At 44.3% G+C, this 71,786-nt stretch overlaps 2 protein-coding genes across 3 annotated transcripts; one reads left to right on the top strand and one right to left on the bottom strand.

Annotated features, from left to right (window-relative positions):
* Positions 1 to 13,034: 13,034 nt before the first annotated feature.
* Positions 13,035 to 58,765, bottom strand: AGO2 (argonaute RISC catalytic component 2). Of its 2 annotated transcripts, none has more exons than XM_048507585.1 (19): positions 58,411 to 58,765; positions 44,927 to 45,122; positions 43,038 to 43,158; positions 41,229 to 41,410; positions 39,217 to 39,353; positions 38,932 to 39,066; positions 37,000 to 37,087; positions 35,549 to 35,696; positions 33,108 to 33,227; positions 32,535 to 32,657; positions 31,172 to 31,305; positions 28,875 to 29,059; positions 25,279 to 25,438; positions 23,478 to 23,568; positions 21,924 to 22,118; positions 17,410 to 17,544; positions 15,492 to 15,593; positions 15,201 to 15,400; positions 13,035 to 13,993 (listed from the first exon to the last, which is right to left on the bottom strand). In XM_048507585.1, exons 1-19 carry the CDS (start codon positions 58,481 to 58,483, stop codon positions 13,885 to 13,887), a joined length of 2,634 nt encoding a protein of 877 aa, XP_048363542.1. In that variant the 5' UTR covers positions 58,484 to 58,765; the 3' UTR covers positions 13,035 to 13,884. The 2 variants fall into 2 exon arrangements, with proteins under 2 accessions (XP_048363542.1, XP_048363541.1); XM_048507584.1 differs by having other exon boundaries at positions 41,229 to 41,413; positions 58,411 to 58,764.
* A 5,469-nt stretch (positions 58,766 to 64,234) lies between these two features.
* RPLP1 (ribosomal protein lateral stalk subunit P1) lies at positions 64,235 to 69,650 on the top strand. Its single transcript, XM_048508449.1, has 4 exons — positions 64,235 to 64,430; positions 67,034 to 67,108; positions 68,509 to 68,623; positions 69,525 to 69,650. Exons 1-4 carry the CDS (start codon positions 64,359 to 64,361, stop codon positions 69,602 to 69,604), a joined length of 342 nt encoding a protein of 113 aa, XP_048364406.1. The 5' UTR covers positions 64,235 to 64,358; the 3' UTR covers positions 69,605 to 69,650.
* Positions 69,651 to 71,786: the final 2,136 nt, after the last annotated feature.

Genomic DNA, 71,786 nt, shown 5'->3' with positions numbered 1-71,786 from the left:
CAAAGTGCAACAATGCTGATCGTTTATATGCAGCATATTAAAGGATGGTTACTCTTTTATAAAATATAGCTTTACTTATAGACCCATCAGGGCAGTTTTGTAAAACACACTGGTTTCATTTTTTTTTTTTGTTTTTCGTTTGTTTTTCCTGTTGACTGAATCTCTCTGCAGCAAAACTCCGTTAGGGCATAGCTTAAATCCTGCCATTTAGGAATGTCAGCACTACTCCGCTTTTTTCAATATTAAAACTAAATAATCATTTTTACAGGAAACATTTCCCATGCTGTATTGGTTACAGTTTATAAAGTCTTTTTTTATTTTTATTTTTTAGGCTTCAAAAAACAATAGTATATTACAACTCAGTCTCCAAAAAAAGTAAGTAAAAAAGGTTCTCTTATAGTAAAAAGGGTATTCAAACTGTTATATAAAAGCATGCAGAAAGTTACGCTGACCTTTTAATTCCCTTACCTGACGTATGCACACACCCACTGCCCGTTGAACATGCACATATACGCAGCCACAAATGACTGTGCATTCATAACTGCATATGCACACACGTCCAGCCTGTTCCTTCGACACACACAGCTGCACGCTCACGCCCACTGACTCCCCTTGCCCAAAAAGGACCTTCCTATTTAAATGGTGGGAACAGACCCGTTCGCCTGGATATGTCCCCTTTGTATACACACATGGAGCAGGCCGCCCAAAACGCTCAAGTTGCAGATCGGAGCATACCGAGCCCGGGACTTTTAAGCAATTTGAGAGGCTCCATAGAGAATGGTGCTTGGCCACAGAGATGTATGCATAGAAATAGTTTGGGATTTATTTGAGAAAGTTTCTACATTTAAAAAAATCTGTCCACATTACAAGCATTTGATTATGCTGTATATTTTTAATTAATACACTAAAATACATTTCTTTTAAAAAATAAACTGAACACAGTTTTCAGTTTTGCTGTTAAAAAGGATTTATTTCTACGGTAGGGCAGGATTATCCGATTCTGCTATGCACAGGGACTCAAAACACAAAAAAGGCACAAACTCAAATGCCCCCCAACACAACCCCCTCCAAGTCCTTGTCTTCAGATGACAAGTAATCACATACCATTTGGTCACTTTGGACAATCTCATTGATAATCTGAATAAATTAGCACCCAACTGCTTGGTCTGAGGTAGATCCAAACTGGAAAGAGAGCTGGGTCCCCCAACACTTTGCCTTCCCTGCTAATTAAAAATCTTGGCGATAGAAGGATTCAATGTCAGTCAAAAGATGGCGGGGGAGGGATCACTATTTCAATAAAGTCTTTTTTTCAATGAATGTATAAGCTTAGCAGTAAGATTACTCTTTCATACTACATTATGTTTGGGGAAAATAAATGTAAAGGTAAGGTAATCCCCTAGCCCTTAAAAAAAAACCCCAAAATTAAATCAAATTATACATTAACCCCCCCCCCCCCAACATACTGCAACACGACATCTGGATCAATTGTGTGGCTGTATCCTGGAGCTAATTTCCACGGGTGGGATCCAGCAAGCTTTCTGCGCAATCTCATCCAATCTCCCTCCTTCTTACAGCCCGCCCCCCCCCCCCCTTCCTTCATGCAGGTCTCATAATCCCTGGGGACTCCTTTTCCCTTTGGTAGCTGCAGAAAAGTTGCTTGGATCCAACAACACAATACACAAGTTGAAAAAACTGGGTAGGATGAACAGACTACTGGCAGATGCCCAAGTAGTCTCAAAAACCTATGTGTCTTTTAAGGATAGAGCCATTGAATTAAAAAATCTGCCCTCATGGGAAAAGAGTTAATTGTACTATATCTTTTGCATATTTTGCTCGTGGAGAAATTCAATAGATTTTTTAAGGCTTAAGTTAAAAGTAGTATTACCATGTAGCATTAAGCAAGCATATAACTAAATTCTCTAGATACACATACTGCATCAGTGCTGTCTTTTGTACAGTGAAATATGAAATCTATATAACGAAACAGCAGACTACAGTTTTCCTATTGGGTGAGAGTAAAAATTGCATTTCCCCCCCACTAGCGTGAATTTTATAAGGAGGAGGGTGGAGCTCGCAGGTCTGTTCCATGAATGCCTCTTTGTGCCAGAGGAAAGCATGGACTTCTCCTTACACAGGAGACTCCTTCTGCCCGTAGCAGACGCATGAGGCTCTTTCTGCCAGTAGTAGATCTCTCTTGTGTAAGGGGAGGACTCCTAGTGCCACAGGAAAGAACAATCATCAATGGAACACATTTGCAGGTTGCGGCCCATTGTTCTGGGGGGGGGGGGGGGGACAGATGTCCTGCAAGCCTTGAACCTTATAATACAGAAGATGCAAACGGGTATAAACCAGTTAAATGCATTCTACACATAGTACCACTGGATATAAGGCCATTTGCTCCTCTCCTCTGTTTCATTATACAAGCATTTTTCCCCCTTCCCCTCAATGACCAAAACATTGTTAAGAAAAATGAGATCTGTAAACAAAGGGAAAAGTATGTACAAAACTGGAATTCCCAGGGAACAGTCTTTTTAGTTGAAAAGCTCTCAGAAATTGTCAGATCAAAGTGTTCCCACCTGTAAGTTCTGATTCTATAGAACAACGTTCGGGTCCTTTCTGTTCCGTTTTATTATACAATGCTTACACCCCTGGCTAGAACTATTATGGACTGATCAGCTTCATGCACAAGCGCTGGGGTCTCGGAACAGGAAGCACATGAAAATTTCAAAGCCATTTCACTTGATACAATGGCAAAGCCAGATTTGTCGCCCATGTACATCAGCAAGGGGCAGAGACAATCCCAGCTCCAGCATGTGCTACATTTGACTGTGTGCAGATAAACTTACTAGGTATACCCCTTTAATTTAAAAAAAAAGGTATGAAGAAGCCCGTCACAATGAACAAGAGGACTCCAAGGTTAACTTTGTGGCTTCTACATTATACAGAAAGAAAAAGGACTCAGGAATCACTCCTGAAGGAAGAAGAGTTTGGAATTATACCGCCTTTCTCTTCTGCAAGGAGTCTCAAAGAGGCCTACAAACACCTTCCCTTCCTCTCCCCACAACACACACCTTGTGAGGTAGGTGGGGCTGAGAGAGTTCTGACAGAACTGTTATTAGCCCAAGGTCACACAGTGGGCTTCATGCATAGGAGTGGGGAAACAAATCCAGTTCAGCAGATAAGAGTCTGCTGCTTAGGTGGTGGAGTGGGGAATCAAACCCAGTTTTCCAGATTGAAGTCCACTGCTCTTAACCACCATGCCATGCTGGTAACATCAGATTCAGTAAGAAACAGCACAGTGTATTAAGTCTCCACAACACAAATCCTGGAATCTGATTTACAAAAATTGTTTAAAGGGGGGGGGGGGCTCTAGTTAAAAGGTGTCCACAATCTTGCCAACTTGACATAGACAGAGGTAGTCTTTGTTTTAAAAGCAGAGCACAAGGCCCAAATTATTTCCCCAAGGTGTGTATTTCTTCCTATGGGTATGATCGTAAGAAAAAAGTTCTACAAGGTGGGGAAAGGGAACACAGATCCTTGCATGAATTGCTCTTGTTTGGCTCCACTAGTACTTTTGGACGTACAAAAGTCTTTTGAACAAGCTGCCTGAACCCGGAGATCCCTCAAGAGACGAAGAGGGCGTCAGCTTCAGCACTGTTCTCCGCCTCTGAGGGTAGAATCACAATGTGTGACGTTCCATACCTGCAGTCACTCAGCAACCACCTGGCTCCACTGAGGGGATACATGATTTAAGGATCAAAAACTCTTCTAATTAGACTCTAGTGAACTACATTCTTATGCCCTTGATGAAGTTTTGACACAGTAAAAAAAAAAATAGACAGAGGCAGCCTGTTGTGTATTACCTCATGTGGTATTCACTGTCACACAAATGTCAGAATATTTTCTGTAAGTCTCACAATACACTTTTAAGGGGCCCTTCTTGTGAACAAAGTCCTGGGAAGCCTTCCTGTCTCAGCCTTTAGGAAATAGAAAGAAGGTACAATTTAAACAGTCCTGACACTCAGAGCAGCAAAACCTTACTTCCGCACTTTAAAAAAGAAAAACACACCGAACACTGGTTGTTGTGGGTTTTACAGGCTGTGTGGCCATGGTCTGGTAGATCTTGCTCCTAATGTTTTGCCTGCATCTGTGACCACAGATGCAGGCAAAACGTTAGGAACAAGATCTACCAGACCATATCCACACAGCCCATAAAACCCACAACAACCAGTTGAATCTGGCCGTGAAAGCCTTCGACAATATACATAACACTGTTTCTGAGCCAGTGCAGGCACAAATACTGGTTCCTTAACACCATGACTTGCACAATCAGGAGGACTTTTGGGGACAAACTTACACTACATCATGATGATGAAAGCAAGGCCAGATAATAAGGGGGCAGATTCCACTGCAAACACAAAGCATGAAAAATTGAGCACTCAATTCTCAACGGGAACCTATTTTAATGTACCTGGCAGGCAACCTGCTACTAGCCTTCACGCCTATTTCTCTGAGGCCCCTTCCGCACACGCAAAATAATGCATTTTCAAACCACTTTCACAACTGTTTGCAAGTGGATTTTGCCATTCCGCACAGCTTCAAAGAGCACTGGAAGAAGTTTGAAAGTGCATTATTCTGCATGTGCGGAATGAGCCTTATAGAAATAGCTGGTTTCCAGAAGAATGGGTGCCATACATCCAAGAGGGCTTCAAGGGCCATGTTTCCACACACAATCCCCATCATGCCTGCTTCTGAAACTCAAGGCAATCTGAGAAGGGTAGGACAATGTGTCACTGTGGAGCCTGCTGTTCCCAAATCAAAAATCCTAATGGTCATGGCCGGTGCTCCAGGATGAACCTGAAAGTAGCTCTCTAGATCTTGTTAACAGAACAAACTGTACGCCCCACTAGTGTTCATTGACACCACTGCCCCCTTCACACTCAGCAATTATCAAGGAACGGTGGAAATTAGGAACAGACTGATTTACAAACTGCCATGAACAACTCTGGCCTAGAACAGTGAGCCCCAAGTGGACTCGATGAACGATGGTATGCCACAGTAATAGATTTGTGGACAACAGCCCCATGGATATACAAAAGCAGTGACCTTGACAGTAATGTGGTTAAGAATGAATATGGAAGTACGATGCATCCAGCCATCAAAAGAAAGTGGTGATTTGAAGACACTTTCTACAGCTCAGTTTGAGATTTTAAAAAGCACCCTTATGTCATACTTCTGCTCATTTCAAGATCCAGGATGTAACTGAACCCTCATACAATGGCATAAAAACACTCACAATATAAAAAATGTAATTCAACTGGGGGTTTGTTTCATTTTTTTTGCACCTTTACATAAGTTATTGAAGGGAAAAGGAGGGAAATAGCATCTTCAAGGTTAAAGTCTCAAGAAAAATTACCTAAATAGCATGTTAAATACATAATTTTTATCTTAGATTCAAAGAAACTTAAAGCACCTTCCGTTCAAAAAGATTATAGGTTTTATATGTTATAAAACATATTAAAATAACATATATGTGTCTTGCCTGGATCCAAAAGAGCCACCCCCATCCCCCAAAAAACCCAACCCTGGAGTGTTCCCCATCCCACTCCACCTATCTCTTTCACATGACAACCCTCTTTTAAAACCAAGGAGAAAATCCAAATCAGTTTGAGGATCTACTATTCAACAGAGTGGAAGTCTTGCTTATTTGTTTAAATAGCCTGGGCACTCCCACTTCTTGGGTACGTCTAAAGTAGCTTTCTGGATCCTGGCCAAAGCACCTGCTCCCCAGTCAAGCACATTACTAATTCATCTTATTTGGAAACACCAATATGAAAAAAGTAAACCAGATTATATCACAGTGAAAACTGTGCATACAAATATGTGAACACGCCAAGCCTGTCAAAGTAACTCGCCTCAATTTTCATTTAAAAATGCAAGAGAGCTACTTGGGAGTCCATCCAGATCTGTTTCTTCTAGACAAGGGCATGTTAAAGAGAATGTGTATGGCCCTTGACCTCTCAACCTAGAAGCCAAAAGATCTTAGAAATTCAGGTCCTTTGGGTGAAATCTGGCTACATGGAGAAATGCTGATAGCATCGTAGAATTAAAACGGAAAAAAAATACTCCAATGTCTTTCAAAGAATGTAGGAGGTAGTCTTTTAACACTATCTGCTTGCCAACTGAATAGTGCATTGCCTCAGTCTGGCCAAGGCATTACATTCACTTTTAATACTTCGGGCAAAAATATGAACAAAAAAAGCAGAAATTTGATTGGGCTGTCGCAGGATACAAACTGCACCGCATGATAAAATCGTTGACGTTGATAAAGGGATGAAAGAACAGCATCTAGCAGGACAGAAATGCTGGCTTCTCAGCCCAAAAAGAGAAATTATACCCTTTTCCACAAAAAAAAAGGAAGTGTGGCTGCGGCAAATGTTGCAACAGTGCATTTCCACAATTTAAAGTAGTGCAGATTCTCCAATAGCGTTTATAGTGTAATTTAAGTGCCACTTTCAGCTAAATCATTATTTCCTGCACTAGTACACATAGAATTTTGAAAAAATAGCATTTATATTGCCGCAGACAGCTAGTGGCAAGCGCTACTTTTAACTATAATTGTGCCTGCCATTTTGCTTCCTGCAGCAGCACAGAGCCTACTGAATGGGGAGGAAAATGGTGGGTGCAACTATAGAGAAAAATAAGTCTTGCTACTGGCCGGCCGGGGAAATCCAAATGCTATTTTTTCCAAAGTTCTAAGTTTGGAGAATCAGAAGTGGGGGGAGAATGGCGAGCACTAGGACACCGAGGGAGAATTCCATCACAAAGAAGGTCCAGGAAGATGGAGTGATTTAATCGCACATCTCCTGAGTTCTTTTCGTGGAAAAGGGTATAACAGGCATTATTTATGATGAGAAATAATACAGGAAGACTGTTCTGCAACATAGTTTTTGAAATCACAGCTGTTCACAAGGGATGAGAACTCAGTGAGAATGGAGATGTCAGGGTGCTCAGTAGCGTGGGAACTTGCCAGTTGGATGTATAGCAACATCCAACTGCACCTGCCTCTTGTCAGTGACTGGCAATTTCAAACAGCCCTATCAACAGTCTCTCTGTAACCACAGCAAAAGCCAAATCCAATGCAGAAGTTCTCTGCCCATTCTTTCCCCTTGATACCACCTCAATACCAGACAGTTTGGGCAACGGGTCCAAAAGACAGGCATGAACTGCCTGGCAAAGCCACATTCAACAGATCACACCAGAAATGAAGTGGGACAGGGGAATGTTAACTTGAAAGCAAAGTGCAGTTTCGGGAGGGACAGAGAAGAAACAACATCGAGAAATGTTGTTTTGAAATTTTGAAAAAGCCACAGAAGCCAATTTAGCTCAACTCTTAATACCGTCAAATGGGTCCTTATGTCTACAAATTCATCAGCGAGCAGAGACCAGTTCTCACGTTATTCACAACACTATGTATAGTATTGTTCTAACAACTGCAGCAGATGCTGACAACAGAAAGTCCTTTACAGCAAAAAAACAACAACACAAAACCCTTAATAGAATCAGTGCAGTTAGGTGCCCCCCCCCCCAAAGAAACAATTGCCTGGTTGCCTTCAGAAGCAAGCTGTCAACAAGAAGGGCAAACATTAAGGAATCTCTATTGCTACAGTCAGCCACAAGAGCCAATGTCAAGAGAAATCTGCAAAGCTGTCATTTAAACAAACAAAAACACCTGTTAGAAGGGGAAGAGCAGGGGGAAATGCAAATTTAAACTCTTATTACAGATTAGAGGATGTATTTGTATTATTTGCCGGGTTAATCACAAAGCAAATTTCCACAGCCAAAGGTAGACTCAGTCTTAACCAGTGCCCAGATACCCCCACCCTCAATACAGCTTTTGCCAAAGTACAGATGGAAAGAGTTAATGCTTTGTTCAAATGCACAACTATTTCAGGCGGGGAGTGGGGGGGGGGAACCTATGAAGAGTACATTGCTGAGAACAAATGGCCAATTCAAAATTACAAGTAGTAGGGAGTATATTGATTTCAAGGAGAATGGTTCTGTTGTCCATGGTGTCATAAATCACTAATTTTAGCAGTGCTACTGGAGATGTGAGATGGAACATTTTCTAGTGCTTTTCCATTTTCAAACATTCATTGTTCCATACAAATTAACAAATGGATGGGTGCGGTTGCCTATGTAGTATTAAGCAATGTTGGCAAAAGTTATCACAAACGTTTTGTCGATTATTATCCCCAGGAATTGTGTGAATGCATGTTGTACTCATTTGGAAATCAGGAAAATGGGTGGGAGGGAATAAAACCATAAACACATATAATAATCCAAATGCTTAAAAAGTCAAGTTGCAAATTGGCTGGGCAAGTCAAGAACTCCTCATCCATAACACTTTATGCACAGTTCTTATGCACAAGTGTGCTAAAATTAGTGTTTCAATCGCTTTTAGTACATTTGAGGGTCCCCCCCCCCTTATTTTTCACAAAATAAGTACAAGCTATGTTGTCATTAAATGTTTGCAAGTATGTTTCCAATAAAAACTTTTCTACCTAAAGCTTTTCAGCTGTTCGAATGTAACCTATGAACCACTCCTTGCTTTTCCTGATCAAGTTTTTCAGTTAAGAATTGCTATTAGGACATAAAATGATCATGGAGTACAGTTTACTATATACAAGTTAGAAGAAATACACTAAATCAGATCACGTTCTACTTAGGGCACTGAACATTTTTGATTCATTTTTTTTCTTGGGAAAACGCACATCACTGAAAGCTACTTCCACTCGAATCTTCCCTCCCTTCTATGATTTCCCCCCTATTTTGTTGTTTTCAACATGCTCTGCGGTGAGCAGAGATTGGCTTCTTCCCCGCCTTTCCTTTAGGCAACAAATGTCAACCCCTTGCCTTACATCTAGAGGTAGGAAGAGCCAAGACACACACAAAAAACCACACACACATACCTCCCCGTAAAGGCTTGGCACTAGACAGACACTTCCACAGCCTATGCATAGCTTGGCGCCTTGGACAGCGCTGTATTAACAGAATTTAAGACACAGGCGAAAGCTTGTAGGACCATATCTATAACATGGGAATCCCTCTCCTGCATCATATGGGATGGACACACAAAGACAAACAGGAACAAAGCGTGCTGTCAGCAAGCAGCTGTGTTTCTCCCCGGTCAAACTTACCGCACCCCAATTTGTACAAGACGTCCTTACAAGCTGACCCCAAAAAAATCTATTGGCAAGTTTCCAGAAGTGCCCCCCCGCCCCCGCCCCCAAAGAAACACCCTCCAGTGATCAACGGGTCATTGGGACCACATAACTCCAGTCTTGGACCACCTACACTGGCTCCCGATTCGCTTCTGGGCCGAATTCAAGGTGCTGCTGTTGACCTTTAAAGCACTATGTCATTTGGGACTGACAGACCTGAAGGATCACCTATTCCTTTATGAACCTGCCCTACCACTAAAGTCGTCTCTGAAGGTCTTGCTTTGGTTGCCCCCAATTTCTGAGATTAGGTAGAGGTTACTCAAGGGAAGGCCTGATCAGTAGCAGCGTCCAAAATCTAGAACTGTCTCCCCAGGGAGACTTCTCTGTTCTCGTTGCCATCTACCCCAAATGTATTTCATTTGGGTCCCCACAGTGACCCCCCCCCCTTCCCACCCTGGACTTTACCTGTTTGTATGCTTTTCTACGTCTTTTAGCTCTATTTAACTGTTTTAATGATTTGGGTGGTTTTTAAGATGAAATGTTATTACCTATGTTTTAATTTGCTCTCTGCCTTGGTGGCCCTTGTGAAGGCACAAAGGCAGGGTATAAATTTTGGAAAACCAAAGACAAAACAAATCAAGTTCTAGGCTTTCTGATTGTTCAATAATATTCAGTGGGGAATAAAATGTGTCAGCAAATCCCAAACTGTAGTCAGCTTTGGGAACAGTGATGAAATAAGCTGGCCTGATGTGTCTGGGACCTAACTCGGGACGATGGATGACAGCCAGGGAGCAAATTCAGTCATGGCTGCCTCCCCCCCTCCCCAGTCCTACCATCCCCCCTGGTCAGCAGGGTGCAGGCTCTGAAGAAAGGCCGGCAATTGCCTTCCTATCTGATCCAGAAGGCAACAGTATCATCTGCATCAAGAATGTGTGTTTGAAAGGCACAAGAAACCAATTAATAGTACTTTTTGCTTTAAAAAAATAAATGGCTTCAGTTTATCACTGCTGGTTTATCATCACTCTGCGCTTTGGAACAACAACGCATCTGTTGGCTGTTGCACTCCTCTTACATCTCAATGCTATTAAAAATTTTGGACAAATTAACCAGGAAATTCAAACTTAAGCCTGCCGTGCTCGAACCTTGCGACTAAAGCCAAACTTGCTACATTGTGAGGTTTTCTCACTTGGCAATGGGTAACCAAAGGCAAAGCAATTGGTTTTTTTCTTTTGTTTTCACAGGGGTGGGATGTCAGCCCCTTGGTTCTTTACACGATGAGACAGGACATGGATTGAAGCACCAAGCAAAACTGCCAGAGCAATGGCATTAATAAAGGTCCAGCACAGTTTTACCCTTGAAGTGAAGGATGAGAAAGGAGTGCAGCAATTATGGTTCTTGCAGATCCTGCAACACCTATTTGGCTACAATTGAACGTCGGCGCCCATTTTTCGCCAACTATGGCAAAGAGAAGAAGACCGTGACGGTGAAAAATCTGTGGTGAAAAACTATCAGCTACACAAAAGGATCAGACACAGAGATCTATAAATGACAGGGCGGTTGAAAGGGGGGGGGGGGGCAAATTAGCAACAGAACCAATTTAATCATTTGACTTGACAGATAAAAGGGGCTGGATGCTACCTCAGTTTTGTAAACTATTCCCCATGGTTCTCAAGGAGGGTATGTTGAATATGTGTATGGAATCATTCACCTGAGATATTGCTGTGCTTACAAGAGCCACTGCAGTAAACAGCTATTTAGAAAGGTGTGTTCTCTGTTTCAGTTTGAAGTTTTGGTTTATGCATATGTTTATAAAAAGCAGTTTCTGTGCATATTTAGAGTGCCCTACTTTTTTCAAAGTGCATTGTCAGTTGTTGCAAAAAAAATTACAACCCCCACCCTCCAAAAGATGCTAAAATACGCTAGACCCTAAGTTTGCCATGCTTGTAACAAGGAAAAAAGCAAAAGCCGTTCTAAGAGCACGTGAGAGAGAAAACCATACTCAGTTTTCTTTTTTGCCCCCAATCATCATGGCTAACCTGCAGAAAAAAACCATGACCTTCCTTCCACAGAAAGATATGCAAACAAAATTGCCAGTGACAAGACATAAATTCTTTGGAGAAGGGCCTGACAGGAGTCACAAATACTAGATCTTAATAAAAAGTGAGGGGTACTTGGCTGCATACTGGTTAAGAGGGAGGAAGTGAAGTGGCTAGCAACTGCCAACCAGCACCTAGAGACTGTAGCCGCTACTTTAGCCCATTTAGCTAATTAACAGCAGCCGTGTAACAGGGTCTTGACTATGACCTGACAACCCAGTTCTAAATAGGAAGACAAGGCAGATTTCCCTCCGTCTCCTTCTGCCCGATTCAGGTGCAAGCAGCTACAAAAAAAACAACCCCAAAACAATGTCACCTTAAGTGCCCAACGCAGACAGCAAGCTAATCAGGGCGTAACTTCAAAACTGAACAAGGAGCAGAATTGAACACGACTTTGTATCTCAATGTCTCGCTTTACGCTATCTGGAAAGTGCAACTAATCTGCACAGAAAGAACTACACACACCACACAGGAGACGCCGCCCTCTACTGTCCACAGCATGATGGCAGAGGCCACGGCTGGACTGTTGTTTTCCTAAACCTATGAAACTGTCGGGAGCTGAAAGGTATAGATTTTTTTTTAAAGGACAGACTCCCCCACGCACAAGTCTTGCCTCAAAAGCCACATGTGTTTGGCAACACGGGGCACCGCTTGCAAAAAGAATCACATCAGGATAGACCCCTAAACTTCTATAGGCAACAAACGTTGAGCATTTTCCTCCCCAGACAACATTTGACCTAGCCCAGCCTGAACCCATTTCCCCATTTCTCTGAACAGGAAAATGGGGTGGCAGGAGCTGCAGCGGTCCTGGGGTGCATGCATGATCCTAGTAAACTGGTAAGCTTTTTATAATAAAACAAGATACTTTTAAAAGTCTGATAAGATCAGGATAGCAGGAAAACTCCCCACTTTTTTTTGTCTTCAGTATCTTCATAGAGTTCCTGCTGGCATCATTAGTGCAATGGTGTATCTGAATCATCATTGACATGAACCCTGTGCAAATATACTGAAGTCCATCTTGTTATTTAAAAAAAAAATAGTAGGTCTCAGTTTGAATGAATGGCAGCCCTCCCTTCCCCCCTTCTAGTCACCTGATGCATAAAAACAGACACTGCCTTCCTCAAGTAAACATCAGATCTCTTTCTCCGTCCATTCTTAAGCCCCGGATGATCGAACTGATACATTATTTTGTGCTTGAACAAATCAAGAACGTTGCTTTTGCATCTACATCTAAACCACAGAAAATGTTAGCTCTAACCGAGTTGAAAACACTCTTAAAAGCCCTTCCGGATACAAGCTATATAATATGTGAATCTCTTAGTTCTGGCCACGTCAGTTGCATATTCCTGTTTTTGGGAGGTGCAATGCACCAAGGACCGCCACCGCACATCCTTCGTTCGTTTCAAGAACACACGGGCAAAGCCTCCAGCGCTCCAGCCCTGATGAAACGGACCAAGAACTTGCCGGCTACAGTCGGTGAATTGTGCCCCCCGAATCACTAGTGTCCGCAAGAAAAGCTTCTCATTTCTAAAATCTAAAGCATTCTTGATATGTTAACAGAAATATGTCGAGCACTCCTTAGTAAATAAAAATAAATAGCATCTAATCTATCATGTTAATACTGTGAAACACATATAAATTTTACATTAATTCAAACATAACAGTGAAAAAGATTGTACTGTATCACCACAGACCCGTATTTTTTTTCTCTCTCTCTCTTTTTTTTTTTAAGGAAAACCTTTGGAAAATTAAGTGTCACAGTCCTGCAGGACAAATTTCTGTGATTAATCATCAAATTGATTTTCAAAAAAACCATGATTTTAATGGCACACGTTGCTAATCTTTCAGTGGACCTAAAAGCTCCTCCTTCCTGAAACAATTCCATAATTCAGTCTATGAAAAACAATGAACGCAACAATGAAAGACATTCGAGAACAGACTTCAGAAAATACTTTTTTGCCCTTGTTCATCGAAAGGACCACCAAAAAAACCCCCAGGTTTTTCTCTCATTTTTTTGCATTTTGATACTAAAAAAATATTTGTGAATGCATCTGGAACAATGAAGGTTTTCAATGACATCCGAACTAGTGCTTTGTTCTCTTTTCAGGCATAAAAGTAAACTCATAAAACTTTTGCCAGCCCGTTAATCCTAATCTCAGCTGGGTATTCCCAGATTAGAAACGAACAAGAATGTAGAATGAACAAGAACAGCGTTAACTAAATGAAGTGTTGTCTTTAGCCCTGAGAGGTCATAGCTCTTAATTTAGTTAGAAAATATGGGTTTTGATCTTTTTTCCCCCCCGTTCTCCTGACAAGCAGCTTTCGATTTGGCAAATCCACACTTCTAATAGCTGTGGGATTTCGTACAGGTCTGCAGTTCTCAACTGAGTCTGAAATTTCTGGACGGAAGGCTTTCTCGCAAATGGGGAAAAAAATTAAAACCTAATAAAATAAAAGATGCTTCACTCATTGCTGGCTGTCGCTGTAGCTTGAGAAACTGGTGGTCCAAGTGCGGCTGGTCTCCTGTGAATCCGCCTCCGAGTTGCTTAAATCGCCGCAACATGTCAAGCAAAGTACATGGTGCGTAAAGTATCCTGATGAACCTGAACAGCTTTCGCAAGTGCTTGATGATCTCTCCCGTTGCTCTGGCCAGAAGTGTGGCTCCCCTCGGCACTAGAAGATGAAGAGTTTGGGAAGGAGAGAAATATTGCCCTTATTTAAACTTGGAAACACATTTTGGATACAGGCAATTCAGATGTGCAATTATAGTTCTAATGAGCCCACGCCGCACCTATTCAAAACCACCAGTTGGCTCCCCCACGCCAAAATCTACAGATACACCGGATCTATTCACAGGACAATAAGCAGGGTTCCCCAGCTTTTTTGATCCCACAGGAACCTGCGGAATTCAGGCAGAGTGTGGTGGGTGCGGCCACAAAATGGCTGCTGAAGCTTACTTTCAGTCACCATGAAAATCCTTGTGCAGTGAAAGTCAAAACAGCATTTTTAAAGACCTCCACAGCCAATCAAATTTCCAATGGTCAATAGACCTACCTCGTCATGCTCACTTTCTAAAAATATTAGGTATGCACCAGGAAAGGTGTCAGCAGACATCATACTGGAGACCCCTGCTATAAGGTAGTGATGGCGAACCTATGGCACGGGTGCCAGAGGTGGCACTCAGAGCCCTCTCTATGGGCACTCGCAAACAGAGTCACCACCCCGCCCCCCGCCCCACCCCCCACCCCCCCCGCACACACACACATATCTAGGCTGGCCTGGGCTGCTGGGCTCGATTATTAGCATTAAACCTAAGACCTAGTTTGGGGGAAGAAGTGTAGATAACCCTGTTAAACGCTGTTAAACTGATTTTCATGCGAAGAACCAAAGCGCGATCCTTTACCTGGGAGTAAGCTCAGTTGCTGGCAATGGGGTTTGCTTCTGAGTAAGCCCTCCTAGGGTTGTGATTCACCCGTTGGAAGAGTTCCACCGTTGCTTCAAAGCAAAGCCACTGACTACCACCAAGCTTACTCCTGAGTAACGCACGCCTCGAAAATTTTTCTAAACTAAAACCTCAGTATTCAAATTAAATTGCTGTGTTGGCACTTTGCGATATATAAATGGGTTTTGGGTTGCAATTTGGGCACTCGGTCTCGAAAAGGTTCACCATCACTGCTATAAGGCATGTGTCAACCTTCGGTGAGGGGACAGAGAAGCCCATGCTTTTTGGTTTCCCAACTTGTAGAGCGGGGGTGTCCAACTCCAGCCCTCCAGATGTTCAGGGACTACAATCCCTATCAGCACCTGGCAGCATTACGCTGGCAGGGGCTGATGGGAATCATAGTTCCTAAATACGAACAATTGCAAATATGCTACTCACCTATCGTGTTCTTTATCTACCAGATGATACCTGGCTCTGAAGGCAACCAGGTGCGCATAGTATGCTGGTGCAGGAATTGAAACAGAACGAGTACAGCGAACATACGTATGACACAATTGGTAGGTGAGTATTTGAAGCTCATCTGAAGAGAAACGATTGTCATCCCAGAGAACATGATAATGAGAAGGTCTGCTTGTTCCCTGAAAACAGAGGGTGTTTGTTTAAAATCACACAAAAACACACCCTTATGCCCATGGAAATTCTAGGTGGGATCCAAGTTTAAGTGCTTACCTGAATACCAGCATGACTGCACAGGTAGAAGTCAAATTCGGATGGATGAGTTATTTTTGTGTCCACTGTAGTACCTGCAGGAATGTTCCCACTTTTCCCAACCTGTTGGGAGTAAAATGAGAAGACTTAAGAACATAAGAACAAGCCAGCTGGATCAGACCAGAGTCCATCTAGTCCAGCTCTCTGCTACTCGCAGTGGCCCACCAGGTGCCTTTGGGAGCTCACATGTAGGATGTGAAAGCAATGGCCTTCTGCTGCTGGTGCTCCCGAGCACCTGGTCTGTTAAGGCATTTGCAATCTCAGATCAAAGAGGATCAAGATTGGTAGCCATAGATCGACTTCTCCTCCATAAATCTGTCCAAGCCCCTTTTAAAGCTATCCAGGTTAGTGGCCATCCCCACCTCCTGTGGCAGCATATTCCAAACACCCATCACATGTTGCGTGAAGAAGCGTTTCCTTTTATTAGTCCTAATTCTCCCCCTCAGCATTTTCAGTGAATGCCCCCTGGTTCTAGTATTGTGAGAAAGAGAGAAAAAATTCTCTCTCTCAACATTTTCTACCCCATGCATAATTTTATAGACTTCAATTATATCCCCCCTCAGCCGTCTCCTCTCCAAACTAAAGAGTCCCAAACACTGCAGCCTCTCCTCATAGGGAAGGTGCTCCAGTCCCTCAATCATCCTTGTTGCCCTTCTCTGCACTTTTTCTACCTCCTCAATATCCTTTTTGAGATGCGGCGACCAGAACTGGACACAGTACTCCAAGTTTGGTCGCACGCTTTATATAAGGGCATGACAATCTTTGCAGTTTTATTATCAATTCCTTTCCTAATGATCCCCAGCATAGAGTTTGCCTTTTTCACAGCTGCCATGCATTGAGTTGACTTAATTGTTTACATTACATTCCCCTCCTTTCTTTGCTACGACCATACAGAAGACCATACAAAAGCTAACCGACACATCATTTGTTCAAACATCCATTTCTTGGTAAGGGACCACATCAGGTGGGCAGCAAAGTAGCAGCAGGCATAATATATAGACAACACATGTGCCCTCGATCCATTCTGGTCTGGCCAAATAGCTCTGGTGGCTCTGGTAGACAATCTCCACTTGTAAGCAGATTACAGCAACGTTCCTTTGCTGAGTTTATTAGATCAATCAGTGGCATTTGACACAGGTGATCATGACATTTCGCTGGATGAACAGGAGTTCATGAAGGGTGTGAGAGGGAGGGCCCTGCAACCGATTTATTCTTTCCTAATTGTTAGGATTCAAAGAATTTGCACTGGAGCAAACAGTCAGCAAATTCAGACTCAAAATATGGAGTTCAGTGAGGATCTATTCTAAACCCAGACTTCTGGCTAGAGCAGTGATGGCGAACCTATGGCACGGGTGCCAGAGGTGGCACTCAGAGCCCTCTCTGTGGGCACGCACAGAGTCCCCCCCCCCCCCCCCCACACACACACTGGCCTGGGCTGCTGGGTTCGATTATTAGCATTAAACCTAAGATCTAGTTTTGGGGAAGCAGTGTAGGTAACCCTGTTAAGCGCTGTTAAACCCCACTGATTTTCATGCGAAGAACTAAGCTCTGTTGCTGGCAATGGGGCTTGCTTCTGAGTAAACCCTACTAGGGTCATGATTCACCCATTGAAAGAGTTGCACGGTTGCTTCAAAGCAAAGCCATCAACTACCACCAAGCTTACTCCTGAGTAACGCATGCCTCGGAGTCAACCATTTTTTCTAAACTAAAACCTCAGTATTCAGGTTAAATAGCCGTGTTGGCACTTTGCGATAAGTGGATTTTGGGTTGCAATTTGGGCACTCGGTCTCGAAAAGGTTTGCCATCGCTGGGCTAGAGCATTCATGTTTTCCAGGCCTGTCCTTTTTTGTCAATGCTCCTTCAGAAAATGCCGACATACCCTTTCATTTTTATCTGTACAAAAGAGTCTGGTGTGATGCCTTTTCTGCACGACGATGAATGTAATTCCAGGCTGGTAGTCTTTTTCTAGCTTAATGCATGCTTCTCGGATAGCCAGTAATTCGTGGTGAAGAACCTGGATCGAGAAGAGGAAGAACAACATCCTGAAATGCTTCCAACCCGCACAGCAATCAGAAGGCAGCATTTTGAAACATCAGGTGGCATCCAGAGTCAAGGTTTTCTTTAGGTATTTTCCCTGCAGCAAAACAGGTGATCTCCAATGTACAAGAATGCAAGTCCTGCCCTGCATTCTTTACTTAATGGGATTAAGTCTACTGATTACTTGGAGGAAGATCAGCATTACAAAAAAAAGGGCTCAGGCATGTTGGCTGGGTTTGGGAGACCATATACATCATTCCTGAACTGTTAACTGACCATGCCTAATGCCACTCTAAGGCCAAGTTTAGATTTAATGCTGAGACCGGGATTTAGGAATAAGAAATGGGGGGGGGGGTTATATCATATATCCGTGGTGGCGAACCTTTGGCACTCCAGATGTTATGGACTACAATTCCCATCAGCCCCTGCCAGCATGGCCAATTGGTTCGCCACCACTGTCATATATCGAAAAATATGTAAAAGTAAAAATAAGGATAAGTATAGATCTATTATTTATAGGTATAATGGATTATGGAATAATAGAACAAAGGAAGAAAATTTTATTTAAATTTATGATCAGAGCAGCCCATGCATTAATAGCATTGGGTTGGAAAGACAAAAGTATCTGGACTATACAGAAATGGATGGAATATATAGAAGAAGAAGAAGAGTTTGGATTTATATCCCCCCCTTTCTCTCCTGCAGGAGACTCAAAGGGGCTGACAATCTCCTTGCCCTTCCCCCCTCACAGCAAACACCCTGTGAAGTAGGTGGGGCTGAGAGAGCTCCAAGAAGCTGTGACTAGCCCAAGGTCACCCAGCTGGCATGTGTGGGAGTGTACAGGCTAGTCTGAATTCCCCAGATAAGCCTCCACAGCTCAGGCGGCAGAGCTGGGAATCAAACCCGGTTCCTCCAGATTAGATACGCGAGCTCTTAACCTCCTATGCCACTGCTGCTCCTGGGAACAAATACAATACAAGAACAAATACAAATATATGGGAGCAAATACAATTAGAAATCCTTGAAATAATGACAAGAAATCAAACATGGCAAGAAAAACAAAAGGCAATGCTGTGGATTTGGACTGAATTCATAGACTGGTTAAATGAAGTTGGAATCACAGAAGGAAACTGGAAAATAACAGAAAGAATGAACCTGCTGCTGCACATTTGAAGAATACAAGGAAGAAAATGGGGGGTGGGTGGGTTTGGGGTGGGAAAAAAGGGGGTAAAAGGATATGGAGGATGTTATAAAATGTTGTAAAGCGTAAACAAGACATGATCCAAAATATCAATTTAAAAAAAATTTTTTAAAGAAATGGGAGGGATGTGATTGCGTGTATTTGCCTTACCCCACTTTTCCTCAGCACAAATTCTCACCACTACCAGCTATCCAATCTCAGTACTGCAACCATCCAAAGTTTGGGTTAAAATGAAACTGGATGCAGCCCGCTTTGGGTATCCAGGTTTACATATGTACATAAAATATGTATTGTCGAAGGCTGGAATCACCGGGATGTTGTGTGGTTTTCGGGCCATATGGCCATGTTCTAGAAGCATTCTCTCCTGACGTTTCACCTGATTCTGCAGATTCCAGCCACAGATGCAAGCGAAACGTCAACAGAAAATGCTACTAGAACACGGCCATACAGCCCGGAAACCTCACAACATCCCATACATGAAATATTTATACCCTTATATCCTGTCTTTCCTCTTGACAAACCTCAAAGGCAGGTTACAATTAAAACTTTAAAAGCGAAATGCAACTCCCAGGCAGCTAAAATACTAAAAATGTCCTGAAACGTCTAAATACAGTGACGATCAGAAAGCAAGCACAAAAGAAGATATCCACCCAAAATGTATTTTATATATTTTGTTTACACCCCATCTTTTTCCCCAGTGGGGAAGGATCTTCATTGGGGGCCCCTTCTCCTCAAAACAACCCTGTGAGATATGTTAGCCATAGGTGTCAAACTCACGGCCCTCCAGATGTTATGGACTACAGTTGGGAACTGTACTCCATAACATCTGGAAGGCTGCGAGTTTGACACCTCTGAGTTAGGCTAAGAGACTGACTGGTCTAAGGTTAACTATCCAGCTGGCTTCCATGGCAGAGTGGAGATTCTACACCAGTGGTGGCGAACCTTTGGCACTCCAGATGTTATGGACTACAAGTCCCATCAGCCCCTGAATTGGCCATGCTGGCAGGGGCTAATGGGAACTGTAGTCCATAACATATGGAGTGCCAAAGGTTCGCCACCACGGTTCTACACCATTCCCAATAATTATTTTGATAAGAGGGCATGACATAAATCAGAGTGCCACCCCCAGAAGACTTCATCAATGGTCACCTAATTTCAAAAGGGGGAGATTTATTTTCATACTGCCACTGGGGGGGGGGGGGGGGGATTCACATGATCAGCAATGATAGTTTCAATGCCCTGATCTCAAGACATTCTCGAGTTGGGCAGGTAAGCCTTACAACTTACTCAATAAGATTTAAAAAAAACATTTAAAACACAGAAACCTATACGAATTGTTTGGTTAAGAGTGGATTCTGTCATAATGTGCAGGTTTCAGAGCAAGTGAGAATGCATGCATTTCTCCTTTTCAGAGAGTCTGTCTGAGCTCAGGGCTTCACAAGAATTGTCCAAATTCAGAGAAAATAATTGGCAGGAGTATTAAAATGCAAAATGAGGTTTCCGGGTACCCTTCAGAAGAAAATTCATCCTAGAAGCCAAACATATTGACTTGCTAAAACCATCTCAGATTCCAGTCACAAGCAATGGTCAGTGTTTGTGACAAAGGGAAGATGTTGCTGAAGGCATAAAGGGATTTTCTTAAGCTAAATGGCTACTACATCCAAGAGAGTAACCTAATCTCCTTCCTGAGTTAATTATGAAGACAGAAACTCATCCAGCACATCTGTAAGCAAATATCCAATCATTGTTTCGAGTCAATCAGGAAATCAACATAACCTCAGGTCACAGCTAACTTTGTCCCAAACACACACAGACAAAAGAAACAAGTTTTTTGAATCCCAAAACCACCAGTAAGATTGTGTAATTTGACTCCACTATCACAGGACCCCGCCCAAGATAGTAGATTAAGTGTGAAAGAGCTGGGATTCAACCAGGCCAGGTTTTCCCATCTAACCTACCTCCACCACTAACGAGACATCACTCATTCTTCAAAATTGGTAGCCATTATCTGATCTCTCCCAATCTTTCCCTGTGCTCAGGGCCCCCACAATCTCTGTCGCCATTACTCCAACTCTGCTTTTCTTGGTCCTGCCATGGGATCTCTCTTTGGCTCTTTCAAAGTCCCTCTTTCCAGATCCCCTGCACCTCGGGCTCTTGTCCGCCCTCACTCCATTTGCCCACGTCTCTAGCATCTCGCCCTCTCAGATCCCTGCATCATCTTTCATTCTTTCCCCCTCTTCTTTTTCTTGCGCTCTTCAACATACATTGCTTGTGTTTTTCTCCATACATACATGCAGCTTGCCCACAGCTGAGTCATCAGTTAGACCAGAGGTGTCCAACTCTGGCGCTTCAGATGTTTGTGGACTACAATTCCCATCAGGCTAGCCCAATCTTGTCAGATCTCAGAAGCTAAGCAGCATCAGCCCTGGTCAGTATTTGGATGGGAGACCACCAAGGAATACCAGGGTCATTACACAGAGGTAGACAAAGGCAAACCACCTCTGAACGTTTCTTGCCGTGAAAACCATATAGGGTCAGCTGCAACTTGACTTGCCAAATGTCTTACTTGCCAGCCTTATAAATTTCCATTCTGCCTTGTCTTCTCAACCTTTTAAAAACAATGGTCTCATTATTTTATGGGGAAATACAGCACCAATCTACAGCCTCTGAATACAAAGGCTAAGAGGCCCAGAGTTGGGAATGCATGTGCAAATGTGCTGTTCCACAGGGTAACTTGCCCCATAATGCAGAATGGGGATACAGATAGAAAGAAAAACAGTCCCCGTATCTCATTGCAGATTAAAATTCTTCGCACTAGCTTTTCTGGATCCCAGCCGAGAAACTGCACTGGCACCAGCCAGCTCTCTCACATCCCTCTGTCCTAATTGAAGCACTTTCAGTCTATGCACACTTCAAAGAACACTAGAAGTTTAAAAAAGGAATATAAACTTGTGATAGTTCAGCAAATTACAAATATAAAATCAGAGGAGCGCTGACAAGCTGAATGAAACCTGTTCTAAAAATCTGATTAAAGTCCAAGCTCATTCAGGGAAAATAATCTCGAGTCCCCTCCCAAAAGAACATTGGACAAAAGAAGCAACACGGTGCAGAAGGGGGCAGGGACTGGGGGAGAGCGAGGGAGAGAATTGTGTCACCTGCTGGAACTGTCCCTCAGAAACACCGTCTCTGTAGAAAATGATACGGGTCGGTTTGAATCGGGTGGACTTGTAGAACTGAATCAGCAGCTCCCTGACCATGGCTGCCAAATCTTGGATGATTTCTTGGCGGTGCTGCTGGACTCTCACAGTGGCGCAGTATCGATTGGGGTGGGCATCCATGCTGCCGACAACCTGCCAGGGAGAAAAGGGGGGCTTCAATCAACAAGTCCGTATTTTTGAAAAACAAGCTTTTACAATGCACAAATAAAGTAGTTGTAGATAAAAGCAACTTCCCGTCCTCCTCTCTGCCCCTCACTGCCTTCTGCACCCCGAAGTTGTGCTCCTGGGGGTCAGTGGACCCCCATGAACAACAGGTCAGATCTCACACAAAATCCCCACTCATGGGATTTCTCTCACTGAAGTGAAACATCTCTGCCTCCACTAGCCCTCAAAAGCCCAAAATGACTCCCAATGCTGTTTCTGGGCACCCCTGGGAAGCAAATTAGTGGGTAGTTGGAGGTCTGTATTGAAGGAAGGGGGGAGTCCATAAAAATCACATTCTTTCCCTTCCGTCAGCAAAAACTGTCTGCTGTGTCCAACCCAGTATGGGGACGACATGAGTGTATCCAGCGAGACAAGGAATCAGCAGAAGCCACCATTCTCTCCTCCAACAGAAATACTGGTCTGTTGCCTGACAGGCCAACAGAACAACAGCCTCAGATTCTCATATATGGTGCCCACCCCCTTCTCATTATCCCATCACCTCTCAGAAGGCCACCAATCAGGTACTTCATGAGGTCTGGCCAGAAAGAAATATTATCCCTTCCTAATTCATTTTCCTCTTGGGCAAAATGGCGAGGTTCAGATCTCATACAATATATGATGCCGGCAAGCACTGGTATTTGTGCCAAGCCTGAACACTGCATAAAGGATACAGGTGATCATGCTTTCCAATGCCAGAAATAACAACTCTATTCTATCATACTAAGATCCAAACTTGTGCAAGGCATTTCCCCACACAGCAGCAGCAGGAGGAGGAGGAGTAGTTTGGATTTAAATTCCCCCTTTCTCTCCTGTAAGGAGACTCAAGGTGGCTTACAAGCTCCTTTCCCTTCCTCTCCCCACAACAAACACCTTGTGAGGTGGGTGGGGCTGAGAGAGTTCTGAGAGGACTGTGACTAGCCCAAGGTCACCCAGCAGGAATGTTGGAGTGTGGAAACATATCTGGTCCAGCAGATAAGCCTCTGCCACTCAGCTGGAGGAGTGCGGAATCAAACCCAGTTCTCCAGATTAGAGCCCACCTGCTCTTAACCACTAAACCACGCTGGCTCTGCAATCTCACGCTTTTCTTATTGGTCTCCTGATCCCTAAGAATGAGTTCAGGGATGCAAGGCACAAGGCTACAGTTGGAAGGAGGCAGCAGCAGGGATCAGTTCTGTCAGCAAGATGCGGCTGCTGGACCTTTGGATCCAACTCAGTGCAAAGATTGTCAAGGCACTCTACAACTGTCAGAGATATACTGTTAATCCAAACAGTGCACCATTTACTCACAGCAGCAATGGAAGGCTTTTTGCCATCTCCAGCTGGTGGATGAGTGACATCTGCACCCAGGAAAATAACAGGCTGCTGAAATACTGGAGGCCTGGCAAGAAAAATACAGTAAGACAACAATAAGCTGGGAGGTTATAATATTTTCATTGACACAGTAGTATATTCATTCAGCAGACCCTCTATGAGCTATGTGGAATAAACGAAAGCTATTATCCTCTCCTTTTTTCCCTTCAGGGAACTCAGATCAGCAAGTCCAAGCAACAAAGGCTAGAAGATATTCTCCCCAGACTGTCAATCTAGTACAGTGGTGGTGAACCTATGGCACTCCAGATGTTCATGGACTACAGTTCCCATCAGCCCCTGCTGCAGGGGCTGGTGGGAATTGTACTCCATGGACATCTGGAGTGCCACAGGTTCGCCACCACAGGTCTAGTATAGGCAGGCTTTTATTTTGGCCACAAATGAAATGAAAGTCACTCCTCGCCCCCACCCGTCAGAAGCAGCAAAGCATCTGGGTGCCACCGCAGCTGTATACTATGTCAGGACCAGGACAAGCTGGGAAAGAGTAGGGCCTGGCTTAGGTTACAATGCTAGTAAAAATTTGTGGACATATGACAAATGCTGTGTGTGAAAGCAATTCAATTCTAACAGTTCTAAAAACATTACATTTCCCATTTTCATATAACACATTTTGAAACAGCTCACAATTTTATTTCCTTCACTTATAACCCACTTTTCACCCCAGTGGGGAGAGGAGGTAGCTTGCAACATTTTCCCCTTCCTAATTTTAGCCTCACAGTTACCACTCAAAAAGAAGAAAGAAGAACAGCTGGATTTATATTTCCCCCTTTCTCCCCTGTAAGGAGACTCAAAGGGGCTTACAAACTCCTTTCCCTTCCCCCCTCAAAACAAACACGCTGTGAGATAGGTTGGGATGAGAGCTCCAAAGAACTGTGACTAGCCCAAGGTCACCCGGCTGGCATGTGTTGGAATGCACAAGCTAATCTAGTTCCCCAGATAAGCCTCCACAGCTCAAGCGGCAGAGCGGGGAATCAAACCCGGTTCTCCAGATTAGAGTGCACCTGCTCTTAACCACTACACAATGCAGGTTAGACTGAGAGTTACCCAGCGAACGTCTGCAGCAGAGTTAGGATTTGAACCTGGGTCTCCCAGACGGTAGCCTGACACTCCATCCACTACTTCATGCAGGCTCCTGAAGTCAACAGCTGCTCCCTGCTAAAACAACTCTACTAAGGAAACATCACCTTTATTGTGGAAGCAGTAGACCAAAGCCTGGCTCTCTCAAATGGCAGGTTACTGTCACAGTAGAATTCTATAAACAATGTTTATCATTCCAGAGGAGTCAGGAGACCTAGTCTTGTGAGGGGCTTTCCCAGTCACTGGGAAAGCCCTCTAGACATAGAAAAAGAAGTTCTCTCATCTGAAAGTAACAGTTTCTCAGGAACCAAATGTTTATTTCTTGTTGTATTTATGAAGAGCCTGCTTTGATATCAAAGCACACTGAATTGAGTGTTGTAGGTTTTCTGGGCTGCGTAGCTATGGTCTGGTAGATCTTGTTCCTAACATTTCGTCTGCTTCTGAGGCTGGCATTTTCAGAGGCGAATCACAGAGAGTAGTCTGTTACACACCTCTGAAGATGCCAGCCACAGATGCAGGTGAAATGTCAGGAACAAGATCTACCAGACCATGGCCACACAGCCCAGAAAACCCACAACACCCAGTTGAATCCGGCTGTGAAAGCCTTCAACAGCACACTGAATTGTTCACACATTGAACGTACCTTCCCTGGGGCAGCAAGATGTTATTTACTCCTCCCAGTTTGACGTTGATCTTTAAGCACAGATTGGAAAGCGTCTGTGGTGTCGTCCTCTGCACATTTTTCATCTGCACGCACTGCGTGGCCATGCCCAGCACAGTGTCACCAACACGCTTTACCTCCGCTGTCAGGTTAGAAAAGAAAATTAGGAGTTAGCTCTATTATCCAATCACAGTTGCTTTTCTATGCCTCAACACTTGATAAATGTATTGGATTACTCTTGCATGTAAAAACCCAGATGTTATACATTTGCTTGGGAAGAAAAGGGGATACGTTTAAATTCAAATGCAGCATTGACCTTTCTCCTCTTAGAATTCTCCATTTTTATAGACATTGATCTTTCAACACTATTGGTACGACCGCAGTTCTCAACCTTTTTTGGCATAGTGATGCATCCAGGGCTGGCCCAAGGCTTTTTGAGTTCCCCTAGGCAAACTATGTTCTAACCTATGCAAACGCTGCATACTAAAAAACAAAACACTATTATTAATGAAGTACCAGGGAAGGGTTACGCCTCTGTTTGTAATATACTTAGAAACCCAGTAAGGAGGGGAAAAGTTTAGAGAGTTTGAATTCCAACCAGTGGTCAAAACATAATCTACAGCAGAAGATGCAGGGACCAAACTGCTACAGCCCTCATAGAGACTATTTTCCACTTAGAGGCACAAGATCTGGTAGTGAAGGAATGGTGCTTGCCACTCTGAAAAACCTGAGGCACTATTACAATGCAGGAAGGGAGCTGATCAAAACTACTAAAGTAATCAGCAGGAGTGTGAATATGGTGTCACCTGTAGGGATGTAAAAATGCCAGAAACTGCAGCTGTGGAATCCAAAAAAATAAAACAAAAAACAAAACCCCCAACTGACTTGGAAGAATAAGGACTGAGAAAAGACTAGGAAAGGAAAATTCAAGCCGTAGGATAAAAAGAACGGACCAGGAAAAGTATCAACAACGAACCATCAACAGAGCACGAAACAACAATATAGCAGCCTCGCATGGGCCACCCTGATCATCATGCATATCATAAAACAGCCAAGGCATAATCCCAAATGGAGGGCAATGACTACTGATGAGAGAAACAAGGAGAGGAGAAAAACAGAACAGCAATGGAGATCCTCTCTTCGTGGTGGAAGAGGAGAACTCGGGAGTGGTGTCCCCCAAGGATCCGTTTTGGGACCAGTGCTCTTTAACCTATTCATAAATGACCTGGAAGTAGGGGTGGGTAGCGTGGTGGCCAAGTTTGCAGATGATACCAAATTATGTAGGGTGGTGAGAACCACAAAGGATTGCAAAGAGCTCCAAGCGGACCTTGATAAATTAGGTGAGTGGGCTCAGAAATGGCAAATGCAGTTCAATGTAGCAAAATGTAAAGTGATGCACATAGGGGCAAAAAATCCAAACTTCACATACACATCGCTTGGCAGTGTGGTCAGTGCTACTCAGTCACAGACCAGGAAAGGGATTTAGCTGCCTTAGTTGATAGTTCCATGGGAATGTCAACTCAGTGCATAGCAGCTGTGAAAGGCAAACTCTATGCTGGGGATCATTAGAAAAGGAATTGATAATAAAACTGCAAAGATTGTCATGCCCTTATATAAAGCAGTGGTGCGCACCGCGATTGGAGTACTGTGTCCAGTTCTGGTCGCCGTGATCTCAAAAAAGGATATTGAGGAGATAGAAAAGTGCAGAGAAGGGCAACAAGGATGATTGAGGGACTGGAGCACCTTCCTCTCTAAGAGGAGAGGTTGCAGCTTTGGGACTCTTTAGTTTGGAGAGGAGGCGGCTGAGGGGATATGATTGAAGTCTACAAATTATGCATGGGTGTAGAATGTTGACAGAGAGAAATTTTCACAATACTAGAACCAGGGGCATTCATTGAAAATGCTGGGGGGAAGAATTAGGACTAATAAAAGGAAACACTTCTTCACACAACATGTGATTGGTGTTTGGAATATGCTGCCACAGGAGGTGGTGATGGCCACTAACCTGGATAGCTTTCAAAGGGGCTTGGACAGATTTATGGAGGAGAAGTCAATTTATGGCTACCAATCTTGATCCTCCTTGATCTGAGATTGCAAATGCCTTTAACAGACCAGGTGATCGAGCAACAGCCGAGAAGGCCATGCCTCACATCCTACATGTGAGCTCCCCAAAGGCACCTGGTGGGCCACTGCGAGTAGCAGAGAGCTGGACTGGATGGACTTTGGTCTGATCCAGCTGGCTTGTTCTTATGTTCTTATGTTCTTAACTGAGGGAGCAGCGCCCCTTCCTCCTGGTCATGCAATCATTTTGGTGAGAAAGCGTGAGAAGGAGGAAGGGTGCTCCTAGTCCAGGGGTCTGCAACCCACAGCTCCAGAGTCAGATATGCTCTGTTCAGCCTTATACTCATGTGCTCTGTGTGGCCTGGAGGTCGGAGGGTAGCATGGGCGTGTCCCTCCAGAGCAGCCACCGTCCCCCCTCTGCCATCCCCACAGCCGCCATCCCCCCACTGCCCCATGGAGCTGGCAGCTGCCTGCTCCGTCAGGCAAGGGGGGTTTCCCTGCCCGGTGCTGCTCCTGCAGCATGAGAGGCGGCGGCACCAGGCAGGCCACAGACGCCATCCCCCCTCTGCCCCATGGAGCAGGTGGCTGCCTGCTCCATTGGGCAGAGGGGGTTTCCCTGCCCACCACCTCTGCCTCCCAGCACTGGAAGGAAAGGTGAGTGGAGGGGCCGAACCGGAGCCAGCTTCACTCTCCGGCTCGGTAGATCTTCGGGGCTTTTGAAAATTGGTCCCAATGGCTCTTTGGGTGGTAAAGGTTGCTGACCCCTGTCCTAGTCTGCTAGAAAGCTTTGGAAATCTTTTCCACAGCTGGTCTGCAAATGCCAATGTGGGAAGCCACAAAGATGAACACAGCTAATCTTGGCCAATTTTTTGTGCTTATTTAGGTCATTTATGCGTTGATTTTCCATTTTAAGAAAAGTGTTGAATTCTACACCTGTGTTCTGAACTAACTTGTAATGTCTTTGGGAGCTCAAAACCAACATATGCACAGAAGGTAGATTCACAAAGTTTACCTTCCCAGATAAAAGTGTAAGTTATCTAGGCAAGAAGTCAAAACTGCTGCCACGGCTGACCTACAACAGACCTGGGTTTGCCACTTTTGTCAAAGAACAGCGTGTTGCTGCTTTAAAGGAATTCTATTCACAAACATCAAGACTAGATAACTGTAAAAGGGAGAGGAAAGAACAAAAGCATAACGCTCAGATTTATTTCAAGAGTTCAAAGGTATTGTCCATTAGTTGGATTGATTATGTTGTGGGGTTTCGGGCTGTTCAGCCCGTGTTCAGTAACATTCTGAGGTTACAGGCATCTGTGGCTGGCGTCTTCAGAAGACGATCCTCTGAAGATGCCAGCCACAGATGAAGGCGAAACCTCAGGAGAAAATGCTACTGGAACACAGCTGAACAGCCCCGAAACCCCACAACACCCCAGCTCAAAGGTAATTGGGGTTTGTTTTTGTTTTAAAAAGTACTGTACACATTGAAACAAACATGCAAAATGTAACTAGCAGAGACTGACCATACACTGGAGTTTTTCCCGGCAGAATGACTACCACAAGCTGCAACCCAGCATAAGTGTTTTTCAGATGTCGGAACATTGGCTCCACACTATCAGCTCCTTGGGCGTATTTGCAGAAACACGGCTGACCCTGGATGGGCATCCCTGCATCCCTTGAGATCTTCCTCAATTGTTCTGTGAAGGACCTAACAAAAATAAATGAAAGAATTATGTTTAAGGGAACAAAGCCTCTTTTTAACATTCAGATTAAGCCAACGGAGACCTCCAATTCTAGGACTAACCTATTTCAATTATAAGGGTTCCTCCCAAAACACATTAAAGTCTATACAGTGCAGAAGTACTTTCAACCTACATTTTCTTCTGTTTTAAAAAACTACAGTACTGCATGTTTACAGCAGCCTCTTCAGAGGAAAGACAAATCCACCAAGACTTCAATTGTCAAAATAAAAACACAAACATACATACAAGCTTATGAGTTTCATGGTTCAAAAATGTACTGCTAAAAGTATTTTTTCTATTCATTGCTAACAATAGCAGTGATGGTCCAACTCATTATGGTTTCCCACTTTCTTCTTCCAGCACTCCCCCAAAATGATTCTTAAGAGTCACGGACCCTCAGGAATAGCATGAAAAGCAGGACAAGAAAAAAAATTGTAAATCGTTCCCTCCTGGGGTATGTAACTCTTCCATTTGTTGAGGGCAAGTTTGGGTCCAAACAACTATTACTAGGAGATTAAAGCTGCTTTTTAGTAATAATATTTACAGAAATATGCAGAATTTTAGTAGAGAAAAAAAAGAGGTAGGGGTTCATGCCCCAAGTAGTTAATAAGCTGCTAGCATGCAATCCTATGCATCTTCACTTAGAAGTATTCCCTATTGACCTCAGGAGGATTCACTTCCAAATGAAGATATACAGGGGTGAGATGTAAGTTTCACAAGCCCACATTTTGCACTAACCAATGACATGAATGTTGCTCAACCCGCAAAGGCACAAAGACTGTATGCTATATTCAAAACACGCACGTTTCAATTTGCAAAGCAGTAAAGCATCAATTTTACAGTGCTAAAAAAATTCTTGTTAGCTGTCATCCTCAACTTTCTTGAGTATCGTAGAATCATAGAGTTGGAAGAGACCCACAAGGGCCATCAAGTCCAACCCCCTGCAACGCAGGAAGACATAATCAAAGCACTCTCAACAGATGGCCATCCAGCCTCTCTTTAAAAACCTCCAGAGAAGGAGCCTCCACCACACTCCGAGGTGGTGAATTCCACTGTGAAACAGCCCTTACCATCAGAAATTTTTTCGTGATGTTGAGGTGGAATCTCCTTTCCTTCACCTTGAACCCATTACTCCTGGTCCTAGTCTCTGGAGAGGCAGAAAACAAGCTTGCTCCCTCACCAACATGACACCCCTTCCGATATCTAAACATGGCTCTCATGTCACCTCTTCACCTTCTCTTCACCAAACTAAACATCCCCAGATCCCTCAGTCTCTCCTCGTAGGGCATGGATTCCAGACCTGTTACCATTTTGGTTGCCCTCCTCTGGACCCGTTCCAGCTTGCGAATGTCCTTCTTGAACTGTGGTGCCCAGAGTAGTCTGTAATATTGCAATCTGAAAACATGTGGCAAGCCTGGAAGGTCCCTCATGCCCGGGAATGTTGTAAACAGCAACATCAGTGGAAAATTTTCCAACACTATATTTTACTGTGGAAAATGTTCTGGCTGCGAGGGCGATCTGGCTGCAACATCTGCCACCCCATTGATCGCCAGGGTTGATCTGGCTGATCTGGCCAGGCAGGTGCCCCCTGCATCATGGGCGTCCCTCCCGATGCTGCACGCTCAGTGGAAGAGGACGACCATCCCAGCCAGAAACAGCAGGAAAATGTTACACTCCACATATTTAAATAACAGCCTTTTATCTATTAGAACCAGTGGTGGGATTCAGCCGGTTCGCACCGCTTCGGCAGAGCCAGTTGTTAAAATGGTGCTTGTAAACAACCAGTTGTTAAATTAGTTGAATACTACCACTGATCAGAACCTTTGTGCTGCAATTCAGTCACGTCAGATGGACATGTGAGATACAAAACCTGAACAAGCTCTCATGTTAGTACATGCTCGAGGTTTATGCAGAGCACATCTGCTTCAGTTTGCTACAGTAAACATTTTCTGGAAAACTTTTCCATTCAAATTCTTTCTGTAAAACCCCATCACCGGCTGTAAACTACAAGAACACATTCGAAATCATGCGAGTGAACACAACGTTACTTTAAAAAAAAAGAAAAAGAACAAGCTTACTTAAGATGGACTTCGGTGCACTGGCGCTGTGGAGCAAAGCAAGCAATTGCCCAGACCTTTATTTCGATTCCTGTGTGAAACTGTTTGTTTCTCATGTCCCACACCCCTTGAACTGGTGTAGCAATTGCTTTGTTCTAGAAACAGGGGAAAAGGAACAGGTGATTTACTACAGCAAGAGAACTCTGAACTGTGCTCTCGTATGGCAGCACCTTTCACATAGAAACCGAGCAACTTGCAAAACTCACTGCCATAACACGTAGTGTTGGCCACTAGTTTAAAGGGGGAAAGGGTCCATCAATATCTGTTAGACCAGTGTTTCCCAACCTTTTCGAGGTCAGGATACCCTCGACCTCACTCTTCATATCTCACGGTACCCCTTCCGCCACCCTCCACCTTCCCCTCCCATTGCCCCTGCTTGCCACATCCCCCACCTTCCCCTCCCAGGGTGAAGGGAAGCACTGGGGGGTGGGGTGGCTGCTGACCTTGTGGCAGGCCCTGCCCCATGGGCCAGCTCCATGTCCTTGCTGGCCGTGGGAGACACCATGTACCAAGCAAGGCACTTGGGACATGCTCACGGCACCCCAGGGTACCATGGAACCCTGGTTGAGAATGGCTGTGTTAGACACAACTGCTAAAAGAATCTCAATGTTCAGAGGCAGACTCCCACAGCCAGTGTGGTGTAGTGGTTAAGAGTAGGTGGATTCTAATCTGGAGGACTGGGTTTGATTCCCCACTCCTCCACCTGAGTGGCACGGGCTTATCTGGTGAACCAGAGGTGTTTTCGCTTTCCTACATTCCTGCTTGGTTTTCTTTGGCTAGTCACAGTTCTCTCCAAACTCTCTCAGTTCCACCTACCCCACATGGTGTCTGTTGTGGGGAGAGGAAGGGAAAGGAGTTTGTAAAACAACTTGAGTCTCCTTACAGAAGAGAAAGGTGGGGTATAAATCCAAAACTTCTTCACTCTTCTTCTAAATAACAGGGCTGGAATAGGGAAAGGGGAAGGTTTGGGCCTCATGTTGTGCTTGGTGCATCTGTTCAACCACTATATGAAACAGGTTGCTGGACCATTGGCCTGATCCAAGGTAGTTGCTTTTATGCTCTTACTATAGTTGGCTTAAGAATGTCTCAGTAGCCTAAAATAAAGTATCTACATAATAAGGTGACTGTTTAAAAATCTGAAGAAATCTGAAGAAAAACCTACTTTCTACCAGCATGGGCCTGATCTGTGGATTTAGAAATCTGCAGATCTGCCCACACTTGAGAAATCGATTCTGACAGGTTATCTCCAACCTTATTCATTTAAGACAATCAAGATGAGAAAAGAGAGCTCTCTGCAGCTCCTGCAGGATCTCTGCTCACGTACCCTGCCTCCGTACAGGATTGAAGGAGGTTGCAAGACCCGGCCAGTCACATCAGTCATGTCATCTTTGACCATTATTCCAAATTCACGAACAAAAGGGTCAGTATTAAAACTTGCACTTCGCATCTAGAAGAAAAGGGGGAAAAAATCAGCGAGAACTAAAGCTTTCGTGACCAATTGACTTAAAATATCAAAGCACAGCTCTTGTTTGTTTATAATGAATTGGGGGGGTGGGGGTTGAAGAAAAACTTCGAAACATGTAGACAGCATCTGGTTAAGACTCAAAAACCAGTGTGAACCTGGGAAGTTTTTAAGAACTGAGGAAGTGAGATTCCTTGCATAAATACAGACCGTTTCCCTCTGTTCTTTCTCCCTACACTTCCACCCCTCCCTTTCATTTCACCATCTTTGTCCTTGCTAAAAAGCATGCAAATTATTTGAAGGGCCAAATCTCAGAAGCAGAATAGCACAAAGTAAACCCATGCAGATGTTCACCATTTATTCTGAAAGATAAAATGAAGGTTTCCTTCACACACAGGAAACTCCGGTCACGCTTCCCCATGAGAAAAGACTCACTAGTTTGCTGATCTCCTCCTGACGGTCAGGTGCCGATCGGGCAGTCGCCCTTATCATTGTAGAAGTTTGATTGTCTGTCAGCTTCTTTATACACCTCTGTCCTGCCACTATGTTGCATACCTAAAGCAGTACAATACACAAATTATAATTTAGAAGCTACCCAAACACAGCATCAGAAGCCCAATTCAATCCACCACTGGAGCAGCATTGATATGTACGTAGACCGTTTGAGCACATGAAGCTGTCTTTTACTGAATAAGGTCATTGGGTTATCATGATCAGTACTGGCTGCTGATACTGGCATTGGCACGTCAGGATGTCAGGCAGAGATCACCAGTTGCCTGGTCCTTTCAGCTGCTAGTGCTGGGAATCAAACATGGGACTTTCTGCGTCCCAAACAGATGATCTGCTACTTAGCTCACGGCCCCTCCCCCTGTTCCCTGCAAGGCATGACAGAGGTTTGTGTTTCATGTCTCCTCCACACTGGGCCAAAACAGTCACCAGAGCAGCTTATCATGGTGAACAGGAGGCTGGGCCACACCTCCCACCCAGCCCTCCCAAGACTGCTCACTGGTTTGGATAAACAAGAATCAGAAACACACAGGTGACTTTTCAATTGAGAATTTCTTTACTGCTCCTTGGTTATAAGCATCACTTTCCTCCTAGAATTGGGGGAAGGAGGGGGGTTAGGAGGAGCCACCAGGACATAGTGAGTCCAGTCTGCCCAGATTGCATTCACCCAAGAGTTCTTAAAGAGCTCAAGCATGAAATTGCTGATCTTCTCACTTTAATATGCAACTTATCCCTGAAATCAGGCTCCATCCCTGAAGACTGGAAGATGGCCAATGTCACACCAATCTTTAAGAAAGGATCTAGGGGGGACCCGGGAAATTACAGGCCAGTCAGTTTGACATCTGTTCCTGGTAAATTAGTAGAATCTATCATTAAAGATAAAATTATAAAACATGTAGAAAAGCAAGACCTGCTGGGAAAGAGTCAGCATGGCTTTTGCAGAGGCAAATCCTGTCTTACAAACTTACTAGAGTTCTTTGAGGGTGTAAACAGGCATGTGGACAGGGGTGAACCGGTGGACATTGTCTACTTGGATTTCCAAAAGGCTTTTGACAAAGTTCCTCACCAGAGACTGTTGAGAAAACTCAGCAATGAAGGAATAAGAGGGAAGTCCTCCTATGGATTAAAAACTGGTTGAGGAACAGGAAACAAAGAGGGTGTAAATGGGAAGTTCTCACAATGGAGAGATGTCGGAGTGGTGTCCCCAAGGATCCGTTTTGGGACCAGTGCTCTTTAACCTATTCATAAATGACCTGGAAGTAGGGGTGGGTAGCGTGGTGGCCAAGTTTGCAGATGATACCAAATTATGTAGGGTGGTGAGAACCACAAAGGATTGCAAAGAGCCCAAGCGGACCTTGATAAATTAGGTGAGTGGGCTCAGAAATGGCAAATGCAGTTCAATGTAGCAAAATGTAAAGTGATGCACATAGGGGCAAAAAATCCAAACTTCACATACACGCTACAGGGGTCAGTGCTATCAGTCACAGACCAGGAAAGGGATTTAGGCGTCTTAGTTGATAGTTCCATGGGAATGTCAACTCAATGCATGGCAGCTGTGAAAAAGGCAAACTCTATGCTGGGGATCATTAGAAAAGGATAATAAAACTGCAAAGATTGTCATGCCCTTATATAAAGCAGTGGTGCGACCGCACTTGGAGTACTGTGTCCAGTTCTGGTCGCCGCATCTCAAAAAGGATATTGAGGAGATAGAAAAAGTGCAGAGAAGGGCAACAAGGATGATTGAGGGACTGGAGCACCTTCCCTAAGAGGAGAGGCTGCAGCGTTTGGGACTCTTTAGTTTGGAGAGGAGGCGGCTGAGGGGGGATATGATTGAAGTCTACAAAATTATGCATGGGGTAGAAAATGTTGACAGAGAGAAATTTTTCTCTCTTTCTCACAATACTAGAACCAGGGGGCATTCATTGAAAATGCTGGGGGGAAGAATTAGGACTAATAAAAGGAAACACTTCTTCACGCAACATGTGATTGGTGTTTGGAATATGCTGCCACAGGAGGTGGTGATGGCCACTAACCTGGATAGCTTTCAAAGGGGCTTGGACAGATTTATGGAGGAGAAGTCGATTTATGGCTACCAATCTTGATCCTCCTTGATCTGAGATTGCAAATGCCTTAACAGACCAGGTGATCGGGAGCAACAGCCGCAGAAGGCCATTGCGTTCACATCCTACATGTGAGCTCCCAAAGGCACCTGGTGGGCCACTGCGAGTAGCAGAGAGCTGGACTAGATGGACTTTGGTCTGATCCAGCTGGCTTGTTCTTATATTCTTATGTACCAATGGGAAACATTATACAATGTTGGCAATCGCATCAGAGGAGGGTAACCCACGTTTACTGAAAAGATTCCTTACCTCTAGAGGAAGGTATGTGTGTTTTTGCTCCTGACCAACTTGTAAACATGGAAGATGCGGGTACCGTAAAGCCAGCTTGTGCCTATCCTTAAAATACTGAGCCACAGTGCATTCAACCGTCTGGCCACTCTCCTGCTGAAGTGGGAATCTACAAAGAACCAAAAGTGAGGAGGGCGGCGAGAAGAAACAAGTCAGTTATTTAGTCCTGTCACAAATTCTCTCAAAAGCTCTTCAAGAATACGACATTTTAAAAAAATATTCAAAGAAACTACGAACGTCGCAAGTAGGTTCCTGTGGTGCCGAAAACGGCTATCCAAATAATCATACCACTGGTAGCATGTTTTTTATTGGAGGGGATGCATAACCAATAGTCTATATTTTATCTCACACTTTTGTATCTGTATACTCCTTATCACAGTTTTTGTATTGTGTTATGATCTTATTGTATTATGCCAAATAAAGGCTTATCATCATCATCATCCCACTGATCACTGAAAACAATGATAATATTTTGTGGTACTTGAACATGTAGACAGCATCTGGTTGTAGTACTGAAGGGCCTTTTTCCCCTACAAGGGGATATAAACCATTCGCCCAGGCAGTCTTAGCTAGGGTTCCATCCAGTACCATGTTGCAAAAAAATTATCCAAAGCATTCGCAACCTCTTACCAATAAATATTTCTGATGTTTAGAAGCTAGATCAGGGGTAGGGAACCTGCGGCTCTCCAGATGTTCAGGAACTACAATTCCCATCAGCCCCTACCAGCATGGTCAATTGGCCATGCTGACAGAGGCTGATGGGAATTGTAGTTCCTGAACATCTGGAGAGCCGCAGGTTCCCTACCCCTGAGCTAGATGCTCATATCCATCCCCAGAAATAGACAGATAGACACTTCATAGCCATAATGCTCAGTACCGCATTATCTTAGGTTCTTCCAGTTCCCCAAAAGCTGGGAGTCAACAGCTAAGCACAGAAGCTAGGTGTTTACAAGACGCATCAACAACAGGTCTTGGGAGCGTTCACAGACCATAGGTAAATTATGAATCCTACATTCTATCCCACTTCAAAAAACAAACTGAAACATTTCCAGTATCAGCTTCGCAAGATGCATTTCCAGTGTGCAACGCAAAGAGAGATCTGAACCTCCACCAATTATTCACTAACCCGTTTGAAGAAAGAGATTATGCAGGTTGTAATCAACCACAGGAATCAAAATTAATTCAGAATGGTTGGGATCCAAGACAAAGGGGCCTTTTAAAAAAACACCCTCCCCAACACCAGAAGAAATTTTAACTGGGAACTGTGACCTACCTAAACTGCCTTCTGTAATGTTAAGTTCTTTATCTGGTCATACCGTATGTACATACATGAGAAACAAAGTGACAACTTAGGAGGAAGAGAGAAAATACAAGGTAACTGTGAGAAAAGAGAAAAAAACCACAAATATTACGTTTGGTGGCTTGCTGGTCGTCGTGTAACATTGCATACTCTGTATTTTCTCTTCATTTGCCCACAATGAGTGATCTCCACCTTCAAACCTAATAATTTATAAACATAAGCAATCATCTCAGTTAAATCAGATTCTCAGAATTCAGCTGCTGCAGCAATTCTCTCTCTTTACCAGTAGTCATTTCTCTTTCAAATTGTGAAGAGGAGGTGGTGATGGCCACTAACCTGGATAGCTTTAAAAGGGGCTTGGACAGATTTATGAAGTCGATTTATGGCTACCAATCTTGATCCTCTTTGATTTGAGATTGCAAATGCCTTAACAGTCCAGGTGCTCAGGAGCAACAGCCGCAGAAGGCCATTGCTTTCACCTCCTGCATGTGAGCTCCCAAAGGCACCTGGTGGGCCACTGCAAGTAGCAGAGAGCTGGACTAGATGGACTCTGGTCTGATCCAGCTGGCTTGTTCTTATGTTCTTATGAGGATAGGCTGGAGAGTGAGTGAAAGGAGTTTACTCAAGAGACTTTTCTCTCCATATAATAACAGCCATGCTGGATCAGACCAACAAGTCCAGCAGTCTGTTCAGCAGAGGCCAACCAGGTGCTTCTACGCAGCCCACAATTATCCTACCTTCCCAAAAGTTAAAAACACACAGTGTTCACATATTGGGGGTGGGGGGTGGCTCATGGACAAAGTTCCAAGAAGTCACAGGGGACTGCCACAGGGAAGGAGAATCAGGCAACTCCCCCTCAGCCACGCACACTTGACAAAATATAACTCATGAAATATTTTTACAAATAATTTAATGGAGGATGACATCAATGTCAGAGAATCAAGAGAAAAGGGGCTGGAGGAACAACAATTTATGGGCATCCCCGAGTATTATTACAATAAGAAGCATTATAAATCATATCATGTGTCTATAAAATAGGATCTTGCTTTCAGCAACAGTTCTAGAATTTGTATCCTATCTAGGTTATCAGGCATCGGCAGCATCCAGGCACCACGGTTATCCTACAGTTTATAATCACTGTAGTTTAATCACTGAATGGTTTACCATGACCTCCAAGTGACGGTTGTCCTGGGTGCTTAATGAGAATTTTAAAACATATTCTTCACCGGATTTCTTAAGAGTTGTCAGTATGGTTTCTCATTATAGCCACATGAAGCAACATTAATTTCTTAGCGGCATGACTCCTGCCAGCCTCCTACATAGAGGTATGACTACACAGACCAGCAGAAAATTCCATCACTTAAGCAGGATTCTGCTATCCATAGGGTTTTCTCCGTGCCACTACCCCACTAGCGATGACTTGTCAAGCAGGACTTTGCTGTTTCTGTTTGTACCACAGCTTAATCACATGGCTTTATGCTTTTCATCATAAACAGAAATCGCTCCACACAAAACACTACTGTATTCAAACACTACAGCACTTCATGAGCCATCTGCTGCCATATCTTTCTCCCCATAATGTCCATGGGCTGTGAAGTACATTATATCTCAGGACAGAGAAGAAGAAGAGTTTGGATTTAGACCCTGCCATTCTCTCCTGTAAGGAGTCTCAAAGCTGCTTACAATCACCCTTAAAGTTGAACATATCCTTCTAGGAGCCAGTGTTTAGCCATTGGAGTGTCAAACCAAAATGTGGGAGAACCAGGTTCAAATCTGCCCCGTGATGGAAGTCCACTTGGTGATGAGGACTAATTACTCTCTCTCCATCTAACATATCTCATGGAATGATTGTTCCACGGATTAAAAGGAGGGGACAAAATGATGATGTATGCTGTTTTGGAGTCCCCACTGGAGAGAAAAGTGAGGGATGATACATAAATATATGAATGCATCTGATCAAAAGCCAATTTGTCACAGGTCAATATTTTACAGCTCCCCAATTTTGTTCCACACAGAAGTCTTGTTCAAGCTTCTTTCAGCTTACCTTTGATTTCTTTGGTAAACTTTACCCTTTGGGAATCTGTCAGAGGTTTCTGTTGTTCTTCAATACTTTTGAAATCCAAAACTTCACAGACAAACTCAATTACTGGTTGTGCCTTATAAAATGCTGTTGCAGATACTAGAATCAAAACAGGAAAAACAGGCAATCAAATTAATTAGATTTACAGGATCAAACAACATTCTCAAAAACTTTACTTATCAGCAGTCTGTCAATCAATTTAAACATAACATAAAAGATACAGATGTGAAAAGATAATGCAAAACATACCATCGATGTTAAGCATCATTTTCCACAGTGAAGGCCTAACTGACTGGTGGAATCCAAACCATACTTCTCTGCCCCCACCCAAGGGATTTGAGCACCCTTCTGATGCAGTAAAAAAGGACCGGCCCACAGGAGTATACCTGTAATAGAAACAAAACAATTTGTCACATCTAAGTAGAAAAAAAGATTACATCTACACTACTCCAGAGATACTCCTTGATCCAACTTGCTTATAATACAGTAGGAAAAATATCCAGCATCTACCATCTCCTTGTTGTGGTCTTTGAGACACAAACCAATATTATGAAAACAAGAAGAGGCAACAGAAAAAAGAGATTGCAGAAAGAAAGGTAAGGCAAACTGCATGCTGTAGGAGTGTTTCAGAAACAGCGTGAAAGTAGACAAAAATAGGTCATACATGGCAAGCGTTAATCAGCCCCTGAACTTTTTGTCCTTATTCCAATCCCTGAATGTCAGTGTTTCACTTCATTTCAATAGATGTACATGCAAAGCCATCTGCCCAATTCAAGTAAACACACACTAGCTCCATATGTTTACTAGTGCTCACATAGGAACTTTTGGAAGTAATCATTCATTAATTTTGTATTAGTATGTTCACTGAGTTTTGAGCGTGCTTATATACTTTCAAACTATTAGCCTGTTTTCTGGAGACCATCTAACCCTTTCCACATGGGCCAATTAAACTAGGAGTAACCTGGTAAAAAACCTGGGCTGGGGGGGAACTTCGCATGGATCCTGATCCTAATGCGGATCCGCTCTGCGTCTCCCCCCCAGGTTTTTTTACAATCGCGTTATGTGTGATTCTTTTGTTTTAATGCAACTGTGAGCCACGTTAAAACAAGAGACTCGCACACAGCACGATTCTCGAAAACCCCTTCCCCGGCTCCCATCTGTGGAGCCACGCAAGGGAAATAGGCTGTATCATGGCCCAGGGAGTTGGTCCTGCCTGCAAAAGTGAATGGAAGTTTTCAAAAAGTGCCTCCTTGCAAAGGCGTGCGCCCTTGCCAATGCCTGTATATCATGGGAAGGTCCCGGGGCTATGCTGGGTTTGTTAATCCCGGCTGTAACTGAATTTGCTGTGCAGAAAGGGCCTCTGATGGACAATGAAAATGGATCCTCTCTGCCCTTACCATTGCTGAAACACCACTGAAAATGTAAATGCCCATCTCCTGTAATCCAAAGGACTAAGGATCCTACAACCTTATCAGCATTTGAATGTATCACATACAGACGACAACCACACAAGCACACATCCTTAGATATTTGAATACCTTTAAAAGATGCTTGTAAGTCACCACTATTGCTGTTACGCTTTGTTTTTTTGTTTAATTTCATTCTGTTTTGCGGTTTAATTTCGCATTTTAAAAAATTAAAATTTTTGATCAAGTTGGCCATTAGCATACAACACCCAGAAAATAGTTTTAAATAAAACCTGAGGTTTTTAGGAATCCACGTCACCTACGCAAATCTTCAGCGATCTCAGAAACTAGGGCTACAGCTAGAGTAACTCTGCACAGAACTGCTCTATAAACAAACAAGTCTATGTATGGGCAGAAACGTTCTGCACTGGCAAAATGCAGAATACGCAGCATTATGTACAAAGCAGGGTTTGCCAATATCAACCCACTTTTTTTCTGAAAGGATTTTAAATAATTTCTGAATGGGCCATTGAAAAAATGAACTTTATTTGGAGAAGAATTTGACTGAATTGAAATAAGACGTGGATTTGTATTATTTAGAACTGGGTTCTTGAACATAATGAGTTGTTTTTTGAGTTCTTGTTGAAACAAATGAACGTGTTTGTAATGAATATAAGTTTGTGTTAAAAACCTAAATGAGAAATTGAGCCTGATTTGCGACGTGGGATCTTTTGACACATGTTCATGGTCGTTGCATTTCTGATGTTTATGCATTGATTTAACAACAGGCCACAGAAGTCTTTTTTTAATGGCAACAGAATGCCCTAAAGGCAAAGATGTGGACATTTGTCTTACCTCATAGAAGGCAGGTGCCTCATTACTACATCCAATGCCTGAATTGTTTCAAAAGGAACACTTGGAAGACGACCAGAAAGAGCATCATGTAAAGCCTGCAGGCTTACGCAGGATACCCACTTTATTGCCACTTTAAATATTCTGTCCTTCCCTTCCCCTGGCAATGTGACCTCCAACTCCACCTGCAACATTACGAAAGCAAAACAAGATGATTCTTTCCGTTTAAACATGCACATTGCCAGCAGGGGCAACATGCTTCTGAACACAGCAAATCAGCATGGAAAATGATCACAAAAGTAATACGTTGCAACTCTATGGAAGTTAATCCAGCTTGAGCCCATTCATTTCAGTGGGCTCAGTCTAGAATAACTCTGCATAGGAGTGTGCTAATAAAGAAGGCAACAGGACTTTCCAGCAGAATAACCAGAATCATCATTCTGGCTACCTTTTTCTTCTTCATAATTGACTTGTCATGATTAGATACTGCCTGTCATACTTTCAAGGCAGTGAAAGGTTTTGGAAAAGTCTGTAGAAACAACTGTAGAAAAGGGCAAGTCTTACCGATAGCCGTCCGAGGCAATATAAATGCTCTTTTATTAAAGTTCCATGTTTAACAGTGCAAAGAATAATGGTTTTGGCAAAGGTGGTACTTAAACAAGAATCTCAAATGCGAAAAGAGATTCTGGGTTTTTTTTAAATGCGAAAAGAGATTCTGGATTTTTTTTTAATGCGAAAACACGCTGCTTTAACTTCTGCACTTGGATCTTTTAGTGGAAACAAGTATAGCTGCAAATCTATCAGGGACCGGTTCATGCTCTGTTCCCAAACAATACCACTTTTTCAGAGAAACATTTGTGTTTCCACTGATACCCTTCTAGATACTGGAACACTTTATATTTCCAGAATTCAGCTTCCATAGAAAACACTTTTCAAATAACCACAAAAGAAATGTCATCTATGCTGCCATGAACCAGACAAAATCTCATATAACAGAAGAGGAAATTATAGGTGATGTTACCTAGATCAGCGTAGCAGTACAATTTGGTAGTGATTCTTGTCATGCCCACTGGCCCTTACAAATCTTTACCTTGTAATATTTCTGATGGAAACCTTTCCAGAAGGATTTCAAATCATATAGGCCACACTATTTCCCAATCACAATCCAGGAAACTATTATTGTACTTTCTAAGAAAAAACACCCGTCTACCTTTTGGATCTTAAAACTCGTATCTAGTCACAAAAGAATTAGTACTTGGGTAAAAAAATGCAGCTCTGGCCAAATACGAAATAATATCTAAAAAAATGGTACCACCATACAAGTTGGCATTGAACCACCTCCTCCATTTTTCTACTTAGAATCACAGAGTTGGAAGAGACCCCAAGGGCCATCAAGTCCAACCCCCTGTAAGGCAAGAACACATAATCAAAGCACTCCTGACAGATGGCCATCCAGCCTCTCTTTAAAAACCTCCAAAGGAGACTCCACCATACTCCAAGGTAGTGCAATGTCGAACTGCCCTTACTGTCAGGAAGTTTTTACTGATGTTTAGGTGGAATCTCTTTTCCTTCACCTTGAACCCATGACTCCTGGTCCTAGTCTCTGGAGCAGCAGAAAACGAGATTGCTCCCTCACCAACATGGTTAGCCTCCTCTAGACCCTTTCCAGCTTGTCAATATCCTTCTTGAATTGTGATGCCCAGAACTGTACACAATATTCCAGGTGAGGTCTAACCAATGCAGAATAGAGAGGTACAATTACATCCCTTGATCCAGCCACTATACTCCTATTGATACAGCTCAGATACTTACTTTGTCTCTACCTATTGGAAGTGGCATAGCTGTGTAGAGGTTTTTTCTTCCATCAAATACTGGTTTGCGATCCCCAAATATTTGCGCTTTAAAGTGCTGGACCATATGTTCAACTATTTCTCTGGAAAAAAGACAGTTAAGTTAACAAAATAACTCACATTGATCAAACAAAGTGTTGAAAACAATCCATTAATGTTAATGGCCAGCTATAAACCAAAAACAAAATGTTCAATGGCCAGCAGGGACCTCCTCCACTCCCTAAGAGACTGTCGCCCACAATTGGTCTATTCCACTAACAGAGTTTTCTACTGGGATCAGGAGCTCTGAGAAAGCCAGAATAGTGTAGCCGTTAAAAGCGGTGGACTCTAATCTGGAGAATGGGGTTCAATTCCACACTCTTCCACATGAAGCCTGCTAGATGACCTTGGGCCAATCACAGCTCTCTCAGAACCCTCTCAGCCCATGTGGAGGCAGGTAATGGCAAATCATCTTTGAACATCTCTTGCCTTGAAAACCCTACAGCAGGGGTAGGGAACCTGCGGCTCTCCAGATGTTCAGGAACTACAATTCCCATCAGCCTCTGTCAGCATGGCCAATTGGCCATGCTGGTAGGGGCTGATGGGAATTGTAGTTCCTGAACATCTGGAGAGACGCAGGTTCCCTACCCCTGCCCTACAGGGTCACCATGAACCAGCTGTGGCTTTGACAGCACACACAAATGAGCTCTGCATGGCCCCACCGTGAAGTGCTGCCGTACAATGCATTATAACGTACAATGCACTATAATAAGTTCTAATGCACATATATAACACTTCAGAGAGTCCAAAGCATCCCACAACAGTAGCTCAGTAGTCCTTTCAACAGCCTTATACTATGATCCATATATTTTAGACTGAGGCCTTGAGAGTGACCTGTGGAGGCAACACAGAGAACACATCACAGATGCAACATATCAACAACCAGCCTTTTGTCCACCATTTCAAGCGCATTTCAAAAGTGGTGCCAAACTCAATTTTAAAAACAAGTTAGCTGAGCAACATTCCTGGCAACTCAGTCCCCATTTAAAGCAACTCCTTAGGGCTGTGCATTTATCATTAGCACACAAGCCTGAGCCATACATCCCTGGCGTGCCAATAGGCAGTGCTGCCAAGGTAGCCCTGTTTCAATAAGATTCAAGGCTTTGGAGCAGCACAGGGGCTTTGGGCTACACTGCTGTCATAGCTAAATCTGACATCCATTCTCTCAGTCTTACGAAGGCAGCTGGTGAGGTGTAGAGGACAAACTGCTGGACAAGGATCTGGGAGACCCAGATTCTAACCCGCACTCTGCAATAGAAGCCTACTGGTTGACCTTCAGTCATTCACACACTCTCAGCCTAATTTTTTCATTGTGAGACCAAAATGGAGGACAGCAGAATGATATAAGCCGCTTTGGGTCCCCACTGGAGACAAAGGCAGTACATAACTGAGGTTATTAAACTGTCCAGGGACAGGGCAGTAATTAAATTGTCCCAGCACCTGGCAGCCTATTCCGCCCCCCTCCTTGTCACAAATCCCCACCCAGGGACCCTGCAGCACCCATAACTGACAGCCCCACCCCTTGGTTCAAGTCCCACATGATCATTGGCTGGAACTGATGGGCCACTTGACAGTCTGCAGCCCAACCAAAAACTGTTCAATTGGCAGAACCTACCTGGGAGAGTGGTTTATTTACTTTTAAATTCATTTGGAACTCCGTTTTCTCCCCAGTAGGGACTACACTGTGGCTTATTCCTCTTCTCTGTTTTATCCTCACAAAAACCCTGTGACCCATAGTCACCCTGCCAGTTCCCATAGTAGTAGAGACTCAGACCTACGTAGATAGGAAGGAAAAGATAAAGTGTGGCTTACCGGTTAACTCTTCTAGGGCACTTCTCTGGCTTTATATCCAAGTCATAATGGTAGATGTCGATTTTAGGAATGTCCATTTCAAAAAAGTTGGCTTGTAGTTTGATTGTTCTCCCTGAAGTTCCAAAATCAGGTCGGGGAGGAGGCTTAAATGCATATGCTTGTATCGGAGGTGGAAGCGGCGGGGGGCTTGAAAGTACTGGGTGGGAAGGGAAGAACAATAAATGACGCAAGTCAGTAAATATTATTATTTGAAGTATGGACCCTAATAACAAGCAATAAATTCAGTGCCTACCATGTTTTAAATCTCAATAAAAGCTTCCATATTTTGGCAATAACATGGTCATCATTTGTACACAATTCTACCTCAAATTCAGTCTGAGAACATGCAAAACCATAAGGTCTTTTATCTGCTTTAAATCTTTTTAATAATTGGGCATAAAAGAACCAGTGACATAAAATTCCCTTCTGCCACTAAATCTTTTCTTAGTTTCTTTTACAATACCCTTATGAGAAGTCTACAATATCACAATATATTATCCATCTGCTTTTAAATATAATTTCTCATCTACCGTAAAAAAGATTTCTTCTGGTGATAGCCACATCTGTTGTTTTTTTTACATAGTCAATGTTTAAATTTATTCCATTTTCTCAAAGAGGCACACCTAATTTAATAATTAAAATCCTTATTAACATATCATAAATAATTATGCCTTCTCAAATCATGTCTTTCAAAATCAAGCAATCTTCTATTTCTCAATATAACGTATTATTTCAACCAAACCAAATCATAAGTAGCAAAATATAATTTCAGATCAGGTAAACCTAGACCTCTATTTTCCTTTGCATTTTTAAGAATTTTTTATTTAACCTGAAGGTTTTTTCCCCTTGCCAAGCGAAGTTTGATACATTGTTCTGGAATATCATTTGCTAACACTGTTATTGTTTGGAACAAAAACAATATTTTACTCATCAATTCTATTTGCTCTTCTAATTTCATATTTTTGTTAAAACCTTAGTTTTCTATTTATTAATTTTAAACCCCACTAATGCATCAAATTATTTCATGCTTAGCTTAATTTTAAAAGATTTTATTGTTCCCATATTTATTTGAATATAAAAATGTAACCATTTTATGTATGGCCAACGATTCCAGTGTCAGAGGCTGCGAGTTTAGGCTGAATATTCTTGCGCTCATAATTCTAACCTGGCTATTTCTTTTAAAAAAACTGTAGCAGCATCTATCAATTAATGACAATAATTTTTACAAACATGCTTACTCATCGTCCTCTTTCTCTTTAGAAGTGTCTTTCCAGTGTTGTTCTCGTATCTCAGTGCTAGAATCTTTCCTTGAAATCCTTAACCTGAATGTGTTTTCTGATGTATGAAAGCCCTTGCTATTTAATAAACTAGCTAGTCCTGAAATAATTAGGAATATTTGTAGTTGATGTCAGTCAAGGAGCCTAACTAGCACTCTGCAGGAACTGAGAAACATACCACGGGATACGCCCTATGCTTCTGTTTATCTACAATTTCCAAGAAAGGCCATTATTGGTGGTTGCTAATGGTCCTGTTGCAGAACTCCCAATCATTGCAGAACTCCCAGTTTCAGAATATGGAACTATTGCAATAGGAGAACTTTTTCAATATGTATTGGGAATAACTGGTTTCACACATCAGAAAGTCAACTGTGTTCAGCTGAGACAGATTTTATGATTTCCAATTATTACTCTAACAAGATCTTCAGCACAATTTCTTAATAACATGCCTACTTAAAATGGCTCTCTGTTCATCTGTCGTAGCATAGTAGCTGAGACTGAGCTACAGATCAGGAACTCCACATCTCCAACATGAACACAGTAAGACATTCCAACTTGGCCTCAGCCGTCCAATATAGTACCATCACAAGATAAGGTACATGAAGCACTCTGAACACATGAAAAAACTATACAAATGATATAAAGATAAGACCATAAGAAGAAGCCCTAGAGGATCAGACCAGTGATCTACCTAATTTAAAATCTCATTTCAAACAATGGCCCAGGGAAGTCCACAAACTGAGGCCAGTGATTGGTTCTCAGCATCTTACGATCAGTAAAAAAAATATGGGGCAGGTCAGAGATCCCTACAGGTGCCTTCACATGTCTCAGAGTGAGGAAGGTCAGCAGCCCCAACACCTGGGCCTCTTCTGTTAGAGACAAACAGTACTTATAAACTTGGCATTATGGTCAAATTCTGCTGGCATTGCAGCTGTTCATTCCTGCTCTCCAGCACCTGCCTTTTACAATAAGGGAAAAAGAAGAGTCTAGTTGGTTTCAGAATGTGCTACACTTAATTCTTTGTATTCCTGTTGGTCCGACAATAAATGATACTTCTGTCCAGATTTCCATTTCCCAAAGTAAACACAATGGATTTTAATACATATTTTTAGGACTGAATTGTCTGTCAATACTTATTTTAGATAGTTTTAAGACCTTCCTAGTTGCCAGGAAACCCTCCATATCTTGGACTGAACATTTCAAGTCCTTTCCCTATCTTCATCTATCAGCTCCAAACAGAAGAGCAATAAGGAGCTGCAACCATATGACGCTCGACAGAATATTTTGAAAACCAAAACTTCTGAGCTCTTTGCTTTTCAATTATAATACATCCAAATCCACACTACTTATTTTTAATTACATATGCTATTACTTTCAAAATTATCTGACACTACTAAAGAATACTACAAACACTACAGTTGCCAAGATCCCAAACAATTAAAGTTTTATAATCCACAGAGACATTTCATATGTTTTACATCTGTAAACCTCTTTTAACTTTTATATGTCAACATAAAAACTTCATTCTACAGCAACTGTGACTTGATGGAACTTTACACAAACATGCTGCATGCAGCAGATTCTGAAATAAGGGGCCAGTGATGTAAAAGAGAAGGGCAAATGACAAATCCAGTATGAATAAAATGAGAGAAAACACAGTGACAACTGAAGATTATGAAATCTTCAAAATATTTTGTAAAATCATGGTATTATGCTATTTGTTCCCATGATTAAGTAAAAGGAATTTTGCCTTGTGTACATCCAGTATAATACAATGTCGATTTAAGAGCTAGAGAACAGTAATATTAATTTATTCAAAAAACAATAAAATAGGACAGTTTTCTTAATTTTAGTCGTGGAATTATTTTGAATGGACTACATACTAGCCTTTCTGCATCGCTTATTAGATGCCTCATCTTACTGATTGCATTGACTTGAACTGTGTAATCCACCTTAAGTCTCAGTGAGACAGGAAAACGATAAAGCAAATACATAAAATGTGAAACAGTTTATGTTAACAATGTAATCATAACTCATTCAACGAAGTGCCTCTCCAGTGAAGTGGTTTCCATGTGAATATGTGGAAGGGGCAAAAAATGCCATTACCACAACACTTCCCTCTATCTAAAAAGCCATTCCTTCATGTCAGCTGACTGTCTAAAGAGGCACAGGTGAACAGTGTGAAGAGCTAGAACTGAAAGGCAAGAAAAGGCTCAGAAACCTCTAAAAGGCACAGGGACGATTAAAGCTCAGGGGAATAGAAAAATACAACGCACAATACAGAAAGTGTATGGCAATGCAAACATCCAGGAATGGTAATGGAAGATGATCTTACAGATGACTAAAGGCCTCAATTCAACATCAATTTAAGTGTCCTGCCCTTTCTACGTAGATATGAACTTTGCACACCTCACAAGGCCACAATCTTAAGGCCTGGGCTCATGCCCCAGTCCGGTCTTAGGTAATCCTCAGCTCAGAACAAAAGGGGATTTGGAGCATCTCTTTCCCATTCTGCAAATGCACCACTCCATACAGCAAAGCACAGGTGGCTAAGTGTCCAACCCGCCTGGCTGAGCCCACAGCATTCCATGCAGGTCCAGCATAATGCAAACAAGTCAGAAACGAGTTCTTGGACAGCAAGATGGATCATGGCAGAACAGAGCATCTGCCTGAAATGATCAGGAAAACTGTCTGAACTTCCGGTCCAATTTCATCAAGTTTGCAATACAGATTTTTAATTCTTTAATGCTCAGTCGAGTAACCAACTCTTGATTGTTTGGGGTGATCCTTGATGCCCCCCTTAACACTGGAGGCTCAGGTCACACACACATGGATCGCATGGTCTTTTATCATCTCCATCAGGCAAGACTATTGGGCCTACCTGTCCCAAACAGGCCTGGCTACAGCGATTCATGTAATGGTTCACTTCTAGATTGGACAACAGCAACTTGCTCTATGCAGGGCTACCACTGGTACAAAATGCAACAGCACAGGTCCTTACCAGGACCCCCTGGCAGGCAAACATCGAAGTGGTGCTCTGCCGGCTGCATTGGATCTTGGTAGAGTACTGAATTGGGTTTAAGGTTCTAGTGCTTACCTTTAAAGCCCTAAATCGTCAGGGGCCATCGTATCTAGAGGGCTGTCTCTCCCAATATGTCCCCTGAAGAGTGCTGTGATCAGCAAATAACAAACTGTAAGTGATCCCTGGTCTCAAACAGATCAGACTTGCCTCAACCAGGATCAGAGCGTTCTCTGTATGATGAAACCTGGGCCCAGTGGGGCTTGATGCAATTTCGCAGGGCCTGGAGGCTGGAACTCTTCCGCCAGGCTTACAGTTGACCAGGTAATCAATGGTTGACCAGGTAATCAATGGTTAGCTTATGGCAACCAGGTAATCAATGATTTCCACCAACTTTTGGCCTCTATTCCTTCCCCTCTACTGTTACACAAAATCTGTTTTAGATTTAGGAGTTACTACCACAATTATTTCCTCACTACTCAACTAAAACATGTTACATACATTAAAACTATCATGCTATCTGTACTTCCCCTTTTCAACTCTGTTTTAACAGTTATGAGGGCCAAACATGACATTAATGTGACTTGGTTAGGCAGGGCCCTGGGGGAACGTGTGGCTGCCTCAGAACGGCACTGGGAGGTTTCCTGGACTAGCGAGCCCAAAGTGGGGTAGGCAAAAGGTGGGGTTGCCTCAGTTGGCTTGTGGGCCTGGTAAGCCCCCCCCCTCACATGGCCAGATCCAGATGCCAGGCCACATGTTTGTCACGCCTGAACTATCCTGTCACTTGAGCTCATTAAGCAGAAGCAGAGAACAAATCCAGATCTCTCTAGCAGAAGCAGAGAACAAATCCAGATCTCATTCCATTTGATAGAACTTCTGAACGGCACTCGTGTGTGTGTGGGTCCTCATTTCCCACGGCCTGCTCCTTTCAAGTTAAAAAAACAAACAAAGCTTATTCAACTTTTCATCACAAGACTATGGTAAAATGGGAATTTGAACTCAAACCTTCCAGATCCTAGGCACCACTAAATGCCAGCCCTCTGGAAAAGATACTTACACATGTTTTGATAATGTCCAGATTAGAGTGGTGCAATGCATAATATATTTCATTTCCTCTGAAAAGCATTCAGAAGCTTCACTAGTACAAAATATGGCAGCCTCATAATTAACATATCTTAATGTCACCACGGCAAATATGTTGAGGCCACTTTCAGCTGCACAGCGTGTCACCCTCGTACATGCTTATTAGCCTCTATTACACCGGAAAAAGTCCCCCCCAAGGATACATATTTTTGAAAAATGAATATATTCAAAGTTACAAATTACATGGACTGGCAACTACTATGCTTACTGGCTATTTGTCCTGATTTTTGTTCTTCCACCCTTTTCAAATATTTCAGAAGGAAAAATTGGATAGTGTGCTAATGATATAGTTTCTATACCAGGGGTAGGGAACCTGCGGCTCTCCAGATGTTCAGGAACTACAATTCCCATCAGCCCTACCAGCATGGCCAATTGGCCATGCTGACAGAGGCTGATGGGAATTGTAGTTCCTGAACATCTGGAGAGCCGCAGGTTCCCTACCCCTGTTCTATACTAAGGTGAAGACAAACTGCTTGAGGAGGCTCAGCTTATTAATGTTTCTGGCACTCCAGTTATGTCAGAACTATCTGTGCCCTACAAAAAGTTTAGATTTTGCGGCTTTTTCCAGGTAACACTGGAGACCAATTAACATATAACTTATTTACTGTTTCACAATTCCAGGCACCTCAAATACATCTAGCGGAAGTGAGGTCACATAGATGGACACTTTATTGCTTGTGCCAGCTGACAAGGAGCCAATGGTGTTTCACTTAGCCTTACAAAGTCTCATACGCTGGCCTGGTTCTTCTACCAGAGCAACTTTATATCAGGTAATGCTGTCCAACCACACTCCACTCTTCCTCCAGCCTGCTTACTTAACAGCAGCTGGCCAGCCACCTTGGCTGTTTCTCAGCCCTGAACGGGTAACAAGAACTCTCCTGCAGTGCATAAACAAAAGATTTCAGAAATTAGCTGTCCGCTCAACCTAACCTGCCTTGCAAACTGTCAGTTTGTCTGCTATAAGATGGCCAATAAGAAATAAGATGGCCAAAGGAGACTCAATTATATTTATTTACATCAGTTATCATCATTCAGCTTAGGTTCAATGTCCACTGCATCCTAAATCAATTAATACATAAAAGCAATTTAGTCCATCAGTAACCCCAAAGTTCTTGTGACTTAAAAGGTCTGTGACCCCATAAAAACACCGGTTGTCTATATAATTTCAAACGAACAAGTTAGGAGATGTGTAAATCCAACAGTCACACATTAGTAAAGATTACACTACTGAATATAATCATAGGAATGGCAGAAAATTAACGGTGCAAGTTCATCAATTCCAACTGGGAACAGGCTTGGAAATAAGCTTGCCACATGTCTGTCTGCAACAGGTAAACTTTAAGAAACAGAGGAATAGGAGAGAAAACAGTCAGAAAATGTCCTCCATGGGAACCCTAGGAATTTCCCCATGTATCCATGGTCTTTATGTGAGAATTCCTGAAGGGTCACCTGCAAGTTATGCTGCATGCTCCCCAAAGTTAACTCTCCCCAGGCAACACCTTCAAAATCTTTTAGTATATGCTGGGAAAGTGCTGAACATCCTAGCTGGACAACAACGATGGCTACTAACTGCTTCCATCCAAACTCTAATACACATATACTGTGGCTCAGTTAGAGAGCCTCTGCTTGGTATGCAGAAGATTCCAAGTTCAGCCCCCAGAATCACCACTTAAAACAGTGGTTCTCAACCTTCCTAATGCCGTGACCCTTTAATATAGTTCTTCATGCTGTGGTGACCCCCAACTCTAACATTTATCCATTTTACAGAAGGAGAACACTGATGCAGAGAGTCTTAGGCAACCCCTGTGAAAGAGTTGTTCAACCCCCAAAAGGGTCCCGACCCCCAGGTTGAGAACCACTGGATGGTACAAGAGGTGATGGGAAACAATCTCTGCCTGACATGACTGTCTAAGTAGACAAAACTGACTTGGATGGACTGCTGATCTCATACAGGATAAGGCAGATTCATGTGTGTTCATGACATCACATCTGGAGGTCTGAGGCCACCAGGAAATCTGCTATATACAAGGTGCTCCTTTGCTCACTGAAAGGATACCCTGGGGCATTTCTCCCTATAGCAGGAAGTGGTGCCCCTTAGTTCAAAAGGAGTGTCTAGTTTGTGGCTCTTTGGCACCAGTGGTCTTCTCTCCAACAAGTCTGTGGAAGTGGCATCACTCAAGCTGCACATAGCGTTCAATGGGCTGCTTCTGAACAGGCAGGCACCCACCCAGCCAGCTGGTGTAGTGGTTAAGAACAGGTTGATTCTAATCTGGAGAACCAGGTTTGATTCCCCACTACTCCACCTGAGTGGCAGAGGCTTCTGAAACAGGTCCCTCAAAGTCTAATTCAGATAGTAAGCAGAAGACACACAGCATGCTCACTTTTCTTAGGAATTAAATCCACAGCATGTAAGCTATAAAAGAAACCATTTCTGAACAGATTTCTTTTTAATCTTCCTGAAGGGAAACGCACACACTGCTTTCACACAAGTAAACATATGTTTTGCTGGATTTCAACCCAGCCATTACTTCAAGAAATATTTCACTTAGTTAGCAAAAGACAGATGGCTTTTGACAATGATTTCATAGAAATTAAATAAGTGATTATGTGATGTTCCTAAAGAAAGACACATAGTGAAAAAAGAGCTCACATTATACATTTTTGCTTGAAAACTTGTCTAATTTCTGCTGTAAAATTACAGGCAACTCAAAAGTCTGTACTTACAAGCTGAATGCAACACATCTAAAACAAAATTCTTGTATAGCATATTCTGAAATTTGTCTACAGCAGGCAGAACAGTTACTGAATTCCGCATTTAGGAACTTTATTTGGGCTTCCAGCAAGGCTCCTGACCATTGGTAACATAACCATATAATAATACTGCCACACTGGTGAAAATCAGCAACCATAAGACATGAGGTCAGAAAGAATTCAGAACAGCAAACCCTGTACCAAATTAATGGTATCAATGCTGGCCTTCCTAATTTGGGACCCAATCATATGAACATTAAAATGCAGCCCAAATGGGGCATCTGCAGCCATACCAGAAAAAGACAGCAAGGAAGTGTCTGGTGAGACAATAAATTTATAGCAGCCTGTTTCAACAGTTTTTAATGCCACAAGACAATTTCCCACTGCATGTTGCAATTTTTCAGGACAACAGTACTGGTAAAATATATTAATTTGGGGAGGGACATGATATCACAGCACAACTGCTTTTGGCTCACAACAATTCAAGTACAGATCACAGCAACTGTTTTCATAGCACAGCAAGTTTGGCAGACCACTGCTGGACAATTTAAAGTAGGGCCACCGAACACAATATATGAACATACAGTGCTCCTTTATATCATAGTCAGACCACTGGTTCAATTAATTCAGTAATGTCTGTCCTGACAGGCAGTTAGTTGCTTACCAAGGTCTCTGCCAGACCTGGTGTCTGATGCTTTAATCAGTGATGCTTTTAACCAGGACTGAACCTGAGACATCAGGCATGGAATGCAGGTGTTCTACCAAGTTATGGGCTCAAACAATTTGCCATGATTGGGGAGAGGGGGGGATATATGGCAGCATATGCAAGCGCTGGCTTGGGATCCATCCAGGGAGAATGGCATAAACTTCAAGTACATATTCAGGTATCCAACTAGAACTGCCCCGCAGTTCAATCCCAAACCAAGTGATCGCATGCAATATCTAAGAAGCACAGTAATTATGCCGACAAAGTTATGTTCCACAACACTCATACAATCAGGCATCCACCACTAAACACAAAGTTTGTAATCTGGGAGGGGGAAAAGCAAGTGGCAAGCTTGCAAGCGACGTTCTTTCCTCCCACCAAGAGCTTTTACTTTCAATTCTCCGGTTTTGTGCAAAGAACAAATGCGCATGAGCCTACAGCATGTTTCCACTCATCGTCTGTACCAAGTCAGTTTGACGTGGACCCACTGCATACTGTATGGTGCTTGGGAACATCTCTTCCAAGACTAATAAGCATGAAGGAACAAATGAAATCCACAGAGAGGTTTTATAGTTAGCAAGCAGTTGGCTAACTTTGGCAGAGTATGTTATGTCTGAAAACCATGCTACTACCATTCACCTTTCCTATCTTCCTTTCTTTGTGACATCAAGGGACAGCTGACTTATGGCAACCCTGTGGAGTTTTCAAGCCGACGGATGTTCAGAAGTGGTTGCCACTGCCATTGCCAGCCTCCACATCATGACCCTGGTGGTCCTTGGAAGCTGCTGACCCTGTTTAGCTTCTGAGATCTGAAGAGATCAGGCTAGTCCGGGGCTATCCAGGTCAGGACTTTTCCCTTTAGAGTTAAACCTAATTTCCGTGCCAACAGCGTGCAATGCGATTATTAAAAATGCTATTCCTGCCTCGAGAGTTTGCAGTCTTTGCTAGGTGGGCAAGATGAGGCAAAGGAAAGGTCAGGATTGATGGGGCAGGGAAATGTCACCAGGCTGTGGAGATGCTGATAAGATTCTACAACAGACAGAACACTCTTCAATATGGCAATTTTTAAAGGAGTGTGTTAGCTTCTGTCATTTGTCTGTTTGTCCTCAAAGCTCTGTAGGAGAAGCTGGCAGATATTACAAAAAAACGATATTATCATTAATCCTAGCCACAAACACAATACCAGCAATGCATTATCCCAGTAGAAATCATTCCAAATGACAGCAGCTGAAGGAAGAGAAATGTTTCCTAGTATGAAGGTTTGAGAGATGAGAAAAAAATGCCATTTCCCCACAATGTATGAGGTTCCTGAGGAAAAACTTCAGGATCTCCTGCAATAACTGACAACAGTATTTATTGTGATTTCAACAGACTGTCTTGAAAAGCTTCAGGTACCAATATAATTCCACAGTGCTCATTTGCAGAAATACAAACCCTCCACGGTTCTTCCTCTGCCTCACTGAACTGAAACAGAGAGAGCTGGCACAGACCCTAGGATCTAGTGAACTGTCCTCTGGAGTTATACACATAAATGCAGGATCAGTGACAACACACAGATACCAACTAATCCAATTAGTTTACCAAGAGGCAAGCTAGAGTATTATAACATAGCAGTCAACTTGTGATACAGGCAGCTGTTTGTGGGCACACTCAGGACAAGTTCAAGTGTGACTTGGACTCACTATAATATGAAATCAGCCCGCACCTTCTGTCTGCTCTCCAGCTCAGTAAACCCAATGCATAACCACACCAGCAGCTCAGATGCTGCCCATATACAGAAGTGAACATTAGACTTACATTACCTTTTGGACCAGACTTGAAGCATCCTTGCCAAACAGGTTAGCCATCGTTCGGATGCATCCTTTACTGTTACTATCAGATATTTGGCACAGAAGGAATGACTGACATTACTGGCTTTCAGTGCCCAGTTTTAACCCTGGACAGAAAGTGTAAACGAAATGGACCCAGAATTAAAGAGGGTAGTCTGTATAGTGCAGTGATAGTGAACCTTTTCGAGACAGAGTGCCCAAATTGCAACCCAAAACCCACTTATTTATCGCAAAGTGCCAACACGGCAATTTAACCTGAATAACCCCCTTGAGCAGGGTCAGCCTGCTGTAGCCTCCAGTAAGTCCCACATGCGCCGCTCTGCGCCTCTCTAGCATCTTTGCCACCTCTGCTCCCCCCCACCCCCCAGGCAGCAGCCACCTGGAGCACAGGCACCAGGCCTGCCAGCCGAGTCCTCCCAGCTCACTGAGGTGCACGCACATCAAGTCCAGCAGCCCAGGCCAGTCTAGATGTGTGGGGGGGGGGGCAATTTCCCCCCCTACATGATGAACTCTGTGCACACATGCCCACAGAAAGGGCTCTGAGTGCCATCTCTGGCACCCGTGCCATAGGTTCACCACCACTGGTATAGTGACTATCACTCATGGTGGAAGGGGTATCCAAGATGAAGGAGTGCAGCTCTCAGGTAGCAGCACAAGGGCTACAAAAACAGTTGGCAGCTAAAAATGGAATTGATCAGGGAAATGGAAAAATGGAATTGATCAGGGATGAATGATAATGATGACCACAAGAACTCCAGCACAGCTGTCTAGGACAGAGGGAGCAAGCGGGATGGAAGGGACGGGGGGGTCAAGCATAAAGGGGTCTAGAAGGACCAACAATGCTACCAATTGCAAACTTAACAAAACGGGTTTCTGAGCAACATACGAGGGACAGTGGGGTACCTTTCAGCAAGCCAATTCTCCCCTTTTCACCTAGCTCTACTCAGAGTTCAAGGTACCAAAAGAAGGGTCACAATTTCAGACCTGCAAAAAACTTTCCCTTAGCCACCAAGTTTGAGAGGGGCAGTTTCTGCCCATCAACAACTTTGAAGCAAGAGGCAACATCTGCAGACCCTGTGACTGATGTGCTTGAGGGCTGCACTGCACGGCAAAAGCCAGCAAGGCAAGACTTTAGCGTAGGGAAGGCCAGCAGAGATGCAAAATGATGGTCCAAAAGAGCAGGGCACAGTAAATTAGGAGAGAGAGAAAAAGAGAAGAAATGTATATGTATAATGAGTAGAACAAGGAGTCTACAATGGAACGGAACACAGGACTCTTGGGCAGTGGGTAGAAAGGCCAATAACTCTATTTTTGTTGTTACCACCAATGGTAAGGCACTCGATACCGTTATTGATGTTGTTAATACTAAGCTATTCACTATTAATGCCCTCATTATGTCTGTTGCTATTCTTATTGATATTAGTAGGTACTCCATAATATCCTAAGTGTTATTATTCTTGCTATTTTTACTACTAATGGCAGGAACTCAATATTGTTCATATTAAGCTAGCAATCATGAATGCCATTATTATGTTTGCTACTATTCTAACTGCTATTAGTGGACATGCCATAATAACCATCTTGTTTGTTGTTGCTTTTATTATCGCTGCAACTATTGACAGCAGGCATTCAATATCATTATTGATGCTGTTAATACTGAACTATTCACTATTAATGGCATTATTATATCTGTAACTAATATTGCCACTAGCAGAAACACCACAAAAACCATCTTGTTACTATTTTTGTCGTCACTACTATTGTTGTTATTACTACTACAACTACCAGCAGAAGGCACTCAGTTTCATTACTGATGCTGTTAACACTAAACTATTCACGATTACATTTGTTACTAATATTGTTATTAGCAGGCAATCCATAACAAACCATAGTTGCTATTTTTGTTATTATTATTACTATATTATCATCAACAGCAGGCGCTCAGTTTTGTTATTGATATCGTTCATTAAAAAAAGATCAATCAATGCCATTTATTTTACTTTTGTGGCTATTATAATGACTACTAACAGTCAGCACTTCAATGAAACCCTTCCTGAAAGCCCCCCCCCCCGTTCATGCCGTTTCTGTTGTGATTCCTACTACCGTAACCCCCTCCCTGAAAGGTATTATTATTATTATTATTATTATTATTATTATTATTATTATTATTATTTATTACTACTACTACTACTACTACCGAGGCCATTATGTTTATTATCGATAAAGTGAATTAGCAGCAGCAGCAGCAGCCGGGATCCCCAAGGCTGAGGCGAACTGGGGGGGGGTGTCCTCAGACATGACCAGAGCCCGAAAAGCAAAGCGCGGGCGGAGCTGGCCGGGGGGGGGGGTCGTCTGAGAGAAGCCCCCCCTTTCTCGGCCTCCCGCCCGCCTTCTGCTCCAGAAGCCACTTCGACGGCCCCCCCCAATAAAAACACTTTGGCCACTTCTACCCCCCCCCCCCCGCAAAGAGGCCTCCTCCGCAAACGCCCCTGAGGAGACTCCCGGCGGTTGGGGAAACGGGGGGGGGGCGGAGGGAGCGCGCGGGGCTCCAACGGCTGCGGCGGCACCGACCCCCCCCCCCTCCCCGCCTGAGAGGCCGCTGGCGGCGGCGGCGCCTCCCTCGTGCTTGCTCCAGTTTCTCTGGCCCGCCCGCCCGCGCTTTCCGCCTCAGGCCGCGGAGGCCGCGCTCTCCTGGGGCTTCCCCCGCGGGGGGAACTCACCGGGCCCGGCGGTGGTGGGGGGAGCGGCGGCGGCGGCCGGGGGGGCGGCTGCTGCTGCCCCGGCCGCGTACATGGCTGTGGGTGCGCGGGCGGCGTGGCGCCTCTTCTCCTGCAGGCCGGCCCAGGCGGGGAGGAAGAGCGGCCAGAAGCAGGGAGGGGGGGGGGGGGGGGAGATGGACGCGGCCCGGATCCGCCGCCGCCGCCGCCGCTTCTGGTCTCGTCCCCTCGGAGCGCCTCGGCCGGCCTCCCGCCCCGCGCGCCACCCCCGACTCCCGCCGCAGGCAGGCAGGCAGGCAGGCAGGCACGATGATGCCGGGGAGGAGGGCGGAGGCGGGCAAGGCCGCCGAGGAGAGGAGAGGAGAGGAGGAGCCGGCGGGGCTGGTCACGGGCGCCTCAAAGGAGGAAGAGCCCAGCAGGGCCGCTCCGCCCTTCCCCGCCCCGCCGCCGCCGCCGCCGCCGCCCTCCGCTCCTCGCCACTCCTCTCCCGTCCGGGCGGGCGGGCGGGCGGGCGGCGCTGCCCCGTGAGGAGACCGACATCGCCTCAGGACAAGCGGCTCTGCTCGCCTCAGAGACGGTGTCGCCCCCCCCCCCCCCCCCCCAGCGCTGACGGGTTTATCTCTCACAAACTCTTCAAAATCCACCTTGTTATTATTTATTTATTTATTATTTATTTCGACTCAATAGGCCGCCGCTCCCCTTTCGGGCTCGGGGCGGCTCACGACACAATCCGGTGCCGGTGAGGGCGGGCGGGCGGCCGCTCGGGCTTCTCTGCCGGGGCCTCGAGTGTCCGTGAGGAAAAGGCGGGCTATAAATAGAGAAAATAATGAGGATTAATGAGGAGGGAGACGCGCGCGTCGTGCCGCTTTCCTCGCCCGCGAGGCCACCCGCCGCTCAGCTCGACGGTGGGACGGGCGTGCATTAAAGGCCGGGCTCTGGCACAAAATATGGGGCGTAGGAGGCCGGCCTTACTCGGAAGTAAACCACAGTGGATTTGTCGGGGCATAGACATACTTGTGTAGGGGGAGCCTTGTGGGATTAGAGCCCCTTCCGCACATGCAGAATAATGCACTTTCAATCCGCTTTCACAGTTGTTTGCAAGTGGATTTTTGATTTTTCCACACAGGATTGAAAATGCATTGTTCAAAGTGGATCGAAAGTGCATTGTTCAAAGTGGATCGAAAGTGCATTGTTCAAAGTGGATTGAAAAGGGCATTATTCAAAGTGGATCGAAAGTGCATTGTTCAAAGTGGATTGAAAAGGGCATTATTCAAAGTGGATCGAAAGTGCATTGTTCAAAGCGGATCGAAAGTGCATTGTTCAAAGCGGATCGAAAGTGCATTGTTCAAAGTGGATCGAAAGTGCATTGTTCAAAGTGGATTGAAAAGGGCATTGTTCAAAGTGGATCGAAAGTGCATTGTTCAAAGTGGATTGAAAGTGCATTGTTCAAAGCGGATCGAAAGTGCATTGTTCAAAGTGGATCGAAAGTGCATTGTTCAAAGTGGATCGAAAGTGCATTGTTCAAAGCGGATCGAAAGTGCATTGTTCAAAGTGGATCGAAAGTGCATTGTTCTGCATGTGCGGCAGGGGCCTCAAACTTGGGAGATCCAGGTTGGAGTCACACGTGCTGTCTCATGTCCTGCTCTCCTCCTGTTTTTGCAGCCCAGAGAACAGGGATTTTAATGCTGAGAGCTAGCCAGCATCAGGTTTTAAGATAATTTATTGATAGCAGTCTTGACTTTTAACAGTCATTTTATTGTATTGATATGGATACTGTATTTATATATTGTTGGAAGCTGTCCTGAGGCCGTATGGTCACTCACTTCCAGTCAGGCCTACCTGACAGAGTTGTTGTGAGGATAAAATGGAGAACAATGTATCCCCATGGGAGAGAGGGTAGTATATGAATGAAATAAATGCCTCAGCCTTACACAGCTTCACCACCCCCAAACAATTTTAAAAGATACCTCATCGCTGGAGTGTTGTGGGGTTCAGAGTGAAGATGCCAGCCACAGATGCAGGCGAAACGTCAGGAGAAAATGCTACCGGAACACAGCCATACAGCCTGGAAACCCCACAACACTCCAGTGATTCCAGCCATGGAAGCCTTCAACAATACCTCATCAGTTAAGGACTAGATTCAAGGCAAAAAAGATTTTTTAAAAGAAGATGGAACAGCGCAAGGGACACTAATTGTGCTAAATTCTAATATTTCATGTTCCCAGAAGGGAAGCCATAGCTGAAGTTCACCAAAAGCTTTCAAAAATTATATACCCATTTCCTGTTCTACATGCATGCAAATAACTTGCCGCAAAATAAATCCATGAACCGGAAATGTGATGCACACTAAAACTTGTGTGTTAAAAAGCTATCAGTTTTTAGTTCTATAAGATACGTAAAGAGCAGGGGCAACATTCAACACAGTAATTTAATATGAATGAATAGATCTTTCTTTGATATGAATAAAAAGAACGTGTCTGCTTGTCTGTCCATCTTACTGTGGCATGCTCCTCAAAAATTGAAGCTGGGAGTCTCCAAACTGGCCACTGCTTTCAGGGTAATCGTGGGAGTTGCTCTGCCAAACGTTAAGAGGTGTGGGTATTTGTTACATTGAAAATGCTGGGGGGAAGAATTAGGACTAATAAAAGGAAACACTTCTTCACGCAACGTGTGATTGATGTTTGGAATATGCTGCCACAGGAGGTGGTGATGGCCACTCACCTGGATAGCTTTAAAAGAGGCTTGGACAGATTGATGGAGGAGAAGTCGATCTATGGCTACCAATCTTGATCCTCCTTGATCTGAGATTGCAAATGCCTTAACAGATCAGGTGCTCAGGAGCAACAGCCGCAGAAGGCCATTGCTTTCACCTGGATGTGAGCTCCCAAAGGCCCCTGGTGGGCCACTGCGAGTAGCAGAGAGCTGGACTAGATGGACTCTGGTCTAATCCAGCTGGCTTGTTCTTATGTTCTTATACCCAATTTGTAGCCTGATTTCTCAAAACATTTTCAAAAGGATGAGCCCTATGTTGCTTCATCCAGTTATCACAGCAAGAGGCAAAACATTTTATTCAGCATTCAAGCTGGTATTACCGTGTTTCCCTGAATATAAGACAGTGTCTTATATTAAATTTTGCTCCCAAAGATGTGCTATGTCTTATTTTCAGGGGATGTCTTATTTTTCCTGTGTTCTGTTTGTCGGGCATGCTTCCAAACAAAAACTTTGCTACGTCTTACTTTCGGGGGATGCCTTATATTTCGCACTTCAGCAAAACCTCTACTATGTCTTATTTTTAGGGGATGTCTTATATTCGGGGAAACAGGGTATATACAGCAAATATTGGGAGTTATGGGGAATGTATTGTTGAAGGCTTTCACAGCTGGAATCACTAGGGCGTTGTGGGTTTTCCAGGTTGCATGTCCATGTTCCAGTAGCATTTTCTCCTGACGTTTTGCCTGCACCTGTGGCTGGCATCTTGGAGGCGAAACATCAGGAGAAAATGCTACTGGAACACGGCCATACAACCCAGAAAACTCTAGTTAATGGGGATGTTCAACGGATGAAGCAGCAGCAGAGCCTTTAGTAGTAAATAACGAATACTGATAGATTACACTCAATAATAGCATAAAGATTGAAAACACTTGATTATGTGTGTTAAGCAATTATAATAACTAGCTTAAAAGTCCATGGAGTTTGAGCACATTGTTCAATTACAGCCAACCCTTCTTCCCGCTGCCTGTTTCTTCCACAGGGATGCCAAATAGTGTTCAGGTCTTTGTATCGGGGAGTGTGTGTTCAAAGCCCTTTCCTCTCTCCCACACAGACCGCAATTCAGTTTTCTTTAGAAAGCCTCCAAGCCGCTGCCAAAGCAACGCAACCACATGTGCCGTGTGAGACAAAAAACGGGTGGTGGTTTGTGGGACGCAGCGCAGAATCAGAAGACTCCGTGCCAGCCATGTGCAGAGCTGGACTTGGCAAGACATTATGGGAGCCAGGAGACGGAGGAAATGCTGGAGAGAACAAAGACCTCAGATGGAAGGAATTTACCGATAAGTGGAAGAGAAGAAAAAAGGGATTGGTGATGGGAGAGGAAGAAAATACAGGGAGAAGGAAAAGCACCAAACAAGATGAGACGCTGAACAGCTCCCATCTCTTTGTGGTGGTGGAAAGTGCCATCAAGTCATACCGGTAGCTGATTTATGGCAATTCTGCAGGGTTCTTAAGAGGAAGAAGAAGAGTTTGGGATTTACACCCCACTTTACTCTTCTTCTTCCTCCACATGCAGCCAGTCACAGTCCTCTCTGAACTATCTTAGCCCCCCCTGCCTCACAAGGTGTCTGTTGTGGGGAGAAGGAAAAAGGAGTTTGTAAGCCCTTGAGACTCCTGACAGTTGAGAAAAAGCAAGGTGTAAAAACCAACTCTACTTGTTCGTCTCAGTTTTCCAAGAGGTGGTATTATGTGATGTGGAAGAGGGGTTCTGGCCCTTAATCTTTAATTCTGGCAGTAGAAATCTAAAAGCTTTTTCCTGATGCTGTTTTCAGTAAAAGAAACTGAAGTCTTGTCGTTGAACGCTCCAGGGGCACTGTGGTCGATTCCCCACTTCAAAAACGGTGGTTGATATGCACCAGGTTGGTTTGCTGCGGGACCTTTTGAGCGCGGTTTCATGGTCCCCACTGCACCATCTGCCCCTCAAACAATCCTCAGGCAGCAGCCACCAGGATTCCCCACTCTGAAGCTGTGGAATGCGCGTTCAGCTCGGGCTATCAGTAAAAGAAATTGAAGTCTTGTCGTTGAACGCTCCAGGGGCACAACAGCCACTGTGAGATCCCTTTAGAAAAAAAGCAGCATATAAACACAAATTCTTCTTCCTCCTCCACACGAAGCCTGCTGGGTGACTTTGGGCCAGCCACAGTTCTCTCAGAACTCTCTCGGCCCCACCTGCCTCACAAGGTGTCTGTTGTGGGAAGGAGTTTGTAAGCCGCCTTGAGACTCCTTAAAGGTTTAGAAAAGCAGCGTATCTATCTAAACCAGGGGACTGCAGCCTGTGGTTCTCCAGATGTTCATGGCCTACAAATCCCATCAGCCCTGCCAGCTGCTGCCATGCTGGCAGGGGCTGATGGGATTTGTAGTCCATGAACATCTGGAGAGCCGCAGGTTGCAGACCCCTGATCTAAACTCTTCTCCTCTGGCAATGCGAGCCTACCTCACAGGGTTGTCTGTGAGGAGAAGCCGTATGCTTCCAAAAGCGGATATCATATTGATCTGCCTTAGTGTTTTAGTCTTACAAATGAAAGTCACATAAACATGAATTCCTCCAAAGGTCATTATTTTGTGTTATTTGTTTTGTGTGACTCTCCTGACGGGGGCCAGTCTGCGAGCGCCGGCTCTTCTCCACTCTTCACGCGCAAGTTCCTTCCAGGCGGGGGGGAGCCGAGCGTGTACCCGAGACGCTTCGACTCTTCTCGGCTATTTCCGCCCCAGTCCATCAATCATTCTTTCTCCCCGCCTTTCCAGTCCTATGCGGCCTGTCTCTGGCTATTGGCGCTTCCACGGCATGGCCTGAGCTGCTCCCGCCACTCTTCGTTCTAATTGGTCCTTCTGGCTCACCCTGCGAGCGTCACTCGCCTAGAAAACATCGCAGATCGGAGACCCCTTTTGAACGGGCGAGACCTCCGTAAAAGTCTCGCGAGGTTTCACCTCAAGAAGGAAAGCCCCGCCTTCGACCTCTTCGGAGTGGCTCTCGATTTCCCACAGTCTCGCCCATTGGCCGAATACCGGCCGAGAGGACTTGTGATTGGCTGCCACGGATGTATAAATTTCCGTCGCGAGCTCCTGACCCCTCTTTCCCGCCTCCTTTCCCAGCCGCGCCAAAGGTGCCGAGTCCTTCAGCGGAAGCTAAGGCCGAGTCCCAACCGGCGACCAGCACCGCGCGCCACCTCCTCCTCCTCGCCATGGCCTCCGTCTCCGAGCTCGCCTGCATTTACTCCGCGCTCATCCTGCACGATGACGAAGTCACCGTCACGGTGAGGAAACGGCGGAGGCCTGGTGTCGGGGAAAGCGCACGCGCGAGGTCGGGATGGAAGCAGAGCGCATGCGCTGGTGGTGGGAGCCTCGTGGTGCTGGGGCCACGCTGGGCACTGTAGGGGGCAGCCGCTGCCCTCTTGGGAGCCCTCTGGGCTCTCCGTGGCCTTACCGTTGTTGCCAACTCTGGGTTGGGAAATTCCTGGAGATTTGGGGAGGTGGCGCCTGGCGAGGGGTGTGGTGTCCTAGACTTTGCGTGCGGGGCGGGGGAAGCGTTGATCTCTGTCGTCTGGATTCCAGTTTTGTTATTTCTGGTGGTTTCCAGCGACTGCTTAGTTGTAGTCCTAAATGTTAGAGTGTTTGTGGAACAGGCAGAGTTGACGCTCCTGCGTAGAGTTGCCAATCTCCAGGTGAAGCCTTGAGATCTACCAGAATTAGAACTGATCTCCAGATAGGAGAGCAGTTACCCTGTGTAGAAATGGCAGGTTCGGAAGATGGACTCTATGGCGTCATGCTCTGCTGGGGTCCTTTACCAAAACCTGCCCTCCCCAGCTGCACCCCCTGTTCCAAATCTCCAGGTATTTCCCTATCTCTGGGAGACCTCAAATCTCGTTCCCTTACATATCTCAGAGTCAGTAGCGTGTTCTGGGCAGTATATAGGGGCTTGGACAGATTTATGGAGGAGAAGTCGATTTATGGCTACCAATCTTGATCCTCCTTGATCTGAGATTGCAAATGCCTTAGCAGACCAGGTGATCGGGAGCAACGGCCGCAGAAGGCCATTGCGTTCACATCCTACATGTGAGCTCCCAAAGGCACCTGGTGGGCCACTGCGAGTAGCAGAGAGCTGGACTAGATGGACTTTGGTCTGATCCAGCTGGCTTGTTCTTATGTTCTTAACAGCATGGTTTTTATGTGCTCCCCCGCCACAAAACAAACAAGGGGGTGGAATTGGTGTCAGCACTGGATTTAGCTGTCTTCTTGTCAAGCCTGTTAAATTAGAATGCCCACGTTTATTTGTTTACTTCATTACTGTCCTGCGTTTTATTCTCGCAAACAGCTCTGTGAGGTAGGCCAAGCTAGGGGCTTGACAGGCTCAGTGGAGATTTGAGCCTGGGTCTCCTGGATCCTAGTCTTCATACTCTTAAGCAGTGATCCACACTGACTCCACAGAAAATGTGTGTGTGGGAGTACAGTGGCAGTGAAGGATCTGCAAATAAGGGAGTGCTGGAAACATGCTACTTCTGCCCCTCCAGGAAGAAAATGCTGCTCCAAAATCAGGCTGGAACCATGTGGCATGATAGTATTTGCCCATGTGGGCCATTTATCACTGGTTTATCTCACGGAAAGCTTTTCTTCGGTGAACAGGTTAGCCTGTGGCCGGAAACAAATTGTGGCCTGGAAGACTTCAGGTATATTTCACTGGAATTGAGTGCTGGGAGATACAAAAGAATGGGCAGATCTGCCTTCTCGCTTTTGGGGCCCTACCAGGAGGAAGGGCCTCCTTGGGGAACTGCAGTAAATTCTGCTGCGATTTAATTTTGTCTCCCGGTGAAACTGCAAGTCCTAGCTCGTCTAGGAAATTAGCGCTTGCGTTTTGCTTCATTATCACTAGTTGTTTTTCTGTGCATTATTGGTGAGGGTGTTTAATCGCCAGCAGTTCACACAGAAAAAAGATTTTCATTCTAATTGCTGCAGTCACAGGACCCTGACCACCACCTCCCCCCCTCAAAAAAACATGCCAGGAACATGTTTTTCTGGTGATAATCATAGGATTGGAAGAGACCCCCAAGGGCCATCTAGTCCAACCCTGTGCCACCCAGGAACACACAATCAAAGCACCCCTGACAGATGGTCGTTTAGCTTCTGCTTAAAAGTTTCCAGAGGAGGCAGCTCCACTACCCTCCCAGGCAGTTTGTTCCACCATCAAACAGCCCTTTCCATCAGGAAGATGAGGTTAAGCAGGAAGTATTTCTTTATCAGGTGTGCATAAAGAAGTTTTGTATCTTCAGTGGTACACATGTGACTTTAAAATCATCCACTCTCACAGGTTTCTAAACACTAAGCAGTGGTGGCAAACCTTTGGCACTCCAGATATTATGGATTACAACTCCCATCAGTCCCTGCCAGCATGGCCAATTGGTCATGCTGGAAGGGGCTGATGGGAATTGTAGTCCATAACATCTGGTGTGCCAAAGGTTCGCCACTACGGCGTAATCTTCCTTTCCCCTCAAAGGGTTAGGGCCATTGGTGCCTCTAAGCATTCCCTGGTGCTACACGGAAGTGAGCCACCTGGGAGGGTTTCCCCTTCCGGATGGCCTCTTTTGTACACAGCACCAAATCTGTGGCAAACCTTTCGGGCTTACAGGGAACGTTGCTTAGGGTATTTCCCAGTTGTATCCAAGCACTGCATTTGACTATAGTTAGAGCAGTTAAATTCGCTAATAAACCAGGTCAGTCTCATCCCTAGCAGGATATTGATTCAGTCTACTTTTTATTCATCTGCTGAAATTTGGGTAGTACAATCCTGAAAATTCGTTGGGTCTTAAGCTAGCATTGCGGGGGAGAGAGGAGTGATTTTAAACACGGTTGTATTCTTGTTTAGGAGGATAAAATCAATGCACTTATCAAAGCAGCCGGAGTGAACGTTGAACCTTTCTGGCCTGGCCTGTTTGCCAAGGTAAGACCAAGGGAGAAAGGGATGGCTGGCATGGTTGGTATCACTGGTGCTGAGGTTAGGGCTTATGAGGAATGGGGTGTGAGGAGAAATTGGCACATTTCCTTTGTCTGAATTCTGTAAGCGGGCATACCTTTTGCCTTTACGGACATTGATACAGACATTCTTTCTGCCCGTGAGCAGAATTGCTCATTTTTATTTTGTGTATTTAGGTTTTTGAGGGTTTTATGTTTGGATGACATTTACCAAGTTGGATTTTTCTATATATGGCAGTGGGAGGGTGTGTTATAAAGTAAGGCAGGGGTCTGCAACCAGAGGTGGGAGCCAGCAGGTTCTCACCAGTTCCCGAGAGTGGGTTACTAATTGTTTGTGTGTGCCGAGAGGGGGTTACTAATGGGGTCCGCTTTTCCATCTCCATGCCATCGCCTCCCCGAGAGGCATCCTGCCTTTGAACGTGAAGGTTCCATATGGCAATTGCGACTAATAATGTCATCCCCTGAACTGGGTTAATCCCTTTCAGGTACTGCAATTCATGGATTCTCAGCCTTTCGTACCTTTTATTGCACCAGTCTCTATCAAAGAACCTGTGTGTTTCACCCTTTCTGTGTTCAGATTTGTGAGTTGGGGCATTTTCTATAATGTGATGATGACTTAGAAATGACCTGGTGCAAAAAAATTTTTGGAATTGTGGTGGGGTGACTGCCCATGGGGGGGCATCCAACTCAGGTTTTGCCCAGCGCTCAGGTTTGCCTAGGTACGCCTCTGCCCCTTTTGCTGAGGGGGGGCTGGCGAGGGAACCTGTTACTAAAATTTTTGGATCCCACCACTGTCTGCAACCTGCGGCTCTCCATATGTTCATGGACTAGAATTCCCATCAGCCCCTGCCAGCATGGCCAACATCTGGAGAGCCGTAAGTTGCAGACCCCTGAAGTAAGGGGACCTTTTCTATGGCTGCCCACCTTGTGTGCTTTCATCATTGGCAGGGTGCCCCGGCCCTAATCTGGATGCGCCAGGCTAGCCCTCTCTCGTCAGATCCCAAAAGCAAAGCAGGGTTGTCCCTGGTTAGTACTTGGATGGGAGACCACCCAGGAAGTCCAGGGTCACTCTGCAGAGGCAGGCAATGGCAAACCACCTCTGTTAGTCTCTTGCCTTAAAAACACTGCTGGGTTTCTGAAAGTTGACTGTGACTTGATAGCCCTTCTTGCACAGGCAGGCAGGGTGACTGTCAGCACACAAAACAAATTGTACAACATACCTGCATCTTGGCATGTTTAAAATCGGATTTGTGGTTTTGTTGATTTAAGAATACTTTTGACTTGTATTATGTAAAGCGTACGTTTCTGTGGCTCAGAATTACAGTTGTGTTTAAAGGCATCACTGTTAACATTTGTGCTCTTCTGTAGGCTTTGTCCAACATTGACATCGGAAGTCTGATCTGCAACGTCGGAGTGGGGGGGGGTGCTCCAGCTGCTGCGGCGCCGGCAGGAGGAGGGGCCCCTGCAGGCAGTGCAGCTCCTGGTAAGGTCATGTTCTTTTCTGCCTGCCTCGGGGCATAGAGCAGGGGGCCACTGGGGAGGGTTGCTGTGAATTCCCCGCATTGTGCAAGGGTTGATGACCTTTGAAGTCCTCTCTGTGTTTTTATGACTACTCTGGGAATGTTAACTGGGGCAGAATTCCTGATGTGATACGGCTAGATTGGAGGCCAGCAGCACCGGGGAGACCAACAAGATCTTCCAGGTACGAGCTTTTGAGAGTCGAAGCTCCCCTTCTCCTGATAGAGCTTTTGCTTTCAAAAGCTCATGCCTTGAACATCTTGTGGTCTCTAAGGGACGACTGTACTCCCACGTAGCCATTCTGCTGCAAACCAACACGGCTACTGTCTGAAACTGCTTTGCTGCAGAAAACAACACAACAGCCCCCACTCCCTTCTGATGGGCTTTTTGTCACTGCTCATGGCGGTATGGAACATTACAATCCCCAGCAGCAGTACCTTTCACCCCTGCAAAGTCTCTTCCTGGTCTGCAGGGTCTGTGGTGTAGTGGTTAAGAGCAGGTGTATTCTAATCTGGAGAACCAGGTTTGATTCCCCACTCCTCCACCTGAGTGGCGGAGGCTTATCTGGTGAACCAGATGTGTTTCAGCATTCCTACATTCCTGCTGGGTGACTTTGGGCTAGTCACAGTCCACTCAAAACTCTCTTAGCCCCACCGACCTCACAAGGTATTTGTTGTGGGGAGAGGAAGGGAAAGGAGCTTTTAGGCCACCTTGAGTCTCCTTACAGGAGAGAAAGGTGGGGTATAAATCCAAAATCTTGTTGTTTTCTTCTTCTGTGTCATGCCGTTTCTCCCCTACCTGAGCAGTGAAGGAAAAAGAATTCCACCCCCTTGCAGTGTTGTAATAAGCACTATTTTTTTTCCTAGCTGAAGAGAAGAAAGAGGAAGAGAAGAAAGAAGAGTCTGAGGAATCTGATGACGACATGGGCTTTGGTCTCTTTGACTAAGCTGACTTTTTGTACTCTTTTGCAATAAAGATACAAACATGATAAACAGATGCCTCTTCTCTACTGCACAAGATGCCTCTTCACTACTGGGTAATAAACAGGATGAACTGAAATTCTTTAACGCGGCATAATAAATTTGATATAATAGGCATCACTGAAACCTGGTGGGATGAATCTCGTGACTGAAATGTAACAGTTGAGGGGTACGACCTATTCCAGAGAAATAGATTAAGCAAGCAGGAAAGATGTGGACTAGACAATGCAACTGTTAGATGGATTTGTAATTGGTTGACCGGCTGAACACAAAGAGTGTTCATCAATGGCTCATTTTCATCCTGGAGAGAAGTGACTAGTGGGGTGCCACAGGGTTCTGTCCTGGGCCCAGTGCTATTTTGATATTTTTCTCAATGACTTGAATAATGAAATGGAGGGCATGTTAATCAAATTTGCAGATGATACCAAATTAGGGGTAGCTAATATCCTGGAGGACAGGAGCAAGATTCAAAATGATCTGGACAGATTAGAGAGCTGGGCCAAAACTAACAAAATGAATTTCAACAGAGATAAATGTAAGATTCTTTACGTAGGCATACAAAATGAAATGCAGAGATATAGAATGGGTGATACCTGGCTTGACAACAGTACATGTGAAAGGGATCTGGGAGTTGTAGTAGACCACAAACTGAACATGAGTCAGCGGTGTGATCTGGCAGCCAGGAAAGCCAATGCAATTCTGGGACGCATCAATAAGAGTATAATGGCTAGCCCAGGGGTCTGCAACCTGCAGCTCTCCAGGTGTTCAAGGGCTACAAATCCCATCAGCCCCTGCCAGCATGGCCAATTGGCCATGCTGGCAGGGGCTGATGGGAATTGTAGTCCATGAACATCTGGAGAGCCGCATGATACAGACCCTAGGCACCAAGGAGTGTAGTGTACCTCTGTTCTCTGCATTGGTCAGACCTCACCTAGAGTACTGTATTCTGGCCACTGCAATTTAAGGATATTGACAAGCTGGAACGGGTCCAGAGGAGGGCAACCAGAATGGCAAAAAGGAATCCATGCCCTACGGAGAGGGACTTAGCAAGCTGGGGATGTTTACTCTGGAGAAATGGGGGGGGGGGGGGCATGATAGCCATGTTGAAGAGGGAGCAAGCTTGTTTACTGCGGCCTCAGACTAGGACATTTTTAAAAATGCATATAAGTTGGGTTTCCCATCAGTAATTTTGCCAGAGCAATCTTCCCCTCTATTTACTCTGTTCATGTTTTAACGTCATAGGATAGGAATAAAAAGCTGTACTTCTGCGGCACCACTTTAGCAGAATTTTCTCAAAATGTACTCCTTCCTTCAAAATTCCAAACATTCTTGTAGGTTGAAAAGGGACAGGGACGCCTTGTCCTGAACTCCCTTGGACAGGCTGGTAAATGTTTTATGTTTTTTCAGGGACCAGTAATGCATGCTGAGTTAAGGGAACCAGTCTCTTTTCTTCCTATAGTTTTAAGCAAGCTGCAGAGTTATTTTAGTTATTTGCTGTTAGGGTAGTCATATCAGCAAAGGATGGCCTGTTAGTTGATTGAACATCAATTGCAACAAAATTTCATAAGCAGCTGAGTTGTGGGGGGAAAAAATCAGTTTAGGATCTGACCTATCCAGAGCAAATTGCTTATAAAACTAATCTGATACACTTTAGCCCTCAAAATTTAAACAGGTTTAAAGGTCCACTGACAATACTAAACGGGTCCAATTAATGGTTCAACTTGACTTCTATGTAAATGCTTCGATGCTTGATGTGCACTTAAGGCTGGATGTGTTCTTTGGTATATACTTGACAACTGGTTGTGGCACCAGAAACCAACCTTATATTCCAGTGGTGGCGAACCTATGGCACGGGTGCCAGAGGTGGCACTCAGAGCCTTCTCTGTGGGCACGCGCAGAGTCCCCCCCATCTAGGCTGGCCTGGGCCGCTGGGCTAGATTATTAGCATTAAACTTAAGACCTAGTTTTGAGGAAGCAGTGTAGGTAACCCTGTTAAGCGCTGTTAAACCCCACTGATTTTCATGCAAAGAACAAAAGCGCGATGCTTTACCTGGGAGTAAGCTTGGTTGCTGGCAATGGGGCTTACTTCTGAGTCATGATTCACCCGTTGGAAGAGTTGCTTGGTTGCTTCAAAGCAAAGCCACTGAC

This window comes from Sphaerodactylus townsendi, linkage group LG09 (assembly GCF_021028975.2).
Source record: "Sphaerodactylus townsendi isolate TG3544 linkage group LG09, MPM_Stown_v2.3, whole genome shotgun sequence".
NCBI classification, from domain to species: Eukaryota; Metazoa; Chordata; class Lepidosauria; order Squamata; family Sphaerodactylidae; genus Sphaerodactylus; species Sphaerodactylus townsendi.
Note: the sequence above shows the minus strand (reverse complement) of the source record. Positions and strands in the feature narration are given on the sequence as shown.

Bases quoted from the DNA above. Each gene is read 5' to 3' on its own strand.
- AGO2 (XM_048507584.1), bottom strand. From the start codon at position 58,483: ATGTACGCGGCCGGGGCAGCAGCAGCCGCCCCCCCGGCCGCCGCCGCC. The intron at 37,088-38,931 runs GTAAGCTGAAAG...ATAAATTATTAG, and splicing joins GTTTACCAAAGAAATCAAAG to GTTTGAAGGTGGAGATCACT. The intron at 32,658-33,107 runs GTGAGTCTTTTC...CTTTTCTTCTAG, and splicing joins AGGAGGAGATCAGCAAACTA to ATGCGAAGTGCAAGTTTTAA.
- RPLP1 (XM_048508449.1), top strand. From the start codon at position 64,359: ATGGCCTCCGTCTCCGAGCTCGCCTGCATTTACTCCGCGCTCATCCTG. The intron at 67,109-68,508 runs GTAAGACCAAGG...GCTCTTCTGTAG, and splicing joins GGCCTGGCCTGTTTGCCAAG to GCTTTGTCCAACATTGACAT. The intron at 68,624-69,524 runs GTAAGGTCATGT...TTTTTTTCCTAG, and splicing joins TGCAGGCAGTGCAGCTCCTG to CTGAAGAGAAGAAAGAGGAA.